A 71,939-nucleotide genomic window follows, 5' to 3' on the forward strand; every position below is an offset into this window, starting at 1 on the left:
CGCTACCAAAAAAATGAGTTCGGGAGTCGGTTACGAGTAAGGAAGGATTAGCACCCTCACAACGCCCTAAATCGGTACCTAGTCGATTAATTAACGTCTCTGCAATGAAATTTACAAATTCGACTTTAATTTGATTTTTGATCCCATAAAACAAAGATGTGAATTTTATAACATTCAAAAACACCTAAATAAATTAAATTAAAATTACCGAATCGTTTTAGAAAGATAAAAAATGTTTGATTATTTAAAAATATCGAGACCAGATCTTAGATGAGTTGTAACAATCTTTTCTCGAAAAATTTAAATAACCGAACATTTCCTTTTCTTTCATTCCCAAATTTTAAGTGATGAATCAATTTTTTTGTTTCACTTTCGGGAGACACTTTTAATTTAAAATCGTCAAAAGCGAATCTCTAATAAGTTAAGAAAATCCACTTAAAAACAATTTTAAATTAAAAGGGTATTACCCTTAATCCAATTATATAATGATGTCGAGTTATGCACGTGAGGCCATCATACAAATCATACAAAAATGGTGCCATGCAATTTACTAATGAATTATTCGCATACCCATACATATGTAAACATAACACCTTGCGAAATAAATATAAAAAATTTATTAAAGAAAATAGACCTAACAATGGACTAAATTAAAATAAAATGAAAATTAAACATATAAAGCAAGAGTTAAAACAAGGATTAAAATAAAAAACGCATAAATATGATGGACTTAAACCTAAATAGGCCAAAAATTATACAACCTAAATTTGGGAAAATATCAAAATCAAGACAAACAATAAAAATTAAATTTAAAAGCAACATTGTAGGTGACTAAAGTGCAAATTAACGCTAAACCTATGAGGACTAAACTATAATTTACCATAGAGTTTAATATACAACCTACTTCAAATATTAAACCTAACTTAATCTGAAACTAATTCAGCCACATCTCATAACCAGAACCACTACTCCGACCACCCAACTATTTATAGTCACCCCTACATTCGAAACTTCCTAACTCCAACGGATATATTGGTCAAAGCTTTCGTATCTGCAGTAAAATGCTAAAAGCATCGTGTTGTTTAATCCACGTTGTTAATTCTAAGGTGTATTAAACAATTAAAGCAATAGTAATATAGAGTGGTCACCATAAAGAGTTAATGAGAATACAGTACAGTGAATTGTTTTTGCGAGCGTTCATGGCTCACCAACTGCACCCTTTTCAACCATTCATAAACCCAACACACATAAATTAGAGGGGCTAATATCAAAATTTGACCAAGAAAATCAAATAAAGAATGCCAGTGCGCATAAGTGCAACCCCTCAGAGAATTGTAGTCTCCAAAACACCATGAATTTGAGAAAGCATATGATCGGCCGTGAGATGGAAGAAAATGGAACTAAATGTATGAGAAACCTGGAATTTTGCGGCTTTAATATGTTGCTCCTAATCTTGGATTTGCTAATGTGTTCCTCCTCTCCGAAAAATGGCCTCTATGTCATATATGGCTCTCTTTCCTCTGTGTCTGTTTTTCCTTCTAGTTCCCCTCTCGTATTCCTTTCTCTTTACCCATGATAATAGACCCTGATCTTTGGTTAACTCCTCTCTCATGCTTATTAACTCCCCACAACCATTTTTAGTTTTCCAGGGCTTCACGTGGACTGGAGGCTTGAATGATAATACTGCTGTTTTGGACTGATTTGGGCTCCCACTGATCTAAATTTGTATCTTGTACTGAATCTGTAAAATAAAATAAGAAATTAAATAATTATTGTATACTCTATATGTATTTATACGTGAACCTATATAACTAATATATAAGACCATAATAATAAACGTCTTTATATATTTAAAACTCAAACGAAACCCCCCGGACAAAAACAAGCATCTACAAATAATACTAATAGTGTTCATGTAGTATTGATACCCTAAGTAAGAGAAGTATCGTTACTACATAGATCGATACTATCTAGGTAGTATCGATACTACCAGCTTGCTCAAATTCTAGAATGCAAAATAGGTACCGATACCCAAAGGGGTATCGATACTACTTGACATAATAGTATCGATACCATGGTCACAATATCGATACCATCAAGACCAACGGCTAGTAACAACTAGTTTTATTTAAAATAACAAAGGAAGTACCAATACCCATAAGAGGAGTACCAATACTCCATGTACTTTTATAAACTACACTAAATATGACTGAATTTTTTTAATTAAATTTTATTTTAATTAAAAGTTATTTTTTAATTAAATATTTTTCATTTTTGTTTACATAGTTTATTTGTTTACATATTTTCAACGTTCTTTTAATTAAAACTAAAATTATTGACAAATTTTAAACATTTTTATGGGTGAAAACGAATAAAGAAATTTGTTACTTATAAATGATTTTTTTATACAATTAAATATTGAGTACAAAAACTTAAATAAACAAATTTATTACTTATATTTGCGCAATTCTTGCCGATGTCGAGGAGTGGTAGAATAGTAATAACATGGTGCTCGTCGATTTCGTCGTGGTCATCCACCTTCGTCATTTTCGTTTTCTTCCGGTTCTGGTGTACTGAACATTACTCCACCACTTTGATTTACATCTTCAGGTGAAAACGATGGAGTATTCAAGGTATTTGACTCCATCATTAACATCATCGCCTCAAATTTAGATTGTCAGTATTGAAGAAGATGATTCCATTGACCTTTTTCTTTCGGTTCTGAGGAAAATTATTGTGAATATGACACTTGATCTCACTCACTTCCTTCCCACGCCACTCGACTCTCCATCGATGGTTGATATGCACCATATCCACCATAATTTTCTTGCGATGAATAATAATTGGCGGAAGCATAAGATGAAGATGACAATTTTCCTCCGACGTTTTCAAGTATGATTTCCCATTTGCTTCATAATTTTGGAGGTAAGGAGAAACATTGAAATCAAAATCTTCGGGTTGTACCTCGGAACAATTAGGCAGTCGTAAATGTCTATTTTGCCATTGTTGTATGAATATAGCATGCTTCCTCGGCCAATCTTCGCTATGATTCCTCGGCCAATCTTCGCTATGCTTCCTACGTTAATTTATTTTATGCAAATCGTCTATGTTAAATATGAACATTTCTATCGGTTGGTGAAACCCAAATTGTCGCAAAACTCTATCGGTGGCATGGATCTCAACAATTGCAAAATGGAGCAATGGTGTTATGACACACAATATCTCCGCTCCTTCAAAGAACATTGGCGGTAGACACCGTTGGATATCCGACTCATAATAAGGCATCCAATTAAACTGTCAAAAATATTATGTTAGTATAATTAAATAATTAATATTACAATTTCAAAGTTAATGCAAAAAATATTAAAATTTATCGCATGTCTACCGGCGATATCAATCATCATCTGAATATCTACTTTGGTTGCACCCGACAACTTCGTATCGGTTATTCGGCGTCGCATCTAAAAATTTCATTATTTATTGTCATTTTCAAAATATTTAAATAAATATTATAAAATATCAAAACTTTAAATATAGAAATTTTCCTTGCGGCGATAGGAAACTCCATAGGAACGGATCTAATAGGCGTAAAAAAGGGAGACGATACCACGCCAATGATTGGGGCAAAACTAAACAACTAGATACATCCGCTTTTTTTCCTCTAACCACTATGGTCGCCTTGCAAAGTTCACAATACAAAAAAATCCAAAATTGGAGAACCCCAACTATATTGGCGACATACATCGAAATCCTTCATTATTGGAAGATATTGGGTGTACACCAAATTGCCTGATTTATCTGGTAGCAAGATCCCTCCAATCAACGTCATAAGATATGCTCGAGTTGCATATATCACCTCTTACTCCATTGATTGTTCATCTACTCTAAATTCTCTTTCCAACCACATCATCCATATCTGCAACCCATCAATGCATCGGCTGAAGCCTCATTTCCCAATAAATTTGAAATAACAACATCTCGCGAATAAGTTTTGTGAAGCACCAATAGCATATCATTAATCAGAATGCCAAGTTGATACGCAACATCTTCCAATGTTATCGTCACTTCACCATAAGAAAAATGAAACGTATGCATTTCTGGCCTCCAACGCTCAATCAACGCCGATATCAGTGGCGTCATCACCTTAAATCCATGAAGAAACGTCGCTCCATATAATTCAGATTGTGAAAGATATATCACCATCCGCTCATGTGGCTCTTCATTCGTCATTCCTCGATGACGAATGCCTCGTTCTTCTGGCTACAATTTGAAAATAAATTATTTAATACAATTACATAAATAATTATTATTAATACTATAATTTTGTCAAAACTAAAATGAAATAAAACAAATTAAATTTACCGTAGTCAACTCGGTCGACGAAATATGAACATCATCTAGACGTAACATTTCTTTTCTTGAGGCAATTTTAACACAAAAGTTTTTACTCTAAATAGAATGTTTGATTCCAAGTGAAAAATCAATCCAACCCAAACCTCTATTTATACTACTCTACCAAACGGTTATAAACGACTAGTTTTTTCAAATTGAAAATAGCCGTTGGAACTCGTCACACCGGCGTGACGAGTTCCATTGATTTTTTTAAAAAAATTGACTGTTCAACAACGGTCAATCCAAGTCAACAAATTCAAAATTATATCTGTTGGAACTTGTCACACCAGCGTGACGAGTTCCTTTTGTATTAAAATAATATATTTTTTAAATGTTTTTAAGAATTTTTAAAAAAATATTTTTTTAATGAGACTCGTCAAACGGGCATGACGAGTCCCTTAGGATATATTAAATATATTTGGACAGTAGAATCCACGTGACACGGCCCATTAAAAAATATATTAAATATATTCAGTGCACACTGCCCCCGTTGACAATCTAACTTATTGCGACAAATTACCTAAAAATGTGTCTCACATTATCCCAACTTCAAAATCTCGTACGTTTTCAATTTCATGTGATCTCCGGAGAGGACCAAACCCTTTTCCTTTCATGTGATCTTCTCCGGAAGAAAATCTATATTTTTAATTATTAAAAAATAACATATACTTATAAACTAAAATTATCTATATAAAAAATCAGTATATAATAAGGAATCATTTTAAAAATATAAAACAAATAGGATATATCTTAAATTTACACATAAGTTTTAATTTAATGTGTCGTAACGGTTGTAAGATCATTAATATATTATCAAAATAAAATGTAACCAACCAATGAGTGTTGACACAAGTTGTTAGGATCCAGGAATTTGAGCTTGTAAGGTTAAGCTTGAATTCTACCATCGACACTTTTGGTGAACAATATGTAAATTCCTATGTAAATCTCAATTGAGTCTTATGTATGCCTTGACGCTTTACTGAGAGAGCCACCATTGACCTAAACTTTTTTGCATCAAAAATAAATAAATAAAATGTAACTTAAAAAATATGAGAATTGTCACCAATTATTTTTTACTTATATATGATTGGATCACTTAAAAAATGAAATTTAATAAAATGTTTAAGAAAATTTAGTATGAAATTTTTATCACGTCGGTAAATGTAAACCGTATCTTTGTAAAAAAATGCTACTTTCCCAAATATATTTTGCTACTAATTATTATTATATAAATAAAACAGGGAATATTATTCGTATAATAATGCCAAGAAAATAACACTATTAATTGATGTGAAAATGTTCCTACTTATTAGAATACCAGATCATGCATTTCATTCAAAGAGGTGTGATGTTAATTTGCTCTAAAAATGAGTGCGATCGTAATTTTTTTAAATTTAAAAATAATTTTGACAAACTAGCATTGTTTTGAAAATCAGATCGGACCGGCCGGTTCAATCGATTCAACCGGAAATTGTTGCTTAGTCCAGTTCAATCTAGACCGGTTGAACCGCTACTAGTGAACCGACCAGAATCGTTAAACCGTTCAAACCGGACCGGCTGAAAATCGGAAAAAATCGTCAATTTTGTTTTTTTAAAAATTAAACCAAATGACGTCGTTTGTTAAACGAGCCAAGTCGAACTCGAGTATTGCTGAGCTCGACTCGAACTTGAAAAATTTAAAAGTAAGCTCAACTCGATTCAAACTCACGAGCTAAAAATTATGAAGTTTAACTCGAACTCGAAATATAATATTGAAATTTGAACTCGAAAATGCTTGAACTAAAAAAAAAATTAGAAGCTCGATTGAAGCCTAAAATTCGAGCTTGATTGAAGTGAAAAAATAGTTCACTCAATGCTTACCAAAAGGCTCCATGATTTTGAATGTCAAATTACCTCTATTATTTATAGAAATTAGTTGGAATGATCTTCTATGTTTCTTAGCCATGTGGGATTGTTTTTAAATAAAAATTAAACCAAACAATATCATTTTATTATGATTTTTTTAGCCTCAAATTTATTTTTTAATTATAGTTATATAATTATATTTATTATTTAATATGTTTTACCTTAAATATTATGTTGTAGCTAATTTGAAGCATTTTGTTTCACTTGATTTTATGGTTTTTAACTTATATATATATGTTATGACTTGCTTTGAATATGAATTGTGATATAAAAAATTATTTTTTATTAAATATTTTTAGTATTTTTATTTAATTTTTTAAATAATTATGATATCGTTCGATTCTTCCGACCGATCAAACCGATTAGACCTATTAAACTAGTGAACCGATAACATGATCGATTCACTAACCGATCCGATTCTGAAAACCATGCAAACTAGTCTCTAGTTGTTATATTACATACTACTCAACTGTGATAAAAAAAATCTAAAAGTATTATATAAATTAACGGTCGGTGATAAAAACTTTAATACAGAATCAAAACCAAGAGGAAGATGCCAATTTGGCTATGGAGGTGGGTAAATGTAGAAAAAGAATCTCTGGTCCAAAACAATGGCTTCTAAAGTACCTCAAAAACCAACAAATTTTAACATTTCCTTCTTCAGTTTTTCTCCATTCATTCATTTACCGTTGTAAAACTTGTTTCTTTATTTATTTTCGGTGATTGCAGATATGTATGCAGCAATCACTCCTGGATTATACCCTTTGCACCGTTGTAAAACTCTCCACCTGGTTCGTGTTCTTGCTGTCAAATACTTTCTGTTTTCTTTTTTATTGATTTGATCTTTGGATTGAAAGTTGATAGGCCAATCTGGTTTTAAAAATTGGTTATTGTTTTGCAGGTGAGGCATGCTCAGGGGGTTCATAATGTAGCAGCGGAGAAGGATCCTGCTGCTTATTTATCTGAACAATATTTTGATGCCCAGCTCACGCCTCTTGGCTGGAAACAGGTTTATAATGGAGAAATCATTGGTTGGATCATTGTGCTTTTTTATTTTAACTAGAGAAAAAGAAGAAATGAAAAGTATGACGATTGGGTTTATTCAGAACCAGTGTTTGCTTATCTCGGTTGTTGAAATCTGGTTCATCGAATTTAGTTTTAGAGAGTTCGTTCTTTAAAATTTATTGTTTTAGCATGATTGTATTTGTGACCCTTACTGTAATTTACAACAGGTTGATAATCTGCGCAAGCATGTTCTTGAAACTGGGCTTTCGAAGAAAGTGGATTTGGTCACTGTTTCCACTTCGCTCAGGTATTAAAACTTTTCAATTACTTTGTTTGTTTCTCGAGAATTTCTTCTTGGGTACTTTTTTCCTTTCCCTTTTTTTTTTTGTTTTACTGGTATAGCTTTTAGAAAATGAAAACTTTTGGGCATAATTTTTGTAATCCTTGTTTTAATCAGTGAACCCTGTTTATTCATATTTTAGTGTTTCTTTATTCAAATTATTCATATTTTCCTATGCTTTTCATAAGAACTTTTCATTTGAAAGAAGAATCATACTTTAGAAGAGCAATTGAAGCCCTACTTGCTAGGCATATTTGCACATATTCATATCATAAGAACAATGGTACGTTTCACCTAAAAGTCTCTGAAAAATCGACAATCTTTTGCTTTTGTAACTTTGAACAATAGCAAAAGAAAAGGACTAGGAACTAACTCCAGAGGGAAATTTGAAACAACTATATGTATGTATGCAAGAATCAATATTATTGTTTAATAGTGAATGTTTGTTGCCCGGAAAATGGAAATATTCATGATGTTTCTATTATTGTATACCTAGTCCGGGTTTTTACTCTATTTCCCACGCTCTTGCCGTGTCTTTATGGACTATAGGACTATGCAAACTGCAGTGGGAGTCTTCGGTGGAGACGAGTATAAGGATGGGATGGATGTTCTTCCACTAGTGGTGGCAAATGCAGGGGAAAGTGACCGTCCTGGGAATTCAAGCCTGAATTGCCCACCATTTGTAGCTGTCGAACTTTGTCGAGAACGTTTGGTACATCCTTGAATTTAATGTGTTTGCTTGACACCAATACATCATATGAAAGAATTTACTAGCGACTCAATGTGTTTCTGCTTATGTTTTGTGTACTGTTGCATACTACGAATAGCCACATTCTTGCATGCATTGCAATAGCAATGAACTGTGATTCCTGCACTGAGACTAAAAGGGACTAATACTTTTACTTCAATTCTGTCAAAACCATGTACTTATATTTACCATGGATATTCAATATATATCAGTACACTTATATGCTTGATCGAAGAGTTAATTACACCAGACATCCCCAAACTATATACATAGGTTTAGAATAGTCTCCAAACTTTAAAACATTCTAAATTAGTTCCAAAACTATCAGTAGCATTTCAAACACATCCATATGTTAGTTTAGAAAACTAGTTGAGCATTAAATGTCAACTTGAGTCTGAGGAGGAACACATTTAAAATTATCGGATGAAATTTTAAACACGTGCACATATTGCATGGACAAATGGATCTGTAATAAATGTTGCTGAATATCTATGGCGCTAACCAGAAATATGCACAGCACACTTGATATGCATTTCAATATAGTTATTGGTCAGAGCCTTGCCGTAGATGTAAAGATTACGGTGGAGTATACTTTTAATGGTTCAGGCATATCATTACAAAAAGCTGGAAATTGAATGTTTTTGACTTCTAAAGTTCAATCCCCATCAGTCGTGTGGGAAACTTGTCCCATAGTCCCTACTGTTTCGGTTCATTGGTAAATGTAGGTCATCTTTTTGATTAATTACTTTAAGAAATTATGTGTTTAAATGGGTAATGTGTTATACTGATTCTAGTATAGTTAATGTAAGTAAAAACCAACCATATGTTGATAAAGATATGTATACTCAAAAGAGCTAGTTCATGTAGTATAATTTGGATTTGCGGCTAGTATCAATTGCCTAAGATATTCCTCTTTATTTTTATTGAAACTTTTGGTATAATTCCATTTTCATCTCATTTTCATCGTTTCCTCCTTGAACCACCGAACCACAGGGAGTCCATCCATGTGACAGAAGAAGAAGCATCAGCGAGTATCAGTCTCTCTTTCATGCAATCGATTTTTCTCTAGCGAGTGCATTGTCTCAATTCTCAATTTCAACAATGGCAGACTGCAAAAATTTTTGTTGTGTTTTTCCTGTTCAGATCAAAAGCGAAGATGATGTTTTGTGGGTAGCTGGCACCCCAGAAAAGAAGGAAGACGTTGTAGCCAGAGGAATGCAGTTTCTGAACTGGTGAGTGGCCCGTTTCTTCCAGAAGTGCATATTTTCTCTTTATGGTGGATCAACATAACAAAGAAATGGAAGTGTATACCAAAACTGAACTGCCCCTTGACTAGATTATATAACATTTCCTGTAGGTTGCGGACGCGTAAGGAGAAGGAAATCGCCGTCGTTTCACACGGCGGATTTTTGTACCATACCTTAAGTGCTTTTGGCCATGATTGTCATCCATCAATGAAGACTGAAATATGCAAAGAGTGAGTTCTGCATAACCATTTATTGTTATTTAACCAGTATGAAGAATGGCGTACAGACAATTGCATGTTAGTATATCTTCGGATAACAACAGAGGGAAACATATTTCAGTACTGATAACCTAAAACCTTGTATTTAACTGATTAATAAGAAATAACGGTTCATCTTTTTCAGCTTTGCGAATTGTGAGCTCCGGTCTGTCGTTCTTGTTGATAGAAGGTAAGCATAACAGTTTAAATTGAACTCGCTTTCTCGCTACAACACCATTTTCGAAAAGTTTTCTTTTAATTTCTTTGTTGTTTATCATTGCAGTATGATGGGAAAGGATCCTGCAACATCTAACTATCCTGGACAAATCCCTTGCGGCCTTGATCTTCCGAGTGATGTTGCTGCTGAGAAACTTTCAGACGAAGGAAATGCCAATTAGTTTTATTCCTGTTTCGAGGGGAGACCAAGCATGAACATTCAGTTTGATATCCAGAACATTTAAATGGAAATATGGATGGCAATGTTACATCCTTGTACAAGTTTGTCTTTGGCAGTAACATCTATTTTCTTTTGAGCGGTCCGGAACTCCGGATCCAATGTAGTTGCTCCCATACCCTTCGATGGGTTAGTATGGTATGGATGGCATGTCATTAGCATATTGTTGAAAATCTTTTTTTTTTTTAATTTTGATTCCAAAATCATTGTAATTTTTATTTTTCAGTGGTTGACATGGGATGATAATGATGATGTGTTTAAGGCCACTTCACCAATGACCAAATTTGAATAAAAAGTAACGTCAGTGATTAAAATTACAGAAATAGAAGTTAAGTGACAAAAACAAAAATATGGTAAGGGTTGGTTGATTACATGGGCAGTTTACCCAAAAAAATTAATAAAGAAGCAAAAACAAGCGGGAAGATGCCAATTGGCCATGTGGGGTGGGTAATGCAAAATAGAATCTCTGGTCCAAAACAATGGCTTCTAAAGTGGGACACTGACGTTTTTGCCCGAGGAAGAGCTTAGACCCATCAGCAATCAAATATTATAAAATTGAGATATTGTTGCATTTGAGTGTTACGTAAAACTTGTTTCGTTTTTCTTCCGGGTGATTGCAGACATGGATGCAACAATCACTCCTGGATTATACCCTTTGCACCGTTGTAAAACTCTCCACCTGGTCCGTGTTCCTGCTGTCAAATAGTTTCTGTTTAATTAATTTGAACTTTGGATTGAAAGTCGATAGGCCAATCTGGTTTTAAAAATGGCTTATTGGCAGGTGAGGCATGCTCAGGGGGTTCATAATGTAGCAGGGGAGAAGGATTCTGCTGCTTATTCATCTGAAGAATATTTTGACGCCCATCTCACGCCTCTTGGCTGGCAACAGGTTTATAATGGAAAAATCATTGGTTGAATCATCGTGTTTTATTGATTTATTTAATTATTATTATTTTAACAAGAGGAAAAATCAGTGTTTGCCGTTGAAATCTGGTGCATCAAAGTTAGTTTTGGAGAGTTTATTCTTTAAAATATGCTTTTGAACAATGCTATTGATTGTCTTTGGCGGCACTAGAGGGAATATTATTGCTTTAGCATGATTGTATTTGTGACCCTTATTTATAATTTATAACAGGTTGATAATCTGCGCAAGCATGTTCATGAAACTGGGCTTTCTAAGAAAGTGGATTTGGTTATTGTTTCCCCTTTGCTCAGGTATTATAACTTTTCTATTACTTTCTTTGTTTCTCGAGAATTTCTTCTTGGGTACTATTTTCCTTTATTTCCCTTTTGTGTTACTAGTATCGCTTTTCTAAAATGAAAACAATTTGGCATCATTTTTTAATCCTTGTTTTAATCAGTGAACCCCTGCTTATTCCTTACTGTAGTGTTTCTTTTGTCAAATTATTTATATTTTCCTTTACTTTTCATATGAATTTTTCATTTGAAAGAAGAATCATACTTTAGGATATCAATTCAGACCCTACTTGCCTGGGCATATTTTAACAGATTCATATCATAAGAACAACGGTATGTGTCACCCAAAAGTCTGTGCAAAATCAACAATCTTTTGTTCTTTGTAAGTTCGAACAATAGAAAAGAAAAGGACTAGGAACTAAATCCAGAGGGAAATTTGAATCAACTATATGTCTGTGAAAATCAATATAATTGTTTAATAGTGAATGTTTGTTGCCCGGAGAACAGAAATATACATTATGTTTCTGTAGTCCAAGATTTTACTCGTATTTCTCACGCTCTAGCTGTGTCTTTATGGATTATAGGACTATGCAAACTGCAGTGGGAGTCTTTGGTGGAAAAGAGTATAAGGATGGGATTGATGTTCCTCCACTATTGGTGGCAAATGCAGGGGAAAGTGACCGTCCTGAGATTTCGAGCCTGAATTGCCCACCATTTGTAGCTTTCGAACTTTGTCGAGAAATTTTGGTACATCCTTCAACTTATGTGTTTGCTTGACACCAATGCACCCTATGAAAGAATTTACTTGCAACTCGATGTGTTGCTGCTTATGTTTTTGTGTGCTGTTGCTTACTATAAATAGCCCATTTCATTCATGCATTGCAATAGTACTGAACTGTGATTTATCCACTTAGACTAAAAGGGAGTGATAATTTTACTTCAGTTCTTTGTCAAACACCTGAACTTATATTTATCATGGATATTCAATATCCATCTGTATACTTATATGCTTGATCGAACTCCTATACTTTGCTTTTGGAATAATCAATATATTTTAGCCATCCCTTCTAATTAAGGGAGAGGAGCCCTGTCCCCCCACGCCCCACTGAACGTTGTGATTAAATACTTATCAAGTCCATGTTAACTTTGAAGTCAGGAAACTAGATCCCTCCCACCGTCTAATCCTGGTTCCATCCCTGATTCTAATGTTCGTACTTGCTGCAAGTTGACTTCCCAGTTTTCTGCTTTAAAAACGTGGACTTTGGATGCGTCAATGTTCAATTTCTACTTCTGTATTAATGTGTTGTTTTGTCTGTCCCAAGGGAGAGCTAGCTCCCAAAATGCATAAAATGTTGCTGAATAGCCATGGTGCTAATCCGAAATATGCACGTCACACTTGTTATGCATTTCAAGATAGTTATTAGTCAGAAACTCAACATAGATGTAAAGATTAGAAGAAAGTCGCAAGGTTATGATGGATCATAATTTTAATGGTTCAGGCATATCATTATCTGGAAATTGAATGTTTTTGACAACTAAAGCTCAACCCCCATCAGATGGGTGGCAAACTTGTCACGTAATCCCTACTTTTTCGGTTCATTGGTAAATGTAAGTCATCTTTTCTATTGCTCACTTTAAGAGATTCTGTGCTTAAAAGAGTAATGGATTATGCTGATTTTAGTGTGTTTAATGTAAGTAAAAACCAACCATAAATTGATAAAGACATGTATACTCAAAAGAGCTAGTTCATGTAGTAGAGTTTGCCGCCAGTATCAATTGCCTAAGATGTTCCTCTTTATTTTTATTGAAACTTTTGGTATTCTGCCTTTCTTATCTCATTTTCGTTGTTTCCTCTTTGAACCATCGAACCACAGAGAGGCCATCCATGTGACAGAAGAAGAAGCATCAGCGAGTACCAGTCTTTCTTTCCTGCAATTGATTTTTCTCTGGCAAGTACTTTGTCTTAATTCTCAATTTTGCAATATTAGAAATTGTTATACTTTCAAAATCAACAAAGGCCGACTGCAAGAATTTATGTTATGTTTTTTCCCCCTTTCAGATCGAAAGTGACAATGATGTTCTATGGGTAGCTGACACTCCAGAAAAGGAAGAAGACGTTGTAGCCAGAGGAATGCAGTTTCTGAACTGGTGAGTGGACCGTTTCTTCCTGATGTGCATATTTTCCTTTTATGTTGGATCAACATAACAAAGAAATGGAAGTGTATGCCGAAACTGAACTGCCCGGTGACTAGATTATATAACATTTCCTACAGGTTGTGGACGCGTAATGAGAAGGAAATTGCTGTCGTTTCGCACGGCGGACTTTTGTACCATACCTTAAGTGCTTTTGGCCATGATTGTCATCCATCAATGAAGACCGAACTATGCAACGAGTGAGTTCTGCATAACCATTGATTGTTATTTAACCATTATGAAGAAGGCTTACAGGCAATTGCATGTTAGTATTATCTTCGGATAAAAAAAGAGGGAAACACGTTTCAGTACAGATTACCTAAAACCTTGGATTTAACTGATTAATAAGAAATAACGGTCCATCCTTTGCAGGTTTTCGAATTGTGAACTTTTGTCTGTAGTTCTTGTTGATAGAAGGTAAGCATTGACAGTTCAAGAAGTTGAAAATGAACTCGCAGCGGCACCATTGTCGAAAACTTCTCTTGTAATTTCTTTGTTATTTTTCATTGCAGTATGATGGGAACGGATCCTGCAACAACTAACTATCCTGGAAAAATCCCTAGCGGCCTTGATCTTCCAACCAAGTGATGTTGGTGCTGAGAAACTTGCAGAGGAAGGAAATGCCAATTAGTTTTGTTCGTGTTTGATAACAAACTAATATTCTCAACAATTGTATTGTATTTGCTTGCTTACAAATGTGCAAAACCACCTGATTTATAACAGACCTAGGTATAGTGTAATTCTAGAATAATCTATAACAACCTAACAACACACCATTTAGGGCTAACGACACCCATGCAGTTGACTCATACCATGCAGTTGAGTCATAGCTACAACATTCTTCCTACTCCTCAGTAGGTATTCCATAGCTACAACATCCTCTCGATTTCTCCATGGCTTCTTCATTAATAACTTGAATCTTGTCACGAAATAGAGTAAAAGCAAATTTTGACAATGGTTTTGTCAAACCATCAACAAGTTGATGAGGCGCAGGACCGTAGTTCACACTTAGTTCTTTATTCGTCACTATCTCTCTCACAAAACACATCTAGTTCCACATGCTTTGACTTAGCATGGAAAACAGGGTTGGTGCTCATCACCACCGCACTGATGTTATAGATCCATATAACATGGGTTGCGACTTGCTTCTCGCCCATGTCTCGTAGTAGTGTTCGAAGCCAAACAACCTCAACAACTGTGTCAGCAATACTCAGGTGTTCGAATTTTGTGGTAGAACGAGCCAACGTTTTCTGTTTCTTTGAACTCCACGAAACTAGATTGTTACCGAGGAACACACACTGGCATGATATTGACCTACGATCATGTGGATTACTTGCCCAATCAGCATCAGTAAAGGCAAGAAGATTACTTGTCAAACTATCAGCATAAAATACAAGATCGTAGTATATTGTACCCACCAAATAACGGAGTATTCTTTTAACAGCTATCCAGTCTTCTTCGCACGGTTTTGCATGTACTGAGCTACACGATGTACACTAATGCAACGTTTGGTCAGGCGTGACTGAGATACATTAAGGCACCAACAATGCTTCGTAACTGTTGTCCATCACTAAGGGGTTTCCCTGCATCTTTCTTGAGCTTGGGTGACAAAATCATGAGGGTAGGAACAACCTTAGCTCCCGTCATCTTCGACCGTTCAAGAAGCTCTCTAATAAACTTATACTGCTTTAAAACAAGTCTATCACTATACCTTGTAACTTCAATACCCAAGATATAACTCAGTGAGTCGAGGTCCTTAAGTGAAAACTTCTCACCTAGCTGCTAGACAACCGTTTCGATAACTTTAGAAGAATCCCCAGTGATGACAATGTCATCAACGTAAACAAGCATGAACACACGACTTCCATCCATGCAACGGACAAACAACGAAGCATCAACAGCTGACTCTTGAAAGTGTAAGTCAATAAGAAACCGTTGTAGCGTACCATACCACATTCGATGAGCTTGATTTAGGCCATATAAAGCCTTCTGCAAACGATAAACCAACACTTCTCCAGCAGTACCCTTCTGTTCAAAACCAGGCGGTCGAGTCATAAAAACCTCGTCACTAAGGTCGCCATTTAAGAAGGTGTTGTTTACGTCCACATGTCGCGGAGGCCATCCATGAGCTATGGCAATAGAAAGAACAACATTGATTGTAGAAGCTTTGACCACTGGACTGAAAGTGTTACCGAAATCACAACCAGGGGTCTGCGAAAACCCCTTGGTTATTAATCGAGCCTTGTGACGAGCTAATGTCCCGTATGCGTTTTGCTTAATTTTGAATAACCATTTACAGTCCACAGTAGATCGACCAGAGGGCAATGGTTCAAGCGTCCAAGTTTTGTTTCGAACCAAAGCCTTATACTCATCAAGTACAACTTGTTTCCATTTTACCGATTGAAAAGCTTGATAAACTAAAGCTGGTTCAGTGTCAGCATCATTGTGTTCAAACGTAGAAAGAAGAACCTTTGGTTTAAAGATACCCACTTTGTTGCGTGTCACCATTGGGTGACGATTTTGAATATCTCGAGGTACAATATGTGAGCTGTCGGGAGCCACAAAAGATCATGAATCAAATTACCATGTGAGGTATTACCCGCATCTTCCATGGAATATGATTCTTCACTATAGACGGTGGGTGTACAAGATATGATGTCATCAGCATGCGCATGCGAGAGAGTAATCTGACTTTGGGAAAATGGAGTAGGGCTAGTGTGAGATAAAATTTGACCTTCCGTAGGTCTTGAATTCATTCATGAGGTGGCACCTGTGATTGAAGGAGCCATAAAAGTATGTGAAACTTTGTGTAGTATTTAAATCCATTTAATGGAGTGGGTGCATGACCCCATAGATCATTGAAAATCAATTGGAATGGTTGATCATAAATAGTTATAGATTTACTAAAAAGGCAGTGCATGCCCCTTTCTCATTTGGCATGCAACACATAAGGAATGAGGAGTTTTATTTAAACCATGTAAGTTAACATCATTACATGTATTGCTTAATTAAAGTAAAATAACATGGGAATGGTGACCAAGACGATCATGTCATATATCATAGTCAACACCAACTTCTTTTGAAACAAACATCTTCGGAATAGAATCTGTAAGCAACGAACTACTGGAATTAAACTCGTATAAGCCATTAACCTCCTTTCTGCGTAACAAAACATCACCATAAACTTTATCACGTACCATACAATCACAAGCATGGAATTACAAAAAGACATGGATATCTCTAGCAAGCTTCAAAATCGATACAAGATTTTTAGTAGTGGATAGAACATGAAGCACATCAGATAATGTCAAAGAACGAGACGAAGTGTATAATGTAGAATGATCAGTCTTGGAAATCCGAAGAAACTTACAATCCCCAACCATCAACTTACCATGACCAATATAATCGACCCCATCATAAATGACATATTCATTAGCGATGACATGATGTGTAGCACCTGAGTCAACAAACCAGGTACCAGTATCACTACCAGCTCCACGATCATATCCAGTAGTTCCAAGAGAAGGCACAACAGCCTGACTTACACACCCACATTCACGAGAGTCATTGTAACGACATATATTAGTTGATAGGGACTGAACATTTGAGTGAACTTTTTTTTTCTTGAGCAGAGACACCGATGAAGGTTTTATCAAACCGGTACCAACAACGATCAACCAGATGACCAATTTTTCCACAGAGCTGGCATTGAAGTTTGCTGCGACCACGTCCGCCATGAAAATTCTGGGTTCAGCCAGAGTTCCTAGGAGTAGTGGAGCTTTCCAGTTGATCATCATCTGTGGACTTAAGATAAAGACGAGCAAGATTAGCACTCATATGAATAGTATCATAATGATCAAAAAAATTTATTGGGTTTCAGCATCGACTAGAACAGAAATGATGCCTTCAATGGTAAATGGTTCTTGGCTTGCAGTGATGACTGTAATAAAATGGTAATACTCCAGTGGGAGACCGTTAAGAATGGTTGTAATCTTCAATAACTCTGAAATGGGGCTCCCACAAGCAGCCAAAGCATCGAAGATTTCTTTAACTTGAGAGATATAAGCTCTCATCCCAAGCTCTCATTTTTTTACAGTTTTAAGCATGTACTGAAGGTTCATAAGCATGGTGGTAGATTTGTTGGCAAAGAACCGATTCACCATTTGCCAGACATCGGTGGCAGTCTTAGCACGGACAAGTTAATGGAGTAAGAAAAGACTGATGGTGGAAAGCAACCACCTTCCCATCATCCCCAAGAATTGTAACAGGCAGAGGCTGGAGAGCGTCGGTGAGAAGCTTTTTAAGACAATGACTTTGTACTGCTAAAATGATCTGCTGTTTCCACAGTAAAAATTAAATTCATCAAAGGTAATGCTAATCTTTTTATTGGTAAATACCTTACCACCATGATAATCAGAAGAACCACCGGTGCTGGAGTCAGCATGGTTAGATTTTTCGCTGGCCATCAGAAAAAGCTAGGAGCACTAAACAGCCATAGATCCCCAATCACGGGCGACTGATACCATGATAACAAACTAATATTCTCAACAATTGTATTGTATTTGTTTTCTTACAAATATGCAAAACCACCTTATTTATAACAGACCTACATACAATGTAATTCTAGAATAATCTATAACAACCTGATAGCACACCATTTAGGGCTAACGACACCCATGCAACTGAGTCATAGCTACAACATTTTCCCTACTCCTCTGTAGGTATTCCATAGTTGCAACAGTGTTATGAGAGTAGACCAAACGCGAATATTTAGATCGATATCCACAACATAATTCATAATAAACATACTGCATGATAGGTGCTTTATTTAATTATTATTATTTTGTCTTTAAATTGCTCCTTAATTGTTAGTTTTTATGGTTGATTTGTTCATTTTGATTCACTTTTCTGTGCAGGACACAAGATTCTAGAAATTACTTTAAAATGACATAATTATGCAGTTTTTTTATTTTTAGAATCAAGGCTGGATTAATTAGTGGCCATGACTCCGAGCATGACGCATCTGACGTGGTGCTTTTAGAAGAATAAATAGTCTTTTGCCTTTTTTAAATTCAAATTTAAACTCGTGTTTTTAGGAATTTAGTTTAAATATTTTAAGAATTATCTTTAGGAATTATCTCTTATTTTTATGAATTATATTTTCCTTATTTTTAGGATTTTTAAGGCTATAAATATACTCTCAGGGTAAGTCTAGAAACACAATTCATAAATCATTATCTTTTTCCTCTGGTTTTATAAAAGTTTTCTTTTCTTCTCCAAAGTTTTTCTTTGTTTTATTTTTATTTTTAAAGATACTAAGTATGATTGTCATACTTAGCTAATTTCTCTATAGCCAAGGGCTGAAGCGATGACTCAATCCCTATTGTGAGGATTGAAAAACACTAAAATAACTTCGAGTTATTTTCTCAATTTTTTAGAGGAATGAGATTGGTAATCGACCTAACTCTTTTAAAATCAAAACGTTTTTAATAAAAAAGAGCTCGTTGATTCATAAGTTGATTTATAGTTGGGAGGAAGAATCGACTGGTAGCAAGTTTGATTTCTTGTGAACACACTTAACGGCGATCCGTTAAGGGAAATTGAGATCGGGATCGATTCTCATTGAGGCAATATAGTCTGAGTCGGGTTTTTTCCAAATCTATAAAATGGGTTAGTGTTGATGATGATACTCATAGTTGGTCTCCATAAAAGACTAATATCCAAAAATAGATTTTGGGTTATCGATTCACAACAGAGAAAACCAAGTTACAGGTGTTGGGCCCTGTAAACTGTAACCGGCAAATAACCGAAGTAAAAACTTATTCCGATGATCAACTGGAATTTGAGGCAAAAGCTAAAGCCCGAGGCTAATTTCGCTATAAGTTTTTCTTTATCTCAAACACTTTAAATTTAATTATTTATTTATTTTATCATTATCTTTTATTTTATTCTTATATTTATTTTAAAAAAAGTTAAACCCCCTATTTAATCTTATCCAAAATTCTATCTTATCACATCCTTATCTAAATCAGAAAGTTCACTTCATCCGAAACACCAGAGTCCCTGTGGACCGACCTACTTCTCTATTCTACTCTCACTTTTTATTTATTTATTTATTAAGAAGCCAAAATTATTTTGAAAGTAAAACGAACCCTGTCAATATTGGCGTCGTTACTGGGGACTTCGGCTAAAGTAACTTATAAATTTTTTTCTTTTTTATTTACGACCAAAAGTAATCCAAGTGATTTGGTAGAATTCGATCCATAAATCGAAGCACGAGCCAGAAGAATTCACCTAAAAACACTTCGAGAAAAAAGAAGAAAACGACAACATGAACAACTAGAGCAATTAGATCCAGAATTAAATATGAAAGGATCATCTTCTTTCAATACAACAAAAAACCGATACCGAAGATACACTAGGCAAATAAAATACACGAGAACCAATGGCATATCAAATAATTCGACAGTTAGCTACGGCACCTGCCATACAACAACCTCTATGCATCACTTTTCCTTAAGGTGCAACTTTGTTTACTCTGAAAATAAGCCTTATTCATCTTCTTCCTATATTTTATGGGCTTCCCAATGAACATCCATACAAACTTCTAATAGATTTTCACATGGTCTGTTCAAGCATGAAACCTCAGGGAGTATCTGAAGACCAAATAAAGCTACGGGCTTTCCTTTTTTCTTTATATGGTTTACCTAAAGAATGATTATTTTATTTACCTCTAAATTCTATAACTACTTGGGCTAATTTAACTCGGATTTTTTGATAGGTTTTTCCCAGCAACAAAAGAAAATGAATTAAGGAGAAGTATTCTGGGAATAAGAAAAAAGGATGGAGAATCACTTTACGATTACTGGGAGCGATTTAAGAAGCATTGTGCAAGCTGTCCACAATACGAATTATCCGAGCAAACACTCCTCCAGTATTTCTATGAATGACTGCTTCCAATGGAGATGAAAACTATCGATGCTGCTAGTGGAGGAACTCTTGTGAACAAAACACCAACTGCAACAAGGGAATTAATTTTGACAATGGCTATCAACTCTCAACAGTTTGGCACTTCAAGTGAACCCAGTCGATGGATTCACGAGATAAGTACTATTTCTTTAGAAAACAAAATCGATAAATTAACTGATATAGTTAATTCTTTGGTTGCATAAAAAATTGGATCAGCAAGATTATGTGGAATATGCATATTGTTATATCATCTAACAGACTGATGTCCAATGCAACAAAAGAAAGTTAGCGCAGAAGCAAATGCTATAGGGAAATTTCCGGGACCTCTCTAGAGACCCTATAACCCATACTCCAATACTTATAATCCAGGATGGAGAGACCATCCAAATCTGAGCTATGGATAAAACCCAAGTCATAATCAAGCCTGTCAATCAAGGCCACCTCCACCACCTCATAAACCGCCAAAATCCTTTTTGGAATCTATCGTTGAGAGGTTTGTTATTTCTCAAGAAAAATTCCAGAATTACACTGAGGCTCATTTACAAGAAATAGATAAGCAGATTAGTTAACTAGCTTAGGTCGTGGGACGCTTGGAATCACAAGGTAAGCTTCTATCACAAACCAATGTGAACTCATGGGAATTAGCATCATCACCCTCCGAAGATGTACAATTATCAAACAACCAGTCTCATAGGATATAGGTGTGAATCTGCAAAGGAATGAAGATCAGAAATCCTAAATAGAAGAAGAAGCAGTTGGCACAGATCCCCCTAAGGAAAATGGGATTGACGTAAATCCGCAAAGAAAGAAGAAATAAGTTCTAAAGCTCTATCCAACACCATCTCCCTATGAAACGCCGATACATTTTCCTTCCAGATTGGTAAAAAGAGATAAACAAACAGAAGAGAATGAAATCTTGAAAGTATTCCGAAAGGTTGAAATCAACATACCACTCCTTGATGTAATCCGAAAAATACCAAGGTATGCTAGATTTCTTAAAGACTTCTGTACCACGAAAAGAAGGCTTACTGGAACAGAAAAAGTAAATTTGGGAGAGCATGTTTCAGTTGTTTTTCAACGAAAGCTTCCACTAAAGTTAAAAGATCAAGGTATGTTTGTTTTACCTTGCAAAATTGATATAGTTTGAATTAAACGTGCAATGTACAATTTATGAGCTTCTATTAATATTATGCCTTTATTTGTGTACAACTTACTTTCTAATGAGCCTTTAAAGGATACAATAGTAATAATACAGCTGGCGGATCGATCGATAATATATCTCGGATGACTCTTGGAAGATGTCTTGGTTAAGGTAAATAAGATCATATTTCTAGCAGATTTCTATGTAATTGAAATGGAAAACGACCGAATAAATACTTGTTCAGAAATACTTTTGGGTCGTCCATTCCTTAGTACATCAAATACGAAAATAGATGTAAGAAGTGGAATTCTTACAATGGAGTTTGATGGTGAGATCGTAAAATTTATGTATACAAAGCAATGCGACATCTAGATAAAGTTACTAGTATTAACTTTGTTGATATTATTGAACATCCCGTTAATGATTTTATAGAATCTAATTTTATTGATAATTTATGCAGGGAATTGGAGGAATTTGAAAATGAAATCAAAGAGTTCGAGAAAATATTTTCGGTTAATTCTGATTCATGTTTTAGTCCCTCAAATCCTAAAACGTTACATTCAGTTTTGCAGGCTCCTCAAATTGATTTGAAGAAGTTGTCAGACCACTTGAAGAACACATTTTTGGGAGAAATAGATACTTTGCCAGTAATTATTTCAGACAAAATGAAAATGATTTGTAGAAAAGCCTACGAGAATACCAAAATCTAAAAGAAAAAATAAAAGAATTATACGGTTGTAGAATTTCTCATAAGAAAGTTCTTAGTTGGAAAAAGCGTATGAAGTGGAGGAAGCATTTCTCTCGAAACATATAGTCTAAAACAAGTCATCGGGCTAACGACGTTAAACAAAAACGCTTCATAGGAGGCAACCCATTTCATTTTATTTCATTTTATTTTTAGTACACTTTATTTCATTTAAATTTATTTCATTCCATTTTATTTTATCAAATGCTTATTTTATTTTATTTTTCTCCGAACATATTTGAATTTCAATTGGATATACAACCATAGAAGTATTGTTTCATATTTGAAGACAGGAGGCGGCGCATGTTACCATAACCCACCCCATAGGTGCACGATAGCAACTCCCAAGCCAATTTTTTTTGTTCTGCCACCAACTTAAAATTTGGAGGATTTATCTTTGGTTTCATAAGCTTTTGCGAGTCCCACCTTATCACTTTTTTAACCTACAATCAATCTCCTTCCTTTTAAGCTTCTCATGGGTCCTATTTATCCTTTTACCATTTTTATTTAATACCTTTAATAATTTAACAATCTCAATTCTTTCACACTTTGACAGGCCAAACTTCCAAATTAACCCAACTTCTTTTTATTTTCTTTTTCTTCCAATTTTCACTCACCATGGACCCTACCTATCACTATCTTATTTTTCAAATAATTAAAAGCCAAACCCCACATACTTTACCCAGCCGCACAACACCACCCATTCCTTACCCTCTCTTTTCTATTTTCTTAATCGACCGATTCACTCTAACCCACCGCCCATACTGTCGGATGTTGTTTTCCTTGTGCCAGTTATTGTAGCTCGTCTGCCGCCTATTGCACTACCGAATTCTCTTCTTTCCTCATAGTGGTGCAAACGCGAGACCAAACAAGTCTTCACTGTCACACCTCACCTCCTCCGCCGCTTATTCACAATCGTCATTTATGGTCGCGACCGCCATTAAACCAGAGGAGTAATTATGTTTTATCTCTTATGTTTTTCTATTCATATTGGGACAATATGGTCTAAGTGAGGGGGAAGAATTTGTTATCAAATTTTTTGCTTGCTTTTTTGATTGTTTGGAATTAAGTTATTCTGATATTGATGTGTTTGAATCTTTAGTTGCTTATCTTGAAATTCACTTTATACTCTTTCTTCCTTTTGGACTGTGACCATGTTTTGATCGATCTTAATTTGTATGACGTTTATTGGTATAACTGGTGATTTTCTGCTAAGTATTGATATTTCATGCATTTGTTGATGGAGACGAACTTCACTCAGTGCATATAAACCTTTCTTGTGAGATTTGAACCTAACGAGCATATATTTTCTTTCTTGCTCATTGTTTAATTGAGTGTGCTGGACTAATTATGATATTCTAGAATTCATAATCTCAGTACATATCGAGACTACATGTTGGACATAATGTTTTAACATAATAGGGATACTTAGGATTAAACTCATTTTTTCCAAAAAATCTACCCGTTTATATATCCACTAGTAAACCACTTTTTGAGCATTTATCCTTTTTCTTTGTTTTAAACCACATAATTAAACACAAACCTTTATTTTTATCCCTCTTTTCTACCCTTATCAAGACAAGTAGACTAGTTGTTTACATTGATTTATGTTCTTTATTTTATTATTTCATTATTTTATTATTTTTTTCATTTTTATATTTACAAAAAATGGTTCAAACAACAATACAGTGCATAAAAAAACAAGAGGAAAACAAAAAAAATCGAAAAAGATAAAAAAATGTGATTTATATTTATGTTTATATGTTTACTTTTATTTTATTTTATGAAGATTATAAATAATTTGTAAATCTCTTATCTTGGTATTTAAACCAATTATCATGGCATTTTTCCTACCCTAACCTAAGCCCCATTACACCTTGATTTAAAGCCCCCTTGATTATTGCATTATGTTTATTTTTTGTAGTGAAGACTTGATTGGATTCTAATCCTATGGAATATCTTGGTTAGTTTCAGTTTGAGCGATTTCATTTTACCTTAAACACTTTGAGCGGATATGTGTGAATCTTTGTGAGGTATTGAGTTATGTTTCATTAAAGTTGGCAAATAATTGGGATAGCTTGCTTGCTTAAAATTTTTCTTAGTTGTATCTTTGCTTGATTGTATCTTGAATTCGGCAATTGTCATGGACTTAGTTCGATTGGAAGTTTAAGGAATAAATTGAAATTGAAGATGGCAACTTGTAATTTTGATATGTTAATTGAGGAATGCTTGAGGAAAAACATTGAATAAGTGAAGGGAAATTTGACAGGTGTTTTATTTAGTTATTATTTTTTCTTTAAATTGCTCCTTAATTGTTAATTTTTGTGGTTGATTTATTCGTTTTGATTCATTTTTTGTGCAAGACACTAGATTCTGGAAATTGCATTAAAAGAACATAATTATGCATTTTTTTTATTTTCAGAATCAAGGTTGGATTAGTGGCCATGACGCATCTGACGAGGCAATGAGTTAGCACCTTGCAAAAAGTCCAGTCAGCGCTTCTAGAAGGATGAATGAGTCTTCCGCGTTTTTGAAATTCGAATTCAAGTTAAACTCATGTTTTTAGGATTTTAGTTTAAATATTTTAAGAATTATCTTTAGGAATTATCTCTTATTTTTATGAATTATATTTTCTTTGTTTTTAGGATTTTATAAGGCTATAAATATACTCTCAGGGTAAGTCTAGAAACACAATTCATAAATCATTATCTTATTTCCTCTGGTTTTATGAAAGTTTTCTTTTCTTCTCCAAAGTTTTTCTTTGTTTTATTTTTATTTTTAAAGATGCTAAGTATGATTGTCATACTTAGCTAATTTCTCCATAGCCAAGGACTGAAGCGATGACTCAATCCCTATTGTGAGGATTGAAAAGCACTAAAATAACTTCGAGTTATTTTCAATTTTTTGGAGGAATGATATTGGTAATCGACCTAACTTTTTTAAAATCAAAACGTTTTTTTAATCAAAAAGTGCTCGTTGATTCGGAAGGTATTCTGATTTATAGTTGGGAGGAAGAATCGGCTGGTAGCAAGTTCGATTTCCTGTGAACACACTTAGCGACGATCCGTTAAGGGAAATTGAGATCGGGCTCGATTCTCATTGAGGCAATATAGTTTGAGTCGGGTTTTTTTCAAATCTATAAAACAGGTTGATGCTGACGACGATAGTCGTAGTTGGTCTCCATAAAGGACTGATATCCAAAAATAGATTTTGGGTTATCGATTCACAAGAGAGAAAAACAAGTTACAGGGGTTGGGCTCTGTAGACTGTAACCGAAAAATAACCAAAGCAAAAAATTATTCCAATGATCAACTGGAATCTGAGGTAAAAGTTGAAGCCCGAGACTAATTTCACTATAAGTTTTTCTTTATCTAATACACTTTAAATTTAATTATTTATTTATTTTATCATTATCTTTTATTTTAAAACAATTTTTAAACTCTTCACTTAATCTCATCCAAAACTATACCTTATTTCATCCTTATCTAAATCAAAAAATTTACTTCATCAGAATCGATGTGAACCAACCATGTTTCTCTCTTTTATTCTCACTATTTATTTATTTATTTATTAAAAAATTAAAATTATTTTGATAATAAAACGACACTCATCACTGTAATTATTTGTTAGTTTGAGGAAAATGCTTTAAACAGTTAAATCTGTCAATTCGTTATCACATGGACTGCTACTTCCTATGATTATGAGAGTTTGTTTTGCTATGGTCATTTAAATGGAAATAGGGATGCTTGTTGCACCCTTTTACAAGTCTGTATTTGGCAGTATCATCCATTTTCCTTCGAGTTGCTCCCAGACCATTTGAGGGGTTAGTATGATGTAGACATTGATACTGATTTTTCAAATTACTAAAACTGGAACCCATTAAAGAAACTGCATATCCTTGGAGAGGAAACTGCATATCCTTAGAGAGGACAGTTTTTCGATAAAGCTGTTTTGTGTTGACCTCTTCAAACCAACTGTAAAATAAATATAATTTTTTATTTCGAATTTTCAGCCATAAAATCATTATGATTAGATTTAATAGATGTGATTGATTGACATAGATTTACGTAGGCAGGTTAGAAAACATATGAAAAGGCAGTAATTTCCCTCCGAGTGTACAGTAAAATTCTTATATATGAACACGTAGAACTGAGTTGGAGCGCCTATCAAGAAAGGAAAAATATAAAATTCCTTCGATCCAAAACCAAACTCAGGAAAATTGTCATCTCTTCTTTTATTGCTTCGTAGAATTATCGTAAAATTAAATAAAAAAGGGTATTGGTCGCCGACATCCACCGGCTTCAACAGTTGACCGGTTGACGAGTTCTAGTTGACCATTTCAACGCACAATAATACAAAAATGATAGTATTTCTTTCAAAATTTCTCTTATTGCTCTGGTAAACACCCACCCCACTGGATTTTTATTGCTGTTACTTTCTGATTTTCTCATCTTTGAATAATTGTATAAAGGTCAGTTGCGAGCTCATAAAAATCAAATAGCCACACAGTTTTCCTTCTTCAGTTCTGATTTGCTCTCTCTGTGTAAGAATTTACCTGGGAAATTTCCTTCATCTTATTTATTTCTATGGTCTTTAATTCGTCAACCATGTCTCCTTGTTCCAGGATTTCTATAGAAAGAAAACATTTTTCTGAAACTTGATTGGACGGGCTTAGATTTAGATTTTCGTGCATCAATAAGACGAGGGGGACGCCTGGTCAATTTCGATGCACTGAAATAGTTAATATTTAATATAGATAGTAAATAGTTTTCAATCTTGTACAGCTACTGAGGAAAATGAGTATGGGGAATTAATTGCATCAACAAACTCTGAATTCCAGTAAATTAACATTGCCAATGTCCTTCCCCCCCCCCCCCTCATTTCCTTCTTGTTTCTTGGACATTAAAAGTTGTTATTTTGAGGTGATGACGGGAATTTTTTAAACAAGGAAAAGTAGTTTTATAATTTGTGGGTGGGACAAGTGACATTAGCGTCGATATATATATTGCTTTATAAAACTTCTATCTTACATATTTATTTTCTATTGGTGGTCTGCCTTGTTTGGTTCTGTGTTCTATTTTCCTCTGTTTTTCACGTATGCAGAAAATGGATGCAATTGCAGCACCCCCTTCGTTCTACCAGTTCGGCCGTCGTAAACGTATTCATCTGGTTCGTTTCCACTAATTTTTCTCTAAACTTGACGGAATCAGCACTACTTTCCTACTTTGAATCTAGGCTATATATATATATACGAATTACAAAGGATTTGTATGAACAATTCAATAGGTGAGGCATGCACAAGGAATGCATAATGTAGAATCAGACAAGAGTCGTGATCCACTGACATCATTTCAATTTTTCGATGCTCGACTCTCGCCGCTGGGCTGGCAGCAGGTGAGTAGAGCCAATTGACAGCTTTGGCAATTAAAATCTGTATTTTTTTTCCCAGTATTGTTATTCCGGGATTAATTACATCTAAGTACGCCGTTTAAATAGGTTGTTGATCAGCGGAAAATTGTTCGTGAAAGTGGCTTACTTGATAAGATTGAAGTTGTCATCGTTTCCCCCATGTCAAGGTACCTAATTTTCTCATATCTCACAATCACCCACCCCTCAAGTCAAATAGAGGAAGACGAATTTTTAATTTTTCATATAATTTAATTATTTTTTATTGATGATTTAAGTCCATCCCTAAATATATATTACAATCATTTTATTGAAAATAAAGTTCACTCCTCACATAAAATTTTACATCCATCTTTACTTTAAAATTTTTTCATGTTAAAAAATTTAATGAAAATTCTCCAATTTTAGATGACGATTAGTCTATTATTTTAAAATGATTGAACTGCAGAACATTGGAAACAGCAGTTGGAATTTTTGGTGGTGAGGACCAACCGGATGGATTACACGTTGCTTCATGGGAGGAATCAAATGTAGAGAGTCGTCCGCCAATGGTAGCATATGAACTTTGTCGAGAGCGAATGGTACGTCGCCGACGTAGCTTGGCCTTTTCCGTTAGACTTACGCATCATTTTAACAGCTACGCATTAATGGTTGGACGATGTTTGACATTATAATTCATTCATCCACTCTTTAATCAAGCAAGCTTGGACCATGATGCTATATTCCCTCCCCGTGGAAGCTGCACTCTTGTTTGGTTGGAAAAAAATAATAACAAAAGAAATGTATAATTATATTCAGAGTTCATGATTGTCTCTTTTAACAATATCATCTTTAAAATTCAAATTTACATCCTTTCTTGAAGAATATAATATATCTTACTAAATACGTCCAACATTTATTAATGTTTGTATACTATTTTACGTTATCAACGTGAAATCTTTTATCTCGTGTTGCAATCTGTCGTATTAAAAAAATAGAAAGAAGTTACTGGATTTTGAAAGTTTATGTTCCAATGGAGTGCAGGGAAAATATGAATGTGACAAGAGAGGAAGCATCAGTCAGTACCGGTCTCGTTTCCCGGCGGTTGATTTTTCATTGGCAAGTACTACTTAATTCATATTCTCTGTCAATTAAATAGCTTGCACTTCCATTCACATTGATTAACACAAATACTTCACCAATGATCAGATAGAAGATGAAGATGAGGTTTTGTGGGATCCAAATGAAAGAGAAACTCATGAGTCAGTCAACGCTAGGGCCATTAAGTTCCTCAAATGGTGAGTTCAAATCCAATTTAATTTGTACCGAAATTCAAATCCGAATCTCTAAATAAAAGGAAATTCAATCATTTAGGTTGTGGGAAAGGAAAGAAAAGGAGATAGCAGTGGTGAGCCATGGTGTGTTTTTGCAGCAAGCAATGATCGAACTTATTCAGAATAAAAATGGCTACACTTTGCCCCTCAACAATAGCTATGATCCATGCAGCCGGTCAGTATCATTTCACCTCAACCATTCGATTCATCATCAACCGCTTAATTTACTCAAATACGCCTGACCTTTGTTTTTCTTCTTTTCATAATATACGTTAGGTAAAAATGGATTTTATAATTTTTTCCTTATATCTATGATCTCCTTTATCATATTTAAAACATATAAAATATTAGAAACATAGCCCCTCTTGGTACTTGCAAAGAGTTTAATTTCATACATGTTTTTTTTTTCTTTTTAAATCTTGACTTTTGCTTTGACCGATGCATGTGGAAACCGTGTAGCTCTATTTTAATTTGACTATGATCTGTTCATGCAGCTTTAAAAATTGTGAAATTCGTTCGGTGATCACTTTCCATGAAAGGTGAATAAATCTATTTCAATTGAAACTTAATATAAAATAATATGTTAAAGCGATAAACATGAGGAAAGTTGTGTAATTTTTTATGTTATCTGAACTGGAAAATTGTAGCACGATGGGATTGGGACCGGATTCCATGATATGTAAGCAGCAATGTTGTGGAAGAATTGAAAACGAAGTGCGAGAATCTATCAAAGACAAAGTTCCAGTGGAGGAAGTGGAAGTCGTCACTTAATGATTACTTCATCTATCATTTCAAGATCGTTGAACTCCCACCGTTGGATCATTTAGCTTGGTGCTTTTCGAAGAAATTGTATCTACTACTGTTTCCTTTCTTTTTCATTTTGCCGGATTCAATTTTAATAATGTGAAATCAACAAACCGTGTGGTGTGCCGTTGCATGCAACCGACTTATAGCTGAGAATGGCAGGCAGGTCGGCTTATTACTTTATATTTGGACGGCCATAGGACAGTAATTGTGCTCAATTTTGTTTCTCTCTTTCTCTTTGGACTGCAAGTAAAAAAAAAAAGAGAAACTCTGTGCATGGTAATTATAGCACGTGGTTAAAAGGTATTTTAACATTCGACATAACTCATGTCATCGCCCATGGCAGTCGTTTCAGTACACCGGAAGGCTTTTTTTTTTATTGTACATAGACTGAGTAGTACTCCATAGTTGTTTTGATTGATGAAAGGCCACTTAATTAGTTACCCTTTGGCTTTCTACAAGAGGAAGCCATTTTTTAGCTGCACAAATCTTGATGTAATTGATCAAGTGTTGTTAGGTATGTAAGATTAGTTTACTTCTTACGTTATCATTTAGATAAATATTAGTTAAAAATATAAAGATTAAGTAATTACTGGTTTACTTGAATTATCAAATGGTTAAACTCCACCTCCACTATACAAACAATAGAAGAAGATGTTTCATAATAAAATTGCAAAATACAAACAATGGTTAAACTCCACGTCCACCGTAGGCTAAGGAAATCGTTAATTTTCCTAAGAATTATCAAGAGCTGTAAATTCTATCAAATTAACGATTTCCTTAGCCTAAGGTGGACGTGGAGTTTAACCATTGTTTGTATTTTGCAATTTTATTGTGGAACATCTTCTATTACCAATCGGTTCTTTAAACCCAGAAATTCAATCCAAGGTTGATTCACATTAACGAGATGCTAGGAGCTGATGTGCTAGAGAATCTGTAATACCCTAATTTTGTCCGGGCAATTTAATTCATTTAAAGATGCTTGAGAATTAATTTGGAGGTAATCGTGCTCAAATGAGAATTTAATTCAAATGATGAATGGAAGCTTGCATTTTGGGGACAACATGAAAATCAAGAAACTTTTGTGCTTAATTGGATTGACATCGTATATGTTTCATTTTGGAGATCGAGATACAAATTGAAATTCAACCCCAAATTAAGTGTTTAAAGTCCACTTATAAGTCCAAAATAGATTACAAATATTAATGGACCAATTACAACCCAAATTAATGACAAGCTCAAGACAAACCCAAGACCCGAGCACCCCACGTGAAGGCCTTGTTCTGCTCCATAACACCCGGTCACTAGCTGTGCAAATCTCTCCCACGTGATGCACCGCAATTGATCAGCATCCATGACTCCCACGTGGATCATTCCAACAACAACCCCCAGAAGCCCATGCTGCTCACGCGTGGAGACAAGGTTCGACTCCCGAACTGCTGCCCATGCTCCGCTACGGCATCATCCAACCTCGATATGGAACACCACGCCTTACTCCATTGACCAGAACTGAGCAGCTTGGTTCCCCAATGCCACTAGCACCATAGTCGAGCAACCCGTGCCCATACTGCCTGTCACCCACAACCAAGCGCTTAACGTGAAACTCCATTACAGTCACCGGCCCTGCAAACAAACATTTTCCAAGGTTTGGGGCAGTGGGAGGAATCAATAAAGTTATCAGTCATAAAAGATACAAAAGAGGGGGTCACGGACGAGGGGAGTCTGGGGATGGGATGATAAAGAGAAAACAGAGGCAGCAGTGAAGAAAAAAAGGGACCCATCAAGAACAGAACCGAAAATTCACCAACAAAGGAGGGTTCAGGAACAGAGAGGAGATGAGCAATCAAAAGAAAGAGGAACGCTTCTAAGGAATTTTACAAAGAAATCAATACGAAAGAAAAACGAGAGGTGTAATCTCTGAATCCAAAAGCAGAGAAATCAATAAAATTATACATTTTCAAGGTATTATATTTGCATTTCAACTGGAAATTTCATTTCAAGTATATATGTTGTTGAATAAATTAAAAATTGAAACTCAGAATAGAAATAGGATTAATTTACCTTCTGTTCGGGGCTCTCTCCCTAATTTTCTGAGAAATCGAGCGATGAAGTCTGCTTTCCTTTGTTTATTTCGAATCAATATAAAGAAAAGTTTTTATTAGTAGTCGATTTCACCAAGCAGTGTGCAGGGACTTTTCCCTTCGTTTTCGTGAAAAATCAAAATACAATGTTAAGAGGGAGAAAGGTTGAGTCGTTTACCTGGTTGGTTTGGAGTCTGTCGTCGGAGTCTCGCCGTAGTAGGTCGCCGGAGATAGAAGTACATGAAGGGTCGGAGACTTACGAGCCTTAGGAGTCGTTCATGGTGTTTAGGGTTTAATTTAGCAGGTTTTTGATTTGGTGGTCTGAAAGCAAGGTGTTAAGGCTCGGTTAAGGAGGCTTCTGGTTAGGTTTTAGGTCGGGGTTCTTCATCGGGGCTTTTTGGCCTTTCATCGGGGACTTTTGGAGGCAGCAACCGCGGTGACTGCTACGGCGGAGGTGGGGAAGGCCACGGTCGCATTTAGGGTTGAGGGAAAGAAAACGAAGAAAGAAGAAAGGGTTGAGAGAAAAAAAGACGGCTGGGGGGGGCTTTGGTCGTTTAGGCTGAGAAGATAATGAAATTAGGGTTAGAAACTTACCCTAATATCACATATATTCGGTGACCAAAACGGCGCCGTTTAGAACACATGCCTAGGAGAGGTTTAACCACGCCGCAGCCCCCTCTGGTTCTCGGATATTTCGTTTTAACCCTTGCTTCAATATTCTGTAAATTTCCAATTTGGTTCTCTAGCTTTATGTTTATTACATTTCAGTCCAAACTGTTGATGTGTTTAATTTCTGTTCTTTAGATATTAGACTTTAAGGTTTTTGCATGTTTCATCTTAGTCCTTGAACATAGTTATTTTGAATTATTATATGTTTGTACATTTCCCATGCGGTTGTTGAAATTTACATTTTGGTCCAGCATGTAATTGTTGGTTTATTTCCTAGGTAGTCATGCATTTATTCAGCTTAGTCCATTTTAGTCTAAATAGAATATTTTATGCTTTTAAATTTGGTCTTCATATTTTACGTGTGTTATGTTTCAGTCCTCAATTTGATATTGCCGTGTTTTTTTGATTTTGTCTTGTAAGTTTGTGATCTTTTAATTGTAGTCCCACATGAATTGTATTTATTTTTCTTGTTGTTTAGACATTAAGGCTTTTAATTTTTGCATGTTCCTTTTTAATCCTAGTTGCTTAGGTTTTATTTCTATGTTATTCCTTTGTAATGTTAAGTTGTTTTATTTCAACTTTTTGGTTTATCATAGTATAATATTAGTTTTTACCTAAATAATTATTTTATTTGTAATTAAGTCATTAAAGTTATGTTTCAGTATTTAGTCCTTCTGTTTAAAAGTTGTAATTATTTTTTAAAATTTATAGTTTGAAATGTTAAGTTTTCTTCTTTGTATTTCAGTCATGTTTGTATATTATGTGTTAATGCGCATGGTTCTAATTTTCAATTAAAATATACACGTAGATAATTTTCACATGTCACATTGCATGATAGCTTAATCATAATATTTAATTAATTTTTGCATGTTACCCTCATATGCATAACTCGATCTAATCACATAACCGGATTAAGGGCAATATCCTTTTAATTTAAAACTGTCAGAATGGCTTTTCTTAACTTACAGGAAAGTTGTTTTTGACGATTTTAAATTACAAGTGTATCCCATCAGTGACATTAAAAAGTTCGATTTATTCACTTTAAAATTTGAGAGTGTAAGAAAAAGAAATGTTCGGCTATTTAAATTTATGGAGTAAAGGTCGTTAGAACTGACCTAAAGGTCTGGTCTCAATATTTTTAAATAATCGAATATTCTTTATCTTTCTAATGACTTGGTAATTTTAATTTAACTTACTTTGTTTCTTTTTCATACTATAAAATTCGTCATTTTGTTGTTTTAAGGGATCAAAAAATTAAATTAAAGTCGAACTTGTAAAATTCGTTGCAAAGACAATAATTAATCGACGAGGTACCGATTTAGGGCGCTGTGGGGGTGCTAATCCTTCTCCACGCGTAACCGACTCCCGAACCCATATTTTGGTAACATAGACCGCAAATTTGTTGTTTTAATTAAAATTAATTTTTATTTAAAATGACAATATTTTTGGGTGCCCAATCACACCCTAATCAAGGATTGGTGGCGACTCCTCGAACCATATGTTTTTATCGTAAAGGGATTTCCAAATTTTCGAAACGAGAGGTTTTCTAAAAATCACATTGTTTTTAATTAAAAATTCAATTGGAAAGAGAATAATTAAAAATGACGCGGTTTTTCAAAATCTCGCCCCACGGTTTAAAAATCGTTTCGACAGCTTGGCGACTCCGCTGGGGATTTTTAGAGAGTCAGGCCTATAGTCGATTAATTAATTGTCTTTGCAAACGAAAGTTGTAAGTTCACTTTAATTTGATTTTTGATCCCTGATTTGTTTTAAATTGTTGTTTGCATTTTAATTTGCGTTTTAATTAACAAATAAATAGTTGTACTAACGTGTGATTTACATGTTTCAGTTTTTTGACCTTCACTTTAGTTTGTTGTGTTTCTTGGATCGAGGGAAAGGATTATAGGTTTCTCCTTTACAGTCGCAACAACCATTTTGATATTTAGAGCCTTCTAACTGTGCTCTGTCCCGTTAGGTAGGGGTGAACGCTAGGCTTACGTGAGAAAAATTACTTTTCTCCGCATGGGCTTTAGCAAGTAACCTCTGGGGTACATGTCTTATGTTTACGAGTGAAACATTGAGTTTCCTCGCATGGACATAGGGAAATGTATCCTCTCGAAATTGAACTTGATCCGTTCTAAGCCTATAATGGGCGAGGATCAAGGGTTTGGCAAGCCCAAGGGGGCACCAGCAAAGGACAATTCGAGGACCCTTTTAGAAATACTGAAACTCTGCCCATCTTATGTTGAATTTCTGTCTGCAGACACGAAGGGGAAACTCATTCTAATCTTTTCCTCGAATTTATTTTTTGCAATAAGTATGAGAACTAGAAAAGCATGCGGTTAGGTTTTATATTTTCGCACAAAACATGTGAATTAGATACCATGCGGTTAGGATCTTTTATGAATGACAAAACATGTGGGTAGATATCATGTCGGGTAGGATCTACTAAAGCATGATTGGGTAGCCAGCATGTGAGGGTAGGTTTTATGTGATGTTTACGGTATCCACTATCTTGTTGTTTATCTTATGTGTATTAACCCGTTTTCGTTCTATGTCTATTTTATTGTGATTTTATTGCATTTGCATCCTCATGTCATCGAGGGGTGTTAATTCACAAGTGGTTGACTAACAAGAAGGCTGACCATATTGAGGCAAGAAATTCTCCACTATGTAGTCAAAACCAGGAGATCCAGAGATGTTCAAACGATCCATGAAGGACACCCGATGAACGAAGAGATCTGAAGCTGATTGAAGAATTCCTTTAAAGCTGCAAAGGCCAAGATGTTGACTCAAGGGATAGATACAGTCATACCAAGGACGAGAAGACCCTTCATAACGACATGAAGACCACTTCACATTGGAGGTGAGAATGGAGATTTCAAGATTCAATTTAAAGACATTCGACGACATCAAAGGTGATGAAATACGCCAACAACTTTGGAGGTGCGATACCAGATCCCATGAAGAGTACGACTCAAGGAAATGAAGAGATGAAAAATCGCAGTTGTATTTTGACTACATGGTGTACTTACGAAATTCTTGTTGTCTAAGTGAACGGTTGTTCTTAAGTGGTCACTTTTGGGATTAACACCTCGTGCATTTGCATTTGCATTTTGCATTTTCGCATTGCATGTATTAATTTAAGCATTTTTACATGCATCAATCATGAAAATATGAGAGTAACTCGTGAATGATGATGCGGCAGAAGCTCTGAAAGCAAATTGAAGTTACCCCGAGACGTGTTTCTGGAAAGATAGAGAGCAATGAATGAGATATTAGCACGAGTTAGTAGGATCGAGAGAATTCAAGAACGGCTCGTAAAGACCCAACAAGAAATGATTGATGAAGTAAAGAAGTTCCAAGTTGAATCTAGGGAACAAATGTCCAAGTTGATGAGCATGATGATTACAGTGATATATGGGGAGAAATCATCAGATGACCCTGTTACACAAGAAAAGATGAAGACTTCGGGTGAGAATCTGAAGGTTAGCGCTGCAGCCAATGTGATGATAGCAAATGATCAAGAACCTGTTAGGGGATGTGGTAATTCAAGTCAACTCCAAAAATCAAGTAAGATTCCAGAAGATGCTACGGAGATCATACTGGGAAAAGCAGAAGTTAAGGGTGAAACTTCTAATACGAAAGTGGAGCCGGACTCAAAGAAGAGAGGCATAGAGGATGTTCAAATGCCAGTGAAGAAGGCCAAAAAGAATAGAAAGAAGAAGAAGGGGATGTCTCTGATTTCGATTCCGATCTCATATTCAGACTTGTTACCCTTTCTTTTTGAAAGTGGGCTCCTAAAGCCTTTTCCACCGAGGTATAATACTTATTTGCGTCTAGACTGGCAAGGTGTCAGAAGATCATGCGGTTATCATTCTCAAGAGTTTAGTCACTCTACAGAAGATTGTATGATCCTGAGATATAAAGTTCAAAACTTCATCACGGAAGGGTTGTTATGCTTTGAAAATGGAAAACCTAAGCTCCCCGGGAGCTCAAAACTTGTCAATGAAGGGAGATATGCAAATCAATGTCTCTCCCAAGATGTTGGTCAAACGTTAAACCTTCAAAGTGAACGTTCCAGTGGTCAGTCACAGGGTCTTCAATATGATCATAATAACGGCAAGGAGAAAGTAGGGTCAAAAGAGCTTTCATATAGCCAGATATATCCCAAGTTGCTCCAAGCCCAGCTGATTGCTCCACGTCTGGCCAAGCCTTTGTTGCCCCCTTATCCGAGTTGGTATAATGAGAAAGTTTCCTGTGAATATCATGCGGGAGCCCGAGGACACTCCATCGATAATTGTAGCAACTTCAAACGACAAGTCCGAGATCTTTTGGCTCAAGGAGTTATAGAGGTGGATGCTAAACAGCTGAAAGTCAATCCCCAGAATAGAGTTGACGGGGTCAAAACAAGTGAAGTACATATGGAAGAGAGTGTTGAAAAAGAGAAGAGCAAAGTCAAGGAAATCGAGATATGTGAAGCAGAGATAAATTACCCAACTCTTGAGACCTCTCTGACACTAAAAAAGAAGATAGAAGTGGGAAGTGACAAGATAAAAGTCAAAGGAGAGGTAGTCCGAGACTGGCCGCAGAAGATGTCTTGGGAAAATACGACCCTCAAGGTTTTTCAAGTGCCCATTTCTGACTTGCTATCCCCTTTAATCAAGAATCAATACCTCACTCCAAGGCCATTAAGAATGAAGACTAGCCCATCCGCTTATGGCTATGACCCGAATAGTGCTTGCGATTTTCATCTAGGGGCATTGGGCCATCACACTGATAAGTGTATACCATTGATGGAAGAGATAGAAAGGCTCGTTGAAAAAGGAGTCCTGACAAGAGAAGTGATCGAGAAATGGGGAGTAAGTGAGGGTAAAAACCCTAATCCAACGGGGCACCCGCTATTCTAGGGAAAGTAGGGCCTTTTGGTTGAACAAGTGAAGGTTGTGCTCCACCACAATCGCATTTTTCATTTGCGGCATCTTGTATGAACATTTTTTTTGTACTTTCTCATCCTTCTGTTTGTAAGGATATTTTAAATGAATTCATGTTACTTTAAGGATGGTGAGCATTGAATCGAATTTTCAACTTGAAATTCTTTGAATATCAATTGAATTAAAAGCTCTTTAATGATTAGAGTTATAAATCTTTGACAAAATGACAATATTGAAACCCGATAAAACAAGGACCTTGACCTTACCCCCAGAAGCTACAATCAAACACCATACCCTTTTCTTGCAGGAACCGATATAGCTTTCTCCTATCATAAGGGAATGAACCATAGGCTTGGTATTCAGGTATGCATAGGAGCGGACAACATGGGGCATCTTTTGCGTATGACATTACAAAATTGACTAGACCATTTTTGTTGACGACGTTCGATGATGATTATGATCTTTACGGATGAAATAGTCGAGTAGGTGAATCTAGTTTAGGTCAGTTGCTTGGAAATTGAACTCTAACGATGAGATTTTCTGACATTCAACAACACCTAGACTATGACAGGTTCTTCTTGACAAGCTTGAGAAATTGAATCCACATACTCATCAAAATATATAATATACATGTATACAATAAAGCTGAGCTATTCCACTAAGGCAATTGGTTATAGAGGAAACTCGAAAACCCTGGCTTTATGAATAGATTATACTCAAACCATGACCTTGATCGGGTACCTGGCAATTCGGTGTATGCTCCACTGTGATTGTCAAGTCAAAGACTTTGTGATGAGATGAACCCTTCAGCTAGCCTGATAAAGGCAAATTACAATAAAGCTGATTTCAGCTAGCCCGATAATGGCAAATTAAATCAAGTTTATCTAAATAAGGAGTTGCGATAAAAATGGACTAAGGGAGTTAAGGAACACCTGTCATAGTCAATTTCACACGAGCACTCAGAAATTTCATTTTTAGATCGATATTTCTGCACTACCTTGGTTAGAGGAGTCTACGAAGCTTGAACAAATAGAAGATTTCAGAGAACTGAAATGGAAGTGTTCTGGAAAGTCTAGTAATGGAGTATACTATTTGCGTCATTTTGTCCGCATCCGATTAAAATACCAAGCCAAGAAAGAAGGGCATGTTGTGATGGTCACAACGATCAAGAAAGAGATGGTATTTTGGTGGTCGAAGCCTTAGAAAATAGGAAGCCAACCTAAAACCAACCCCTCAATTTTGACACTTGTCAAAGATTTATAACCCTGAAAACATTAAAGAGCTATTGATTCTTTTGATATTCTGTGAATTCATGTTTATGATTTGATTTGATTGTGAGTCTGAATTAAGGGACAATGTTTTATAAGATTCTTTCATTCTTTACTCCCTAAAATAAGAGAAAGAGAAAAGCATTTTCAAACAGGACAATTCAAATGTAAAAGGTCCTTGAAGCGGGTGAGGCTCATTGTGCCTCTATTGGAGAAAAAGAATAAGCGGCGCCATAACATGAAGCATTTCGCGACCTTGAAGTAGAAGGTCCCAGAGATCAGAATAGATGAAAGACAGAACTGGCAACATTTCTTTGTGACATTGTCAGTAACCCAGTAAGAAGAAGATTATCTCATCATTCAGAAGGGGCACATATCTCAGCCCGAATGAAAATGAAAGACATTGTGTTAGAAGGGTTGATCACTTCTTAAGTAGCACGAAAAAATGCCCTCAAACTATTTGACAACACTACTGTGTAGTGACACCATAATGAGAACATTCAAGTTGTGATATGTTATGGTACGACCGAACCCACGTCATGCTGAGATGAAAAGATTCAGACCAAGGAGGCATGAAGAATGAGCCTTACAATTTGAGGTGATGGGGCATTTTGAAGGCCCGTACCAGTGTAAGATAATGTTGGGGCACGACCGAACCCACGTCATGTTGAGATGAAAGATTCAGACCAAGAAATTATTGAGAATGAGTCTCGCAACTTGAAGTGTCAGGGGCAGACCGTGAATTTGAGCAGAGCTTACCTTGTAAAGCAAATCAACTGAGCATCGATCAATAGCAGAGTCCTGGAAGAACAACTCTGAAAGCATAATTGAGCCAATGACGGAAATGGGGTAACGCAGTCGTATTTCTGACTATAGCAAGATATTGAGAGAGAAAACATTTTCTCCGAAATGAAGAAAGAAAACAAAGATGACAAGAAGATAGAAGAAGATCAAAGGGCTCGTCAAAATGCAAGTTGAAAACTATGAGTTGCTACACGAGTATAGAAAACAGACCTTGGAAAGAATTATCAAATAGAAGAAGACTAAGTTCGCCACTTTGAGGGAAAACAAAGATTGATTCAACATTTATGCATTCATGAGAACATCATATGCATAAAAGAAAATGCATGACACGGATACATTTAATTGCATTCATGTTTTATGCATAAACACATGATTTTGACAGGTCTTCCATTGAAAAGAGAAGAGGCAGAATGTTAAAATCCCGATGATTGAAAGGAAGATTTCAAACCTCAAATGCAAAGAGTTGTATTTAAAGAGGCATACACCGAAGAACAGAGAGGTCTAATCCACAGAAGAAGCATTGCTTTGAAGTGAAGACCGTCAGATGTAGAAGAAAAACAAGATTTTCGTGTATGAAGAAAGACTTGCACACATGAGATTGGAGCAAAGTTAATCTTAAGCCTTCACCGAAGAGAAGTGAAGCAAACCATCTGAAGCCTTCACTGGAGAATAGTGAAGCAAACCATCCTAAGCCTTCACCGGAGAATAGTGAAGCTAACCATCTGAAGCCTTCACCGGAGAATAGTGAAGCAATCAATCTGAAGCCTTCACCGGAGAATAGTGAAGTGAACCATCATAAGTCTTCACCAGAGAGTAGTGAAGTAAACCATCTTAAGTCTTCACCAAAAAGTAGTGAAGCAGATCCATTTTAAGCCTTCTCAGAAGAGTGTTGGAACAAACCATCCGACCATCAGATGTAGGAGAAAAAGAAAAAGTTTTCGAGTACAAAGAAGCTGATCAAGTGATTAAAAGGAAACGCGCGCGAGGAGTCATTAACCGATTCAAGGTCTCTGAAAAGGAGAGGTTCAAATGGCAGTCAAGTCAAGGAAGACTCTCGTATTAAATTGCGGCGAGACAAGCTCTCACAAGAGAAATGATTTCGAAAAGATTCTCTTAAATTCTAAATTTTTGAGTATAATGTTTTTCGAATCTTCAAGCATACATTAATGATTGATAATGTTTGATTTTCAGGTTCGACCTTTGAAGCAAATCAAACTCAAGCCTTCACAATAAAGTGGTGAAGCAAATGAAGATTATTTGAGTTCCATACTCCCTAGAGAGAGAGGGAGCGAACCCGTTTGAAGATGTCCGAGTTCCATACTCCCTAGAGAAAGAAGGAGCGAACCCGTGTGAAGATATGCGAGTTCTATACTCCTTAAAGAAAGAAGGAGCGAACCCGTTTGAAGATGTTCGAGTTCCATACTCCTTAAAGAAAGAAGGAGCGAACCCGTTTGAAGAGATGTCTGAGTTCCATACTCCCTAGAGAAAGAGGGAGCGAACCCGTTTGAAAATTGTTCGAGTTCTATACTCCCTAGAGAAAGAGAGAGCGAACTCGTTTGCAGAAGATATTCGAGTTCCATAATCCCTAGAGAAAGAGGGAACGAACCCGATTGTTGAAGTTTGTTCGAGTCTTATACTCTCTGAAAGAATAGGGAGCAGACACGATTGTTGAAGATTATTCGAGTCTTATACTCTCTGAAAGAATAGGGAGCAGACACGATTGTTGAAGATTATTCGAGTCTCATACTCTCTGAAAGAATAGGGAGTAGACACGATTGTTGAAGATTGTTCGAGTCTCATACTCTCTGAAGGAATAGGGAGCATACACGTTTTCAAAAGATTTTCGAGTTCTATGCTCCCTGAAGAAAGTGGGAGCGAACCCGTTTGCAGAAGATTTTCAAGTTCTATACTCCCTGAAGAAAGAGGGAGCGAACCCGTAGACAAAAGATTGTACGAGTTTCTACTCCCTGAAGGAATAGGGAGTGAACATGTTTTCCAAGGATTTTTCAAGTCTCACCCCGGGGGAGGAGTGGAGCATATCCCTCATCAAATTTTGAAGCAAGAAGATGGAATTGGACAAAAACACCCAAGTACAATATGAGTCGTCCGAGCCATTTTAAGCTTTCTCAGAAGAGTGTTGGAGCAAACCATCAGATAAAAAAAAGATAAAAAAAAAAAAAAAAGTCGAATATTCTCGGGTTTGTGCAAGTGAGATGGAAGCAAAGGTAAAAAAGAAGACTGAAGAAAGGAAAAATGATGTTGCAATTGGACAAAATTAGGTCATTATTTGTCTTTGCTACGTTCTTCTGGTCATAACAACGAGCAAAGAGGGGCAGCTGTAATACCCTAATTTTGTCCGGGCAATTTAATTCATTTAAAGATGCTTGAGAATTAATTTGGAGGTAATCGTGCTCAAATGAGAATTTAATTCAAATGATGAATGGAAGCTTGCATTTTGGGGACAACATGAAAATCAAGAAACTTTTGTGCTTAATTGGATTGACATCGTATATGTTTCATTTTGGAGATCGAGATACAAATTGAAATTCAACCCCAAATTAAGTGTTTAAAGTCCACTTATAAGTCCAAAATAGATTACAAATATTTATGGACCAATTACAACCCAAATTAATGACAAGCTCAAGACAAACCCAAGACCCGAGCACCCCACGTGAAGGCCTTGTTCTGCTCCATAACACCCGGTCACTAGCTGTGCAAATCTCTCCCACGTGATGCACCGCAATTGATCAGCATCCATGACTCCCACGTGGATCATTCCAACAACAACCCCCAGAAGCCCATGCTGCTCACGCGTGGAGACAAGGTTCGACTCCCGAACTGCTGCCCATGCTCCGCTACGGCATCATCCAACCTCGATATGGAACACCACGCCTTACTCCATTGACCAGAACTGAGCAGCTTGGTTCCCCAATGCCACTAGCACCATAGTCGAGCAACCCGTGCCCATACTGCCTGTCACCCACAACCAAGCGCTTAACGTGAAACTCCATTACAGTCACCGGCCCTGCAAACAAACATTTTCCAAGGTTTGGGGCAGTGGGAGGAATCAATAAAGTTATCAGTCATAAAAGATACAAAAGAGGGGGTCACGGACGAGGGGAGTCTGGGGATGGGATGATAAAGAGAAAACAGAGGCAGCAGTGAAGAAAAAAAGGGACCCATCAAGAACAGAACCGAAAATTCACCAACAAAGGAGGGTTCAGGAACAGAGAGGAGATGAGCAATCAAAAGAAAGAGGAACGCTTCTAAGGAATTTTACAAAGAAATCAATACGAAAGAAAAACGAGAGGTGTAATCTCTGAATCCAAAAGCAGAGAAATCAATAAAATTATACATTTTCAAGGTATTATATTTGCATTTCAACTGGAAATTTCATTTCAAGTATATATGTTGTTGAATAAATTAAAAATTGAAACTCAGAATAGAAATAGGATTAATTTACCTTCTGTTCGGGGCTCTCTCCCTAATTTTCTGAGAAATCGAGCGATGAAGTCTGCTTTCCTTTGTTTATTTCGAATCAATATAAAGAAAAGTTTTTATTAGTAGTCGATTTCACCAAGCAGTGTGCAGGGACTTTTCCCTTCGTTTTCGTGAAAAATCAAAATACAATGTTAAGAGGGAGAAAGGTTGAGTCGTTTACCTGGTTGGTTTGGAGTCTGTCGTCGGAGTCTCGCCGTAGTAGGTCGCCGGAGATAGAAGTACATGAAGGGTCGGAGACTTACGAGCCTTAGGAGTCGTTCATGGTGTTTAGGGTTTAATTTAGCAGGTTTTTGATTTGGTGGTCTGAAAGCAAGGTGTTAAGGCTCGGTTAAGGAGGCTTCTGGTTAGGTTTTAGGTCGGGGTTCTTCATCGGGGCTTTTTGGCCTTTCATCGGGGACTTTTGGAGGCAGCAACCGCGGTGACTGCTACGGCGGAGGTGGGGAAGGCCACGGTCGCATTTAGGGTTGAGGGAAAGAAAACGAAGAAAGAAGAAAGGGTTGAGAGAAAAAAAAGACGGCTGGGGGGGGGCTTTGGTCGTTTAGGCTGAGAAGATAATGAAATTAGGGTTAGAAACTTACCCTAATATCACATATATTCGGTGACCAAAACGGCGCCGTTTAGAACACATGCCTAGGAGAGGTTTAACCACGCCGCAGCCCCCTCTGGTTCTCGGATATTTCGTTTTAACCCTTGCTTCAATATTCTGTAAATTTCCAATTTGGTTCTCTAGCTTTATGTTTATTACATTTCAGTCCAAACTGTTGATGTGTTTAATTTCTGTTCTTTAGATATTAGACTTTAAGGTTTTTGCATGTTTCATCTTAGTCCTTGAACATAGTTATTTTGAATTATTATATGTTTGTACATTTCCCATGCGGTTGTTGAAATTTACATTTTGGTCCAGCATGTAATTGTTGGTTTATTTCCTAGGTAGTCATGCATTTATTCAGCTTAGTCCATTTTAGTCTAAATAGAATATTTTATGCTTTTAAATTTGGTCTTCATATTTTACGTGTGTTATGTTTCAGTCCTCAATTTGATATTGCCGTGTTTTTTTGATTTTGTCTTGTAAGTTTGTGATCTTTTAATTGTAGTCCCACATGAATTGTATTTATTTTTCTTGTTGTTTAGACATTAAGGCTTTTAATTTTTGCATGTTCCTTTTTAATCCTAGTTGCTTAGGTTTTATTTCTATGTTAGTCCTTTGTAATGTTAAGTTGTTTTATTTCAACTTTTTGGTTTATCATAGTATAATATTAGTTTTTACCTAAATAATTATTTTATTTGTAATTAAGTCATTAAAGTTATGTTTCAGTATTTAGTCCTTCTGTTTAAAAGTTGTAATTATTTTTTAAAATTTATAGTTTGAAATGTTAAGTTTTCTTCTTTGTATTTCAGTCATGTTTGTATATTATGTGTTAATGCGCATGGTTCTAATTTTCAATTAAAATATACACGTAGATAATTTTCACATGTCACATTGCATGATAGCTTAATCATAATATTTAATTAATTTTTGCATGTTACCCTCATATGCATAACTCGATCTAATCACATAACCGGATTAAGGGCAATATCCTTTTAATTTAAAACTGTCAGAATGGCTTTTCTTAACTTACAGGAAAGTTGTTTTTGACGATTTTAAATTACAAGTGTATCCCATCAGTGACATTAAAAAGTTCGATTTATTCACTTTAAAATTTGAGAGTGTAAGAAAAAGAAATGTTCGGCTATTTAAATTTATGGAGTAAAGGTCGTTAGAACTGACCTAAAGGTCTGGTCTCAATATTTTTAAATAATCTGTTGAAACATTTTAATATTTCGATATAACAAATTAAGTTAAATGGATTTTAAGATTTTCCAAATGATTTTCTAAGTATATTCGATATAACTATTCGAATATCAAAACATTACTCCAAATATTTCAAAAAACATTTTTGATCCTTACTTAAGTGTAAAATTAAGTTTTAATCATAAAACAATTTCAAAATATTTTATAAAGTATTTCGAACCAATTCAAAGCCAAAAATTCCAGATTACTCAGAGGGAACCGATTCCCCCCCATAGGAGGAACCGATTCCCCCCTGAATGGTTTGGCTCCGAGATTTCCAGAATGCTCGGAGGGAACCGATTCCCCCCAAGGGGGTACCGATTCCCCCCTGTTCAACGGTCGAAATATTTGAATTTTACACTTAGGGAACCGATTCCCCATGATAGGGAACCGATTCCCCCCACTGTCCAAGCTGTTTTATTAAATGTTTTCACACTAAAACGGCTATAATATCTTCTCTAATTATCCCCAACGTTCAGAAGTGATTCAAGGTGTATTTAAGCAAGCTTAGAAGCCATTGATCAATAACAAGAAACATCAAGCAACTAGAATCAAGAGAGAGTCAAAGAGAAAGCATCAAACCTCAAGTTTGAGCATTTCAAGCCCATTTTCATTCAATATTCATTTTGCTTTCAAGAACACTTTTTGTGCTCAATTGTATTCATCTTTGAGTGTTCTTTTCTTTGTTCTAGAATTGTGCAAACATCTTACCTTGTGAGGTTTTCTTGTAAGTTTGCAAATTTGTAATCTTCTCTTTGAGAAAAGAGTGTTCTCAAGAGTTGGGGTATACTCTTGAGGGAATTGTAAGGTTATCTCTTTGGCCTCAAAAGAAAGAACAAATTAGTGAATTTGTTGGAAAATCCTTAGTGTGGATAGCTAAGGTAGTGGACGTAGACTTTGTTTGAGAAAGTCGAACCACTGTAAATCGCTGTGCAATTGCTTTCAATTTTCTGCAAAAGCTTCCACAAAATTTTTATTGCCAATTCACCCCCCTCTTGGCCAATTTCGTCATTCGATTAACTCAACAATTGGCATCAGAGCCTAACTCATTTGAAGGTTTAATCGCCTCTTGAGTCGATCCGGGAAGAGTTACATCGATTACAAAGTCATCAATGGCCTCCACTTCAAACTTCGACTCCGGTCTTGATTCGATGCCCGCCAACAAGCCTCCTTTCTTCAATGGAGCTAACTATGCCTATTGGAAGAATAGAATGATGTACTTCATTCAAGCAAGTGACATGGGAGCATGGAATGTTGTAGAAGAAGGATACATCAAACCTCTCACTCATCCAAGGTTGTGGAGTGAAGGAGAGACAAGAATGTTCCAGCTCAACTCCAAAGCCATCCATATTATTTTTTGTGCTCTTGGACCAGATGAATACGGAAGAGTTTCATCGTGTACAACCGCCAAAGAAATATGGGACAAACTTCAAGTCACACATGAAGGTACAGATGAGGTAAAGAAATCAAAAATTAGTATTCTAACACATAGCTATGAAAATTTCAGGATGAAACCAAATGAAGACATCAAAGCTATGACGGATAGATTTTCAACGATTGTCAATGGTCTCAAATCATATGGAGAGATCATCTCAAATGAAAAGCTTGTGAGGAAGTTAGTCTACTCCCTCCCAAAATCATGGCAATCAAAGAAGACGGCAATCATCGAGTCTAAGGACCTATCGTCTTTAACTCTTGAAGAACTTATCGGTTCACTCCTCACTCATGAGATGATGCTTGAAGATGAGGTGGACCTTGATAAAGTTGAAGAGACACCAAAGGAGAAGGAGAAGAAGAAAAACATTGGAGTTGCTCTCAAATCCACAAAAGATGAGAGTGATTCTAATGATGATGATGACGAGGAAATGGCATTGTTTGCCAAACGGTTCAGAAAAATGATGAGACCTTACCAAGGAAGAAAATTCAAACGAAACGAAGGCCTCAAAAATGAACCAAAAGAGAAGGACCCAATTATTTGCTATGAATGCAAAAGCCGGGGCATGTCAAATATGATTGCCCACAATTGAAGAAAAAGGGTCAATCAAAGAATAAGCACAAGGCTCATGTGGCTACATGGAGCGATGAAGAAGGTTCCGATGAAGAGGAACAAGAAGTAGCAAACTTGTGCTTGATGGCATTCGGGGAAGATTCTAAGGTAACCTCTAACTCATCTGATTTTGATGATTTATCTTATGATGAGCTATTAGAGGAATATAATGGGTTGGCTTCGGATTATGAGAAATTATTTTTAAAATATAAAAATGATGTTTCAAAATTGAAAAATGAAAATAAACTCATATCCAAAACCAACAATGATCTTGAAAGTAAAATCAAAGATTTGCAAATCAAACTAGAAGAGTTTGAAAAGAAAAATTTAGATTTTCAAAATTTACTTTCAAAGGTCAATGATGATCATCAAAAGAAAATTGATGATCTTAAAATCTCTTTTGAAAAAGTTGGAACAAAACGTTTTGAAAAAGGAGAAAATTCAAAATCCAACTTTGTTAGAAAAGATTTTAGAAACTACAATCATAGAAATCCTCAACGAACCTTAAATGGTAAAATATTTAGAAGTATATGGGTTCCTAAAGGACTCATTACTACTAAAGATAAAGATATCCTACAAAAATGGATACCTAAGGGAACTAGGATTTTGGAAACTAATGAATATGGACCCAAAAGAATTTGGGTACCAAAAATCAAAAATTAATCTATGTTTGTAGGGAAAGGAGCATTGCTACAAGGCACGGGAAACAAATTCAAACTCATGGTACCTTGATAGTGGATGCTCAAGACATATGACCGGAGACAAAAGCCGGTTCATTGAGCTTAACGCCAAAAATGGAGGAGAAGTGACTTTTGGAGACAATTCAAAAGGTCACATTGAAGGTATTGGTACAATAGGTAATACCTCTTCCATACAAATTAAAAATGTTTTATATGTGAATGGATTAAAGCATAATCTATTGAGTATTAGTCAATTATGCGATAAAGGATTCAATGTCTTATTTGAAATTAATGGTTGTAAAGTCATTGACATTGCATCTAATCGGATTATGCTTGTTGGTCATAGAATAGGAAACATTTACATGGTGCATTTAGATTCTATTGATATGACTAATTTATGCCTAGTTGCTAAGGATGAGCATGATAGTTGGTTATGGCATAGGAGACTAGGTCATGCTAGTATGAGTGTTTTGCAACGGCTAATTCAAGGTGATTTAGTTCGAGGGTTGCCTAAGCTTAAATTTGATAATGATAAAATCTGTGATGCTTGTGCTAAAGGAAAACAAAAACGAGTTTCTTTTAAATCTATTAATGATGTATCAACTAGTAGAGTATTACAATTGATCCATTTAGATCTTTTTGGGCCAACTAGAACTACTAGCTTGGGAGGAAAACAATATGCATTTGTCTTGGTAGATGACTATTCTAGATACACTTGGGTTCTATTCTTAAGTACTAAAGATGAAGCATTAGAAAATTTCATCACATTTTCAAAAATAATCCAAAATGAAAAAGGTTACTCTATCACTAGTGTTAGAAGTGATCATGGAACTGAATTTGAAAATCTTGGATTTATTGAGTTTTGTAATTCTAACGGTATTAGCCACAATTTTTCAGCACCTAGAACCCCTCAACAAAATGGAGTTGTTGAGAGGAAAAATCGAACTTTAGAAGAAATGGCTAGAACCATGCTTTGTGAAAATAATTTGCCAAAATATTTTTGGGCGGAAGCCACAAATACCGCTTGTTATGTTATAAATCGAGTAATGATTAGGCAAATTTTAAAGAAAACTCCATATGAAATTCTCAAAAATAAAAAGCCTAACATTAGCTATTTTCATCCTTTTGGATGTAAATGTTTTGTTTTAAACAACGGTAAAGAAAATCTTGGTAAATTTGATGCTAAAAGTGATGAAGGAATTTTTCTGGGTTATTCCTTAAATTCTAAAGCTTATCGTGTATTTAATAAAAGAACTTTAGTTGTAGAAGAGTCTATACATGTTGTTTTCGATGATAATCCCCTTCCGAGGAAGGATTCTTCTGTTAATGATGATGTAGGTATTATACAAGCAAATGACGTTAGATATGACGTTGGAGAATCATCATCAAAGGAAGAAACAAAAGATGAGGAAACTCATGATCCCCTCGAGAATCCAACCATTGAAGAAAGGGAAGTATCTTTTCCAAGAGAGTACAACTATGTCAAAGATGGTGAAATTATAGGTGATCCATCAAAAGGGGTAACTACTCGATCTTCTCTTAGAAATATCTGTAATTATGTTGCATTTATTTCATGCATAGAGCCTAAGAACATCAAAGAAGCATTAAAAGATGAACATTGGATTATGGCTATGCAAGAAGAATTAAATCAATTTGAGAGAAGTAAAGTATGGACATTAGTTGAAAGGCCTAGTGATAAATCTACTGTAGGTACTAGATGGGTTTTTAGAAATAAACTTGATGAAAGTGGTAATATAGTGAGGAACAAGGCTAGACTTGTTGCTCAAGGCTATACTCAAGAAGAAGGCATAGACTATGATGAAACATACGCTCCCGTAGCTAGGATGGAAGCAATTAGAATGTTATTAGCATTTGCATGTTTCAATGAATTTAAATTATATCAAATGGATGTTAAAAGTGCATTTTTAAATGGTTTTATAAAAGAAGAAGTGTACGTGGAACAACCTCCAGGTTTTGAAGATTCAAATTTTCCGGATCATGTTTTAAAATTGACAAAAGCTCTTTATGGTTTAAAACAAGCTCCTAGAGCTTGGTATGAAAGATTGTCAAATTTTTTAATTGAAAAAGATTTTTTAAAAGGAAAGGTTGACACTACATTGTTTTTAAAAAGAAAAGGTAAAGATTTATTAGTAGTTCAAATTTATGTTGATGATATAATATTTGGTTCTACTAATGATGTTCTTTGCCAAGAATTTTCTAAGCTAATGCAAAGTGAGTTTGAGATGAGCATGATGGGGGAGCTCTCATTTTTCTTGGGACTCCAAATCAAGCAAAGAAAAGATGGCATCTTCATTAATCAAGCTAAGTACGTCAAAGATATGCTCAAGAAGTTTGGACTGGAAAATGGGAAACCTCATAACACTCCAATGAGCTCTTCAACAAAGCTTGACTTAGATGAAGGAGGTAAATGTGTAGATGTTAAATTATATAGGTCAATGATTGGCTCTTTGCTTTATCTAACTGCAAGTAGACCGGACATTATGTTTAGTGTTTGCTTATGTGCTAGATTTCAATCATGTCCTAAGGAATCACATTTACTAGCTGTTAAGAGAATCTTTAGATACCTTAAGGACACTCCTAGTTTAGGACTTTGGTATCCTAGAGACTCTAGTTTTAGCTTGCATGCTTTTTCTGATGCGGATTATGGAGGATGCAAATTAGATAGGAAAAGCACCTCCGGTACTTGCCAATTCCTTGGAAATATGCTGATTTCTTGGTTTTCAAAGAAACAAAATTGTGTTGCATTATCTACCACTGAAGCGGAATACATTTCAGCCGGTAGTTGCTGTGCACAAGTTTTATGGATGAAACAACAACTTTTTGATTATGGAATTGAAGTAGGTACTATTCCTATCAAGTGTGACAATACTAGTGCTATTTGTCTCACTAAAAATCCCATCCAACACTCTAGAACTAAGCACATTGAAATAAGACATCACTTCATTAGAGACCATGTCACTAAGGAAGATGTAGTTCTAGAATTTGTTGATACTTTGCACCAATTAGCGGATATCTTTACAAAACCCTTAGACAAGGAAAGATTTTGGACACTTAGGAGAGAATTAGGTTTGACCAATCTATCTTCACTTAGTGTTTAAAATAATTTTAGCACTTTTAATAAATCTTGAAAAATGCTTATATTTTTTGATTGCATTCTTGCTATTAGTTAGGGGGAGTTTGTGATTCTTAATGAAAATTAATTTTATGCTCAAAAATCAATTAAAGATTAATTTAATTATTTGAACATAATTAAAGTTTGATATATGAGTTGCCAAAACCACTAGAAAAGATTAATTTAGCATTTTGTGCTTAAAATTCGGATTTTAGCATTTTGTGCAGAGGGAATCGATCCCCCCCCTGAGGGAACCGATTCCCCCTTTGAAGGGGAACCGATTCCCCCCACAGGGGAATCGATACCCCCCTGGGGTTCTGCTAAAATCGGGCAAAATAACCTAAACTCTCCAAAAACCCTCTTCCTCTCTCTCTCTCCGCCGTTCTCACTCTCTAAACCCCTCAAATCTCCATTTTTGCCTCAAATCAACGATAATAATCGGATTTTGCTTCATAAATCATCTTCCAAACCTGTTGGAATCATTAAAATCGTGCAAACAACATCTAAATCCCTCAATCTTCATATTTCAAGGTAAATTTTTCTAAACTCTTTATTTCATTATTTTTGAACATAGGATTAGTTTCAATTAGTTCTAGGTTGAAATAGTGATCGGGCATTGGTTATTTAGTGATTAGAAACTAGATGTTACAACTAATTTCATCAAAAACACAAGAATTTTTCAAATTTTTTAAAATTTTCGAAATAAAAAAAAAATGTTATTTTTCAAATTATTGTGTTTTGATCAAATTATATTGTTATTATGAAAAACTATACATATATTGTTTCTCAAAACCATATTTTTCAAAAGTTTTTCAAAAACTTTGCCCATTAGGATTGTTTTAGAGAATCTTGAAATATTGAGGACTCATTTGAGTTTTGGGATTAATTGAATTGCATACACTTGTTTTAAAATTGCAGGTTATTATATCTATTCCGATTTTCTTCACCATGTCAAATCCTAAACGTCCTAGGTCTTCATCTAGTCGTTCTAGTCGTCAACCAAATCCACCTCAAAATCCTCCTTCTATTCCAATTTCTAATCCCAATCCCACTGATCCTAACTTGACTATCCAAAATTCGTGTTTCAATCATCCTGGGTCTAGAAATCACCGATATTGGTATTATCAGTATTTCGATTCTTACAAAATCCGGGAAGAACGTATTCCTTCTCGTCAAGCTATGTTAGCTATCAATTTTAAATATCTTCCCATTTTACAAGAATGGAAATTTGATAAACTATTTGATCTTGAACCCATCGTTTACCATCAACTTGTTCGTATATTCTACTCTAATGCCGTATGTGTTAAAAACCAAGCTGAAACCGAAACCATAGGAATTCGTTCCTACCTTCTAGGACAATTCTTATATATTGACCCGGCATATATAGCCAATACTTTTGGATTAGATAATGATGGTATTTCGAATGAAAAACAAATCTTAGGTTCTCGTTATAAAAGAAGGGATAGTGCGAGTGTCTTAGACCTACATGAGCGTTTTCTTCATCTAATGATTTCTTGGTGGTTTCGACCATCCGGAGGTCGTTATTCTACTCTTAGAGCTTTGGATCTTTGGTGGTTACATTGTTTTGAAAACCGTATTAAAATTAACCTACCTCAGATTATTTTTGCTGAAATTGTTGAAACCGTAAATCTTGTTCCTAACAAGAAACACTGTTCATCTCTAGTTTACGGTTGCTTTTTGAGTAATCTGTTTTCCAAAGCTGGGCTTAGAGTCGGTCTAGATGCCGTTTTTCCTCTTAAGAAACAAATAAATCTTCTTTCCTTAACGAGAGCGGGATGGGTAAAGGACAAAGAAACCGGTGAATGGGTTCGTTCTTCTACTCCGGGAGCTAGTTCTTCACAAGCTCCACCCGAAGCTGACGAAGATCCCGAGTTTGAACAATTAATGAGGGATATTGATGAAGTTGAAGAAGAACCTGATCAGCCCGAAGAGCAGCCCGAGGAGCAAGCACAACAAACGCATCAAATGCCTCCATATTTTCAATCCTTTATGGAGACATTCGATTACCGATACGCTACCATGGACTCGCGTTTTTCCTCTATAGAGTCTCATTTATCCACAATGGGAGCTCAACAATTAGAGATTCTTCGGGAGATGCGTGCAAACAATGAATCAACCAACGCTCGTATCAATGAACTCACACACGAGATGGCCGCTATGCGAGCCCGTTTTCCTCCTACCGATCCGGATGCTTGATTTTATGTTTAGCTTTAAAACTTTGAACAAAATGAATATTGTTTCAACATTTTGATATGTTTGATTTTGTGGATTGTTGGTTTTTGGATATATGAATGGTGTGAACTTATATGTTTGGTTTGTTTTATTCATTTTTGCATCATTTACATTATCATTAGCAATATGACCAATTTTGCCATATCACATTATTTATGAATATTGATTTATGAAACTAATGGCTAACCTCTCTTTTGATTATGATCTTAGCAGCTTAAGCTTATAATTAATAAATCAATTGTCTAAATGATTTACAAAACCTTGTTTTACAATGACTTTTTGATTTAACAAAAAGGGGGAGAAGAATAAGTGTTAAAGTAAGGGGGAGTAATTTCTAATTTCAAAACTTGATTTCAAAAATCTTAAAATTACTAAAATGTTTTGTTATATCAAAAAGGGGGAGATTGTTGAAACATTTTAATATTTCGATATAACAAATTAAGTTAAATGGATTTTAAGATTTTCCAAATGATTTTCTAAGTATATTCGATATAACTATTCGAATATCAAAACATTACTCCAAATATTTCAAAAAACATTTTTGATCCTTACTTAAGTGTAAAATTAAGTTTAATCATAAAACAATTTCAAAATATTTTATAAAGTATTTCGAACCAATTCAAAGCCAAAAATTCCAGATTACTCAGAGGGAACCGATTCCCCCCATAGGAGGAACCGATTCCCCCCTGAATGGTTTGGCTCCGAGATTTCCAGAATGCTCGGAGGGAACCGATTCCCCCCAAGGGGGTACCGATTCCCCCCTGTTCAACGGTCGAAATATTTGAATTTTACACTTAGGGAACCGATTCCCCATGATAGGGAACCGATTCCCCCCACTGTCCAAGCTGTTTTATTAAATGTTTTCACACTAAAACGGCTATAATATCTTCTCTAATTATCCCCAACGTTCAGAAGTGATTCAAGGTGTATTTAAGCAAGCTTAGAAGCCATTGATCAATAACAAGAAACATCAAGCAACTAGAATCAAGAGAGAGTCAAAGAGAAAGCATCAAACCTCAAGTTTGAGCATTTCAAGCCCATTTTCATTCAATATTCATTTTGCTTTCAAGAACACTTTTTGTGCTCAATTGTATTCATCTTTGAGTGTTCTTTTCTTTGTTCTAGAATTGTGCAAACATCTTACCTTGTGAGGTTTTCTTGTAAGTTTGCAAATTTGTAATCTTCTCTTTGAGAAAAGAGTGTTCTCAAGAGTTGGGGTATACTCTTGAGGGAATTGTAAGGTTATCTCTTTGGCCTCAAAAGAAAGAACAAATTAGTGAATTTGTTGGAAAATCCTTAGTGTGGATAGCTAAGGTAGTGGACGTAGACTTTGTTTGAGAAAGTCGAACCACTGTAAATCGCTGTGCAATTGCTTTCAATTTTCTGCAAAAGCTTCCACAAAATTTTTATTGCCAATTCACCCCCCTCTTGGCCAATTTCGTCATTCGATTAACTCAACATAATCGAATATTCTTTATCTTTCTAATGACTTGGTAATTTTAATTTAACTTACTTTGTTTCTTTTTCATACTATAAAATTCGTCATTTTGTTGTTTTAAGGGATCAAAAAATTAAATTAAAGTCGAACTTGTAAAATTCGTTGCAAAGACAATAATTAATCGACGAGGTACCGATTTAGGGCGCTGTGGGGGTGCTAATCCTTCTCCACGCGTAACCGACTCCCGAACCCATATTTTGGTAACATAGACCGCAAATTTGTTGTTTTAATTAAAATTAATTTTTATTTAAAATGACAATATTTTTGGGTGCCCAATCACACCCTAATCAAGGATTGGTGGCGACTCCTCGAACCATATGTTTTTATCGTAAAGGGATTTCCAAATTTTCGAAACGAGAGGTTTTCTAAAAATCACATTGTTTTTAATTAAAAATTCAATTGGAAAGAGAATAATTAAAAATGACGCGGTTTTTCAAAATCTCGCCCCACGGTTTAAAAATCGTTTCGACAGAATCCAAGCTGATGTGTTAGGAGAATGAACTTATAAAATTATAAGAGATGAAAATATATTATCAATAAAAAAATATCTAAAATATATAATAATTTAAAATTTTAAAAAAGACGACTATCTAAACCGTTTTTACTTATTCCATCTATGATAAAAGTCATGACACTCCACTAAAACCAAGGTGTGAGCGTAGTGGTATATGAATAATGCTCTCTCAATTTGGTCGGCAATTAGGTACCGAGTGTTTTTTGTTAGCCGATTGTGCAATTTGGAGACTTAGTCAAGATTGGGTGGGTTTAGGGTTACTATAAATCATCATTAGTGAAGTTCTTTTCCAATTTTATTTTGTAGTATATTCAAAAAATTTCTTAATCATTGATAATGTATGTATGCCTTACAGATGTAGTTGTTCAAACTTAAGACCTCAAGAAATAATAACACTCCCTTTAACAATTGAGGACGCTTGATAGATTTACAAGTAATGAACATTTAAATTCAAAACATATAATTTAATAACATCCTTGATTCAAATCTTTGAAAATATAGTAATATTAAATATTTGATAAATTATTGTTCTTATAATTTATTCGATTCAATAAAATTAATTTTTATTTAAATTATTGAATGAATAAATAATGACACTTGCAACATGATTAAATAAATACAAATTAATCCGATATTATGTGGAAGTAGAATGGAGGGGCCCAAATAATTGTTTTCTGGGAAGGGGTTTCGGGTCATAGTTAGTGGGTCACAACTTAAAACTTTCTCTTCGGCTCCACCCTGAAAGTTTCTCCCTTTGGCCCAATTAATAAAGTGCTCATCATTACGTAAATAACGTTTTTAAATAGATCAAAATTATTATTATAGATAAAAAAATATTTATATATAATGAAATCGACTAAAATAAGCAATCAATTAATATTTATTATTTTAATTAAATAGAAAAAAAATCATTATGCATTAAAATTTATTTCTTAACATATATATTCATAACTATTAAGATTTAATTATATATATATATATATGTAATGTTCAAAATAAATTTAAAATTTAAAACTCATTTAATATTTTTTAAATATATTTTCACTTGATTATAACTCTGAAGTATTTAATAAAATTTTATTAATAATTACACATATTTACAAGTAAATAAAATTAAATATATATATATATATATATATATATATTACCTAAAACGACCCGTATTCCTGAAAGATTCTCCCAGTATGCCCCTGGAGTGGTGGAGTTGCTCAAGCGGATTTACTAGGTCAAAGTAGCCTCTCGATTACAGGGATTTTCTCCTTTGGGCTTTTTTATTTCTCAAGTGTAAAATGTATTTATTTTCCGAAGTTTTTTTTAAAGGAAAATGCTAAGCTAAACAAAAATAATCATCTTTAAATATTTTTGAACACTAGTTAAAGGCCTAGGTTTGGACCGACTGGCTTCGTCAACAATATTGTTGACACCTCTGTAAACGTAAACTTTGCCTTACAACTTTTTAAATTCAAATTAAATTATTATCTAAAATATTTATAAGTGAGATTTTATCAATAAATAAAATTAAAAATTATTATATGTTTAATTTATTTATCGATGATATATAAAATTATAGAATTGATATATAATATATTAATAATTAAAATTACTTTAAACCAAATAATTATAACGATTTGAAATATATTTTCCTGATTACATGCTAATATATCAATAAATCAATTATAAAAATTAATCATATACAAGTTATAATTTATGTAATACCTATAATTCTTTGTTTTTTTTCCTTCTTCAAAAGATAAAAACAATTGGTTTTACTAAAAATAGAAAAATAACTAAATTACAATAAGAGTTTATAATCACAAATGTAAACTAAAACACATAAGAACATTTTCCTATAATCATTAATATAAGAAACTAGTCATTTAAGATTATGTAATGACCATATAAGAAAAAAGTTAAAAACCTAACCAAATAAACTCAAATAAAAGGTAGATACAAACATATCTGATCGCTCGACAAACGAACCATAAAATGGGATGAAGCTATTGAAAGACGAACGACAAAGAAAAATAATGAATATTGACGACCGACGATCAACATTAAGGTAGGTGTCATCGTCAATTACAAAGATGAAGAAGAAAAATGACTAACAATGACAAAAAAAATTAGAGTTAAAAAAGTAGTTACCTAACTCTTTATTGAGTTAGTGTTATAAATTAAATTGACATTAATTTGATTATAATAAAATTATTGTTGGGATTTCGAATGAAGCTCAATGATCAACCGAATAATTTGTCAAGAGGGGTGAATTGGTTTTTTGAGTTTAGGGAGTAAGGAGTAGAAAAAATACGAAAATTTGCACAATGATTTATAGTGATTCGACTTCTCAACCAAGTCTACATCTATTACATAAGCTCCTCACTTAGGATTTTCTAACAAATTCACTAATGTGTTGTAACACCCCCAACCCGTATCCGACCCGGATCCGAGTCCGAGGTGTCACATTGATTTTTCAAAACATTTACTTGTATAAAATAGTGAGTAATTTAAAAATTTTATAACATATAACTTATTCAAAACATTTACAGAACTATTCAGAGCTTATACAATATATTATTGAATACATGCCAACTAAAACTTTATATATTAAAATACATATTATTCACCTTTCTTCTGATCTGACCTTCGGTAAGGAGAACTGACATGTCTTGCTCCATATTGCTCTTTACTCTTCTCGCTTCTGTAACCTACGTATGAAACAATCACACGCTAAGTCTATGACTTAGTGAGGCATTACATTTATAAAAGAACTCTAATTATTTAAACATGCAGGAACACATCATCTCATGATGTCATACTAAAACAATTTAACATTACATACAATGTAATATACACATATACATATCTCACACTATTTCCATTACTAACCTTATTCCACTATCCATATTCTTATCATTTATGTCTTATAATCATATACTTGTATGTCTATTCTTTTAAGCCACATATGATTCATTTAACCAAGCAATACACACATCATCATATAATCATATAATGCAATTCATATTACAAAAACATATACTTTACATGTAATATATATATTTATTGTTATCTCTTTGTTAGCCCATGTACATCTGTGAGAACTGTAGATATGTGAGTCTATTGAGGTTGTGCACTATGATGTCACCACAGTTCATATGGGGTCCCACTAGGGGCTATGAAATTTGTCCCGAATGAACTATCCAGAGGTTATAAAGAACCTCGACAACTGTCCATAGGTCCCGAAGAACCTAGGTAAATTGCCCATATGTTCATTAGAACATAGGTATACTGTCCATATGTCTCGAAAGACATAGGTAATTATGTCTATATGTTCCGTAGAACATAGGTAAACTCTCAACTCTTGGCATGCCAACTATACCTATCGCTCTCGTATCATATATCATGGGCATTTTCACTTATATCATTCCCCATATACACTTTCATATCACATGTCATATAAGCTCATAGCTTTTTTCACATATACATGTAGTCACGTAGTTTCTTTTCACGTAGTTCATGCAAATTCTCATATGATTTCATATTCATACTTCACATGGCCCATATCACTTTGCATGGTCTCACATATATTTTTTATATAACTCATATCATATGATTCATATCTTAGTCTTCTTTCATCATATATATCATCTATGTTCATTCACTTAATATCTTATGTTATCATTTAGGTCAACCCCACTTAGTTTATCTCACTTTTCATTTATTCACTTAAATCTAATTCATATAATTGATACCTTATCCTCATACCATTACCTATACCTGTTGCACATGAAATCACATATAACACCTATGACTATATTCATGCATAAATAATAATCATATCACCCATATTAATATTCATAAAATCATGTAATCAAATATTGGAAGTAGACTCATCGCGAGTCTTTTCCACACACATCATATACTAATGCATATGCACTCACCTTGGCCTCACTAAGTTCCAATCCACTTTTATGATTTCATCTCTTTCGATCGAATATTAACTTGATAATCGTTCTGGAACTTGTTCGTGCTCGATATCTATATAATCATACATTGATACATATCAGTATCCAATTGATATATTCTAATCTATCATTTCTTAGACCAAAAGAAAGGTATAATTCTATTTTCCCTTGAAGTATATCGATACATTCTACAGTGTATTGATGCATTCTTTAACATGTGCATCGATGCACTACCCATGCATCGATACACAAATCACCTTCGATGTTTTCATTTTAAGGGGGTGCATCGATGCACTCCTTATGCATCGATGCACTAATTGCATTCGATGTTCATTTATTTGAGAGTGCATCGATACACATTGAAGATGCATCGATGCACACAACCCAGAAATTCCATTTTGAGCCCGAAAATTCTTACTTTGTCCTCAAATTCTACTTATTAACCCCTCCTTATACCATAAAATTTATCTATACATATGTAAACCTTCTTATAACATTATAACACTTCACTATCCCTCATAGTTCACCATAATTCTTGAATTAAAGAATTTCATCAAATTTTCCATGTGTTCTTAATTCAATTCTATCACCTCTAACTTCTTAATTAACCCATTGGCAAGTCAAATTTAACCCCCAACTTCAATTACTAACTTTTTTCCAAGATTTCATTTTAAAACCTCTTATTTTCAATCTCTCATAACTTGATAATCTTTGAGTTTTAATCCATCTTAAGTTTTCTTTAATCTTTTCTATCACTATAAGAATCAAAACCAACTTTAAAACAAAAGAATTAATCAACTTGGAACCAACTTACTTTTGCCATGGAGCTTACGAGAAGAGAAGAAGAAGAAGGTTGAACCAAAGTCTCCAGACTTTTCTATTTTCTTTCCTCCATTTCCACGTGCCATCTCCTATATAAAGGAGAAATAGAAATCTTTCTTATGAAATTACTATTATACCCTTCAAAATTTCCATAATTACCATTTAATATAACACTGAAATTTTTCTATTCAAATCCTTAAACTTTTAACTTATTTCGAAATTAAACATAAAACTTTCAAAATTCACGTTTTAGTTACTAGCCCTGTTTTAGGATGTTACATGTGTTCTTTTTTTTTACAGGATCAAGAGATAACCTTTACAACTCCCTAGCTTTTCAAAGGCTAAGCTAGAACCAATCCTCTTTACACAAAGGATAAGAAATGTAAACAAGAAATGCGCGTCATCTATGGGTGCTGATGACACACATTTGCCTGTCGTTGAAGCCACCGACATGAATTTAAGATGACGTGCAACTGTGCGTCATAAATTTATGACGCGTATTTATGACACGTATTTATGACATGCATTTATGATGCACATTTATGACTTACATTGCGCGTCATTGAAGCCCCCGTCATAAATGAAGATGACACACATTTGTGTGTCATAAATTTATGACACACATTTATGACTTACATTGCGTGTCATTGAAGCCCCCGTCATAAATGAAAATGACACACATTCGTGTGTCGTGATTGTATTTTGTAAATTATATATATATATATATTGTAGATTAACAAATAATCAAACTAAATCACATTTAATGCCTCATAATACTAAATATATATCATATTATATATAAGCAATCCATTTGCATACAATATATTCACAAAACAAGTAACCTCATCTATATCAATACACACAAACATTTACATAAACTTACACAAATTTAACATTCTTTTTAGAAGGATAAAACATGCACAATTCAAAATACATAGTAACAATCACTACTAACTGAGAAAGTGAAATATGAAGAGGCACCTCTACATGCTTCAAGTAATCTGTAACATCCAATTGTTGAATGTATTTCATTCTTTCAGTTGCATAAAACTCGAATGTGCACTCCAGGAAAGGCTTCTCAAAACTTTCTGAGTAAATGCCCAAAGCAGTAAACATCTTCAAAAGATGGTTAAGTAGTGTTCTGTCAACTGCTTCACCTAACATGCATGATCAAAACAGACACAGTGGATTACAAGATACAAATTTAATTAACACCTGAAAGATAAGAATTAATTACTAACATCATCCAAGAAACTAAGGGGCAAAATTTATGTGGAAGGAAACTAAATGTATGACAATTACAAGAAAGAAAGCAATAAAATAGTAAGTTCCTCAACAATTTTTAGGTTTTTCCTTGAGAATGATGGAAGCACGGATAATTAAAATGAGCTAGAACGAAGCGGATTATAGTTAAATTGACTATGCATCCTAATTGACCTTTCTAGGAACTTCTTTCCGCAAATGAAGATATGTAACCACCTTCTACCACTAAAATCATAGAAAAATAAGTAAAACAAGTAAAGGAATAGTAACATTGAAACAACATTGCATTTTTTTGCATAGGTTGTTACTTTGAAACCCACAAAAAACAAAATAGGAAATTTTTTTGCACATTTTGACTTGAATTTTATTAGAGTTACCGCTCACTCTCAATCATTCTTAAAAGACCAGTGACAATTTTGTACTCAAATTCTGGAGCCAGAGAAAGATGTTTACGGAAGAGTTGCAGGCCCATGTCCCACAAAGAACGCATATTTGGGTTTTGTTTAACATATGTTCTGTCCAGGTACAAGGCTATACCACGAATCATCAACATTTTATCACAAAGATCTTGCTAACATTTCTCAACAAGCGATAAGAAAACCACTAGGTCAGGGCTTTGCCCAACCAAAGATCCTGTTACAAATAGGAGGATGAAAAACTAAGGCACAAAATACTTGATTTTAATTAAATTCATGGAAAGATACTCAAATAGAAATGGAGACTTACCTCTGCAAATAGGAGCTTCTTGCTCAGAAGCTGAATAATAATAGCTGAGCCCACAAGTTGAAGAACAGTTTCTACCTGAAGATGATAGGAGAAAACCACTATTTGAGTTGTTTTGATGAAAAATACCCAAGTACTATAGAAGGGACTTAAAACTATACTACTCGGACTCTTCATTTCTCTTAAAGTACTCATGGCCTACACATTTTTCGAACATGTAAGGACACGTTCCTCCAATGACCATCCAAATGAATAACTTGGAAAAAGTTGAGCCTACCGGTCTCCGACACACATCCCTATCCGACACTCACAACCAAGTAACATTGCTAAAAAATCATACCTCTGAAAAAGCCAATAGGCCTAATCCAGTAGCAGCAACAATGCCCAGTGTAACAGACAAGCCATCTGATCCGACCTGCATAATATCACAAAAATATAGAAGAAAATGAAAGAAAAGGTAGGCAAGTAAAACTTTCTAACAAAGAATATTGAAATAGAACTGCAAATTTTATTGTTTATACTTTTTGTGTCTTGTTAGTTCGTTGTTGCCGAAACAGATGTAAAAATTTCCCAGTGCGACAAGATCTGGGAATTGCATGAGGAAAAAAATGAAATGAATATACATACCCCTAATTGAGTGCGTGAAGAGCAAACATAAGGAGAAGGAAGAGAAGAGGAGCTAATGATCAGAGTGTCTCCGATGTGATTTTCCTTGTGTTCGATGACATCTTCACTTGTAATACTATCCAAATGTTAGAGAAAAAAAGGCAACTAATTCATCCAGTTAAACTGATTATTGTTGATTATCTCGTACGATCTTTCGCTATCAAGTCCATCTCTTGCATTTGATGTTCGATAGAAACTAAACTGGTCTGTTCAAGGAACCTACATAAGTAATGCAATCAGTAAATTTCAGGGTGTATGCAGAGTAACAGATTCCAACTAGAAAAAAAGATTAGAGATTCAATTTCGCTGCTCTGAATCATCATCCCCATACATATGTAATTATACACTTGTATAAAGATCATTATAAGAAAAAAAACACTCATTTCAGGCTGCATCCATCCACTTCATTGTTCTAAAACTGAGAAAAGAACTAAGCAAGCATTCAAGAATCAACATCTTTAAAACTAAATTCTGAGCCCCCTACTTAAACTTGTTATCTAAACCATGTCATGTTAGGTCTAACCCTAACTGAAATCGAATATAACAGATTACATGACATAGAGGCAGAGAACATTGTAAAAGTTGTAAGCTACAATATTCATCATGTTTAATACGGAACACTCAAAATTCCTCTAAGTTGACATAGTTAATATAGCAAAATATACCGTGTTTCTCCAAGTATGCTCTCAGATCTAACATAGAAAGTTTGTCTAATGACCCATACATAGTTCTCTGGTTTTGTTTCGAGCTATGTTGTTCATCATCCGTGTCTGACACATGAATATGAGACACCATTACTAAGGATAGTTCAAATACATGAAAAATCTTTAAAAAAAAATTTAACCATACACATGAATCTGACACTCTCATTACAATCAACACTAGAATCTGAAAAATCTTAAAAAAAGTTAACCATACTCATGAATCTACTAACACTCGCACATGAATTTGAATCTGAGTAAAATAACATTCATGTAATGATCAAAGCATGAATAACACATGATGCAACTCCAAAATTAATGAAAAGCTAGAAAATTTAATATTGACTTGACTGGGTAAAAATCTAGCAAAGAATTAAGAAACAATACCAATTAAGAAGCAAGAATAGGGCAACGGTAATTAGAACGAGGAAAGAAACATGAAGAATCAAAAAAGAGCCACTAGAGGAGAAAGGTAAACCCAGCATAACAGAAAGGCAAATACCCAACATCAGAAACGTTGATTTTAGTGTATTCCATGTTGGGTCCTGAAACTCAAACAACAAAAAGATTCAAACTAGATACAAATGGCTGCAAATATCATGTATAATAGATCATCGACAAGGTAATTGAACCGACGTTAACACCATGAGCTAAAGCTCCGAGTAGAACTGCTTGGGCTGAAGATATATCGCCTCCCACTTAAAGAGAAAAATGGACTGATACAAATAGAAAAAGAGAAAAAGAGAAAAATGGAGGGAAGAAGAAAGGGGATACCTTTACGATCGAGCTTGTGGCAACGCTTGACGAGGCGGACGCTGTCCTTGGCGAAGTTCCTCAAAGGATCTACGACGTTGTCAAGGGCGTCCATTTCTCTCTCTCAACATGAAAATCGAATGCTAAGATTTAAGAGAGGAGATTTCCAAGATATTTTTTATAGGAGAGATTATTTTAGAGGAGGCGTGGTGTTCATAAAACTTCATGGATGGCAGTCAGATTTGGAAACCAGTTTCTAGGTAAATCATAAACTCTTTTTGCCATTAAATCAAACAAAATAGAAATCAACAAAGAGAAAAAAGGGAAAACATAGAAAAATGGGGGAAGCACGGCGTGAACTTTTGTTAACGAGGGGGAAGAAGCGGGAAATGATGAAAAATAAGGGGGGAGAATTAGAATACGACTCCTAAATATGGCACACAAAATTCATCTATACTCTGTGTTTTTGTAATTTTTTTGGATTATGACTATTAAATATGACACACATCATTGTAAGTCATAAATCGTTCAGATTTGAAAAAACATGACATTTTTTTATGACACACATGTTTTGTAAGTCATAAATTAGCGTGTGTCATCGTTCGTGTATCATTAAAGGTATATTTTCTTGTAGTGTAATATTTACAAGAAAAAGGAAAATAAGAATGAAAAGTTCTTCTCTTGTGTTTGATTGCTTGGATAGGTGTTCTAACCCTTCTTCAAGTGTCTTCAACTTGTTTTTATATGTTGGAATGAGTTTATGGTAGTTTCTAGCCGTTGGAGATTAATTTGATGCAAAATAAAATTGCTCAGGACAGGGAGTATCGATACTCCTTTAATGAGTATCGGTACTACCTTTGTAAAATTTAAATAAACTAGCCGTTAAAGACCGTTGGGCTTGACCAGTATTGATACTATGCTTCATAGTATCGATACTACTGTGTAAAGTAGTAGTTGTACCCCCTTGGGCATCGGTACCTATTTTGCATGATGAAATTTGAGTCGTTTGAAAAACAAATGGTAGTATCGATACTACCTAGAGAGTATCGATACTTCTCTTACCTTTGGTATCGGTACCACGTGAATAGCATCAGTATTGTTCATGCATTATCGTTACTGTAAGAACACTATCAGTACTACATACCCAGAAAATCTGTTTTGTGCTCAAATTATAGTTTAATGTACTTTGAATTATTTTTAAAAACTTTGAACAAATTCAATCAAGTCCAAAAACATTTTGCCTTAATTTGTTATATCAAAATATTATAAAACATGGTTCAACAATCTCCCTCTTTTTGATATAACAAAACATTTAAAAAATTGTTTTTGACAAAACTCCCCCTTAATAAAACCTTTAATGAAAAAGATACATATTTTGGAAAATGTTAATGCTCCTCCTTTTTCATTGAGAAATTGAATTTTTCAAACTCACAATTCTCCCCCTTTTTGTTATATAAAAAATAATTCAACTTTAAAGTTCAAAAATAACAAGGAAGAGTAAGTAGTAATTTTAACTTTAAAATCATTTGAAAAATCAAAGCTCCCCCTCAATAAAAGCATTCCAAACAAAAAATTGACTTTAAAAGCATGACACTTAAAAGACATTGAATTTCAACAAGATGAACAAACATGTTAGTAGCACATGAAATTCAATATGTCCAAGTCTAATATACTTTATACAATACCAATTTTTGTATTTTAGTGCATGTGCATAAAGTTATCCAAAAATGTTATGCATTTGAAAAATTGATATCAATTGTTAGAGAGATATCATTTGCAATAAATCACATGCATAAACATTTAAATTAAGGTCAAAAATTAAAATTTGTAAAATCAAAGCATTTAAAACCTATTTTGACCAAAATTCATTATGATAAACTAAAAATTATGAAAAAACATTAAAACTTTAAAATGTACATCATAATTCTTTTTAACATACATGAGATAGAAAACATAAAATTATTTAAAATAAAAAACTCATGCATGTATATAACAAATAGGCAACCAATTAATCAAAATAAAAAAAAAATTAAGCTTAGAGGTTATCCATTTCTTTTCAAGTGTGGCTAGAGCATTTGAATATCTCTACTTTCATCACCATTGCTCCCACACACCTACAAGAGATATTTATTTGGATTTTGGTATCCAAATTGCTTTGGATCCTTGAACATTAGTTTCAATGCCTCTTGTTCCTTTAGGAATCCATACTTGTCTAATTTTAAAAAGTTTTCCTTTCTTTAAAAGACAAGTATATTCCTTGATACCATGATAATGACAAAGTGAGCATTTTGTCATTATGATATTAAATGGATTATTTAAAATGATTTCCTTTTCTTTTGTTAAGCATTCAAGCTTAACTTTTAAATCAAAGCATTCTTTTTCAAAATTTTCAATTTTTACTTTTGAAAGCTCTAAATCCTTTTTCAAAATTTCATTTTGACTTTCAAAATCCATTTTTGCTTTCAAAATAAAATCATTTTAAACTTTAAAATTTGAAATTGTTTTCTTATATTTGGAGTTCACGGTCTCAAACTCCAAAAAATAATTCATCGTATGCATCTTGTAACTCATTAAAAGAATATGAATTAGATTCACTAAAGTTAGAAGATACCTCAGGCTCTTCAAGAGCCATTAAGCACACTGTCTTTGTTGGTTCTTCTTTCTTGTTTCCATGGATCTCCTCGAGCTTATTCCAAAGCTCCTTGGAATTTGAATAAGAAGAAACTCTTTCATAGACATCAGGACCAAATGCACAAAACAAATGCGCATGACCTTAGCATTTTGTTGAGTTTTCTTCCGTTCTTAGTCACTCCACTCCTTCGTCTTCTTCTTTGGAGAAGAGTAGCCATTCTCTATAATATCCCATGCTCAAGATCATTGGATTAGATGAATAGCTTCATTAATTTCTTCCAATGACGGTAATTAGCTCCATTGAAGTATGGAGGCTTGTCGATCGATTGGGAGTCTTCCATGTAGAACGAGCTGGAGGTGGAAGTCATCTTCTTGGTTGCTTCAAAAATGGATAGAGCTTCTTCAACCTCAATGATCAACCAAATAATTTGCCAAGAGGGGGTGAATTGGCTTTTTAAGTTTAGGGAGTAAGGAGTAGAAATGATAGGAAAATTTGCACAAGGATTTATAGTGGTTCGACTTCTCCTTCAAGTCTACATCCACTACCTAAGCTCCTCACTTAGAATTTTCTAACAAATTCACTAATATGTTCTTTCTTTTTACAGGATCAAGAGATAACCTTTACAACTCCCTAGCTTTTCAAAGGCTAAGCTAGAACCAATCCCCTTTACACAAAGGATAAGAAATGTAAACAAGAAAACCTCTAAAAAGTAGGGGTTTACAATATTAAGCTCACTAAAACACTAATATTTACAAGAGAAAGGAAAATAAGAATGAAAAGTTCTTCTCTTATGTTTGATTGCTTGGATAGGTGTTCTAACCCTTCTTCAAGTGTCCTCAACTTGTTTTTATATGTTAGAATGAGTTTGTGACCGTTTCTAGTTGTTGGGGATGTTTTAGAGCCGTTGGAGATTAATTTTCTGCAAAATAAAAATGCCTATGACAGGGAGTATCGGTACTCTCTTAATGAGTATCAGTACTACCTTTATAATATTTAAATAAACTAGCCCCTAAAATCCATTGGGCTTGACTAGTATCGATACTATGTTTCATGGTATCGATACTACTGTGTAAAGTAGTATCAGTACCCCTTGGGTATCGAAACCTATTTTGCATTCTGGAATTTGAGTCGTTTGAAAAACAACTGGTAGTATCGATACTACCTAGAGAGTATCGATCCTTCTCTTACCTTTGTATAGTTACCACGTAAACAATATCGGTATTGTTCATGCAGTATCGATAGTGTAAGAACAATATCGGTACTACGTACCCAGAAAATCTGTTTTGTGCTCAAATTCTAGTTTAATGGACTTTGAATTATTTTTGAGAACTTTGAAAAAATTCAATCAAATCCAAAAACATCTTGCCTTAATTTGTTATATCAAAATATTATAAAACATGATTCAACAATTATTAAAATATTTTTATTTTAAAAGATAATTTATATCATTACAAGAATGTATCTTTTTATACTTTCATATATTTTTATATAAAATAATTTTATTTGAAAATCAAAAATAAAATTACTAAATATATCCGCAAACCTTTTTATCAAATTTCATTGATTATTTATTTATTTAATTTAAAAAAATAGAAATTTTTTGTTCACTAATATTATAAGTGACAAAATATTATATTAACTATAATAGTTAAAACTTTATTAGGGGTTCAACAACATCCTACCTACCCTGAAATTGGGTTTAGTGATTCTTTTAGGAAAACCATGTAATGGTAGTCGTTCAAATTCAATAGTACATATCAGCATATTAAATGCATTGTTAACTATTTAGGGAAATACTACAATATTAAATATAGGGAGAGGGGAGGAAATAATTGAGAGAATTTCTCAGAAAAAAGTATATATTATATAATTAATTGTTGATTCAATAATAATGCAACTATGATATGTGACATTTATTTATTTTATTTTTTGAAAATTGATATGTGACATATAAAAAACAATGATATGGTAGATACATTGAGAGTGTTTGACTGTTTCCTAAGTTGTGTGGCTTTCACCGTGTAGACCGTCAATCGCGTTTTCAAAGAAAATCAAAAGCTATGAATCAAAGAAGGAAAAATATAGTTGCTTCACACGTATGCACACGTTTTCTTTCAAGACAAGGAAACCAAATAACCCCTGTTTCTACGATGCATGGATTGACATAATATTCAATGTACAAACAACCTAAACTCATAACACTAATTTAGCATTCATGTAATAAATCCAAACATACATGGATAAACTGAGTTAAATATTTTTATATAAAATAATTATTTTTGTTCTTCTAATTTTTTTTGTAAGTTTGTATGTTAAAAAATAATAAGTTCGTCCCTTAATATAAAATTATATGTACGTCCCTACAAACACATATTGTAATCTTCAAATCAATACCTTAACAAAACAATAATAAATTGATATTTAATCTAATTATTTCACATAATAATTTTTAAAAAATGACTTCAGCCAAATTCATTAATTTAAATTTCAACATGTATGATTTTTTTATTGATCACGGTATTTTTTTGAGAAAAAAAATAATAATTGAACAATATTACTTTCCTTCCAAGTTTTCAAAGTTTCAACAACTTTCATTCAATATTACTGTTCCTTTGATTTATTCATTTTCCTGGGTATTTTCTGGTAAGAAAGGCTAAGACTTGCCTTTTCTTTGCATGTAAACTGTATTGATTTTTCTACGAAATGTTTAAGCATTTTAAAGGTTTTATTATATATTTCTTTGAATATAGATTAATATAGGGAAATTATAATATTATGTATATATATAGACGATTATATGTTTGAAAAGTTGTTGAGAAATATACATGCATTGGGAAGTCAGAGGGACAATTTTCAAAGTCCCTCCACCGTTCTTCCTCTTAAGTTCCATCATTTTTCCTTCCTTTTTACTGCAGAATATGGCCTCATAATTATACCATTATTATATATTCAATCAGGCGTCACGTAGAAATATGAACCAACCTAGAAAATTACTCAAAGCTCTCTCTCCCTCATATATATATATATATATATATATAAGTGTTTAGGCTGCAGCGTGTTACAATATAACTTTGCATTACAATTACTCGTTTCTAGCAAGTCATTAATAGGATATCCCATTCTGTTTCTGCTCCATTAAGCATTTCCCAATCACAAGCTTAAATTCAGTTTCCATTTGCACAAATCAAGTTATGAATACTGCAGCTGCTCAGTTTCCGTACCCATGGCAGCGTTGCAAAATTATTCACTTGGTATGTTTTGTTTATAAAGGCGGCTCTGTTATTTAATTCTATTTTTTATTTTAGCAAAGAGCTGATAATGTAAACCATTTAAGCTGACCCCTAGTATTAATAAGGTTTTTATTATTATTATTATTATTATTATTTAGGTGAGGCATGGACAAGCTATGCATAATGTAGAAGGAGACAAGGACCGTAAAGCACTGTTGTCTGATCACCTATTTGATGCACAACTCTCCCCTTTGGGATTGCAGCAGGTAATATAATAATAACCAATGGCTTCTTATGGATCCTCAAAACCTGAATCAACTCTAATCTAAATGTATAATCATGTTTAATGTTTCCATTCCTTTTTCCAGGTTTGTAAACTTCGCAATGATGTTCATGCTAGTGGGCTTCTTAAGAAGATTGACTTAGTCATCACTTCCCCTTTGTACAGGTAAAAAAAAAAGAGAACAACCCGATTTTCCTGACTGAATTTTCAAACTCCGTTGTTAAAGATTCATAATTCTTGTTATATACACCAAGCTAACGATGGTTGATGGTACAATGATCACTGATTCACTACTAGGACCATGCAAACTGCTATGGGGGTATTTGGTAGTGAAAGCCAGGCTGATGGAGGGAACAATGACAAGTTTTCTGCAATCCCCAGTGGTCTCAATTGCCCCCCAATTATGGCTGTGGAGCTTTGTCGAGATCGCCTGGTATGGCTTAAATATAATTTATAATTACCCTAAACCATATTGGGAAATTTATATTTGAAAATGCTTAGCATTCCTTTAATTCACTGTATGCAGGGCCAGCGACCTTGTGATATGAGGCGGAGGGTCAGCGAGTGTCAAGATCTTTTCCCTTCAATTGATTTTACAATGGCAAGTTCTTTAGCCATAATATATTTATCAGTGTTTGAAGTATGTATTGTTTTTGTATATGTTTTGATATTTGATGGTATGGATCAGATGGATAGCGAAGAAGACAGCATGTGGAATCCGGACGTCCGAGAGTCTGAAGATGAAATGGCTGCACGGATGGTCCTTTTTATGGAATGGTAACAATTTTCTTCACAACAATCATAAATAACTTGGCGATGTTTATTATTAGTTGATAAATTGTACCCCCATTTACAGGTTGTGGACAAGGCCAGAGCAGGAGATAGTGATTGTGAGCCATGGCATAATCCTTCAGCATATATTGTATGTACTTGGAAATGACTGTCATCCGACAGTTAGATCCGCCTTATGCAAACGGTACTCACCCTTCCTTAAACATTAATTCATTTTCTTTCAACCCAACCGGTGTTTGCTCGGTTGATATCATTGTCGTTACAGTATTTTAAAGGCTATTGAATTATCTGTTTTATTTTTTTAATAGCTTCGACAATTGTGAGCTCCGTTCGGTGGTCATTGTGGATAAAAGGTAATCAAGCATTTTTGTTTGCAAATTTAGAGTTGAGCGAGGCATCCAAAATGCGTCGTATTGTATGCTTACTGTTTTCAACATATTGCAGCCTCAGGGTGGCGGATTCACCGCTTTGCTCACCAAGAGAAGTTGCAAAACTGAATGTTTCAAGAGGGGAAGTTTCCAACTAACTGGGGTTGGGTCACTTTCGAGACAAAATGCTCACCACTCAACTCTCCAAGGATTCTTTAATCTCTTCATCGAATTTGTATTCTTTAATATTTCTTCATTTCTCTCTTTAATTTTAAAAGCGATTTGACAAAAAAGAAGTCTGTTTGTATTACAAAATAATTGACTGAAAAAAATGTATCTTTTCATTACAAAATAATTACTACACTCATTTCATTAATCAAGTTTTCATGTTTATTATCTTATTCATGTTCTGTTGTAC

The 71,939-nt window shown here is 34.5% G+C and overlaps 5 protein-coding genes across 6 annotated transcripts; 4 read left to right on the top strand and 1 right to left on the bottom strand.

The window, feature by feature from the left end:
• The first annotated feature begins 6,994 nt into the window (after positions 1-6,994).
• LOC120190825 (phosphoglycerate mutase-like protein 1) lies at positions 6,995-10,449 on the top strand. Its single transcript, XM_039193859.1, has 9 exons — positions 6,995-7,088; positions 7,199-7,306; positions 7,530-7,609; positions 8,192-8,354; positions 9,384-9,458; positions 9,534-9,622; positions 9,748-9,867; positions 10,040-10,084; positions 10,178-10,449. Exons 1-9 carry the CDS (start codon positions 7,029-7,031, stop codon positions 10,290-10,292), a joined length of 855 nt encoding a protein of 284 aa, XP_039049790.1. The 5' UTR covers positions 6,995-7,028; the 3' UTR covers positions 10,293-10,449.
• Positions 10,450-10,930: 481 nt separating this feature from the next.
• Positions 10,931-14,326, top strand: LOC120190943 (phosphoglycerate mutase-like protein). The gene is made up of 9 exons (XM_039193950.1): positions 10,931-11,030; positions 11,130-11,237; positions 11,484-11,563; positions 12,130-12,292; positions 13,420-13,494; positions 13,605-13,693; positions 13,819-13,938; positions 14,111-14,155; positions 14,251-14,326. The coding sequence occupies exons 1-9, from the start codon at positions 10,971-10,973 to the stop codon at positions 14,324-14,326; spliced, it is 816 nt and encodes a 271-aa protein (XP_039049881.1). The 5' UTR covers positions 10,931-10,970.
• Positions 14,327-26,997: 12,671 nt separating this feature from the next.
• Positions 26,998-30,554, top strand: LOC120190853 (phosphoglycerate mutase-like protein). 2 transcript variants are annotated; one of them, XM_039193892.1, is made up of 10 exons: positions 26,998-27,136; positions 27,697-27,762; positions 27,880-27,987; positions 28,090-28,169; positions 28,448-28,580; positions 29,023-29,097; positions 29,188-29,276; positions 29,353-29,487; positions 29,807-29,851; positions 29,960-30,554. In XM_039193892.1, the coding sequence occupies exons 2-10, from the start codon at positions 27,700-27,702 to the stop codon at positions 30,081-30,083; spliced, it is 852 nt and encodes a 283-aa protein (XP_039049823.1). In that variant the 5' UTR covers positions 26,998-27,136; positions 27,697-27,699; the 3' UTR covers positions 30,084-30,554. The 2 variants fall into 2 exon arrangements, with proteins under 2 accessions (XP_039049823.1, XP_039049822.1); XM_039193891.1 differs by lacking the exon at positions 26,998-27,136 and having other exon boundaries at positions 27,592-27,762; positions 29,960-30,548.
• A 32,266-nt stretch (positions 30,555-62,820) lies between these two features.
• Positions 62,821-64,331, bottom strand: LOC120190944. The gene is made up of 4 exons (XM_039193952.1): positions 64,238-64,331; positions 64,100-64,161; positions 63,851-64,008; positions 62,821-62,981 (listed from the first exon to the last, which is right to left on the bottom strand). The coding sequence occupies exons 1-4, from the start codon at positions 64,329-64,331 to the stop codon at positions 62,900-62,902; spliced, it is 396 nt and encodes a 131-aa protein (XP_039049883.1). The 3' UTR covers positions 62,821-62,899.
• Positions 64,332-70,016: 5,685 nt separating this feature from the next.
• Positions 70,017-71,882, top strand: LOC120190855 (phosphoglycerate mutase-like protein 1). The gene is made up of 9 exons (XM_039193894.1): positions 70,017-70,099; positions 70,237-70,344; positions 70,447-70,526; positions 70,659-70,794; positions 70,888-70,962; positions 71,050-71,138; positions 71,218-71,337; positions 71,462-71,506; positions 71,598-71,882. The coding sequence occupies exons 1-9, from the start codon at positions 70,040-70,042 to the stop codon at positions 71,677-71,679; spliced, it is 795 nt and encodes a 264-aa protein (XP_039049825.1). The 5' UTR covers positions 70,017-70,039; the 3' UTR covers positions 71,680-71,882.
• Positions 71,883-71,939: the final 57 nt, after the last annotated feature.

Source organism: Hibiscus syriacus, unplaced genomic scaffold (assembly GCF_006381635.1).
Source record: "Hibiscus syriacus cultivar Baekdansim isolate YM2019G1 unplaced genomic scaffold, ASM638163v2 tig00116964_pilon, whole genome shotgun sequence".
Lineage (NCBI taxonomy): Eukaryota > Viridiplantae > Streptophyta > Magnoliopsida > Malvales > Malvaceae > Hibiscus > Hibiscus syriacus.

What these genes read in the sequence shown, in the direction of transcription:
- LOC120190853 (XM_039193891.1), top strand. Translation starts at nt 27,691, where the DNA reads ATGCAGAAAATGGATGCAATTGCAGCACCCCCTTCGTTCTACCAGTTC. An exon ending in GTCGTAAACGTATTCATCTG is followed by an intron (nt 27,763 to 27,879) that starts GTTCGTTTCCAC and finishes ACAATTCAATAG; the next exon opens with GTGAGGCATGCACAAGGAAT. An exon ending in GTGATCACTTTCCATGAAAG is followed by an intron (nt 29,852 to 29,959) that starts GTGAATAAATCT and finishes GGAAAATTGTAG; the next exon opens with CACGATGGGATTGGGACCGG.
- LOC120190825 (XM_039193859.1), top strand. Translation starts at nt 7,029, where the DNA reads ATGTATGCAGCAATCACTCCTGGATTATACCCTTTGCACCGTTGTAAA. An exon ending in ACTGTTTCCACTTCGCTCAG is followed by an intron (nt 7,610 to 8,191) that starts GTATTAAAACTT and finishes TATGGACTATAG; the next exon opens with GACTATGCAAACTGCAGTGG. An exon ending in ATGCAATCGATTTTTCTCTA is followed by an intron (nt 9,459 to 9,533) that starts GCGAGTGCATTG and finishes TTTCCTGTTCAG; the next exon opens with ATCAAAAGCGAAGATGATGT.
- LOC120190944 (XM_039193952.1), bottom strand. Translation starts at nt 64,331, where the DNA reads ATGGACGCCCTTGACAACGTCGTAGATCCTTTGAGGAACTTCGCCAAG. An exon ending in CCACAAGCTCGATCGTAAAG is followed by an intron (nt 64,162 to 64,237) that starts GTATCCCCTTTC and finishes TTTCTCTTTAAG; the next exon opens with TGGGAGGCGATATATCTTCA. An exon ending in CTATTCTTGCTTCTTAATTG is followed by an intron (nt 62,982 to 63,850) that starts GTATTGTTTCTT and finishes TTACTTATGTAG; the next exon opens with GTTCCTTGAACAGACCAGTT.
- LOC120190943 (XM_039193950.1), top strand. Translation starts at nt 10,971, where the DNA reads ATGGATGCAACAATCACTCCTGGATTATACCCTTTGCACCGTTGTAAA. An exon ending in CGCCTCTTGGCTGGCAACAG is followed by an intron (nt 11,238 to 11,483) that starts GTTTATAATGGA and finishes AATTTATAACAG; the next exon opens with GTTGATAATCTGCGCAAGCA. An exon ending in GGAATGCAGTTTCTGAACTG is followed by an intron (nt 13,694 to 13,818) that starts GTGAGTGGACCG and finishes CATTTCCTACAG; the next exon opens with GTTGTGGACGCGTAATGAGA.
- LOC120190855 (XM_039193894.1), top strand. Translation starts at nt 70,040, where the DNA reads ATGAATACTGCAGCTGCTCAGTTTCCGTACCCATGGCAGCGTTGCAAA. An exon ending in AGCTTTGTCGAGATCGCCTG is followed by an intron (nt 70,795 to 70,887) that starts GTATGGCTTAAA and finishes CACTGTATGCAG; the next exon opens with GGCCAGCGACCTTGTGATAT. An exon ending in AGATCCGCCTTATGCAAACG is followed by an intron (nt 71,338 to 71,461) that starts GTACTCACCCTT and finishes TTTTTTTAATAG; the next exon opens with CTTCGACAATTGTGAGCTCC.